General features: G+C 38.6%; 1 protein-coding gene and 1 pseudogene across 1 annotated transcript; one reads left to right on the top strand and one right to left on the bottom strand.

The window, feature by feature from the left end:
• Nucleotides 1-17,954: 17,954 nt before the first annotated feature.
• On the top strand, nt 17,955-52,107 carry ALATS (Alanyl-tRNA synthetase). Its single transcript, XM_087689508.1, has 22 exons — nt 17,955-18,410; nt 19,703-19,941; nt 20,979-21,119; nt 21,239-21,385; nt 46,069-46,221; nt 46,351-46,480; nt 46,560-46,656; nt 46,760-46,880; nt 46,959-47,018; nt 47,142-47,192; nt 47,275-47,370; nt 47,606-47,707; nt 47,787-47,909; nt 48,491-48,706; nt 48,790-48,865; nt 48,980-49,122; nt 49,541-49,649; nt 49,753-49,940; nt 50,052-50,141; nt 50,527-50,712; nt 51,105-51,278; nt 51,697-52,107. The coding sequence occupies exons 1-22, from the start codon at nt 18,233-18,235 to the stop codon at nt 51,769-51,771; spliced, it is 2,895 nt and encodes a 964-aa protein (XP_087545634.1). The 5' UTR covers nt 17,955-18,232; the 3' UTR covers nt 51,772-52,107.
• LOC148027810 (uncharacterized) lies at nt 40,834-42,372 on the bottom strand (annotated as a pseudogene).
• Nucleotides 52,108-72,089: the final 19,982 nt, after the last annotated feature.

Raw genomic sequence — 72,089 nt, forward strand, 5'->3', positions numbered from 1 at the left:
ACTCAGCATCTACCTCAACAACCCGTGATCAACTCTTAGTCCATACTATTTCTACTAAATGTTTGTTTGGCAACAAAAAGGGACATACTATAAGCAACTATTGGGAAAAATATCCTAACAAGATGAAGTGCAACAAATGTAAGCAAACAAGACATATCACCAGTAAATGTCCTATCTCCCTTGAATAACCAAAGAATTGGAGGCCAACTATGTCTCCAAAGCACCTAATGACTGACTTTTTTAGTATCTATTGCATCATCTTTTAATAAACATCACCGTATCCTACTTTATAAATCCATCCCATTAATTTATTTATATTTTTTCCGTGGGGGGACCATTTACATGCTATGTAATCCAATGCCACCTTGGCATTGGGGGGTATTAGAAGTACAACATGTGAACCATATGTAAGCAAGGGTGCATGAGGGAAGGTGAGGTATGAATGGATTGAAGGGCAAGGGGGGAAACCCTAACCCTAGCCTACAATGAGGCTATATAAACATCCTAAAGGTCACTCTTAAGCAGATGAGAGAGTGTACCTAAGTTGTATTGATATTTCAACATGGGATGCATCCCTAATTATGATGCATTTAATTGCTAGTTTTTGGCAACCTTTCAAGCGCACAACTCTTTGCTTTACTGCATATTTGTTGGTAAAGGCCAAAATTTTGATGCATTCAATCATTGATTTTTGGCAATATTTCAAGCACACTACTCTCTACTTTACTACAAATTCATTGGTAAAGGATTCTATCAGGTTTACTCACCCACACCAGATCCCAACAAGAGACAGATTGGGTTCTCTCATGTTCCATGGGTTTTAAGGGTAATCTTTTGTACTATCTCCCTTGGAAAGTTTTTTAGTAGAGAACATTCTACTTATAGAGTGCCATGTGTGGGTCTCCTTCCCCAACCTCCATGCTATTTTTGAAGCCAACGTTCAAATCATTGTTGTTGCTTTACCCCTAATTGCAACTCATTGTGGTTTGTGCTCTTCAATTATATGCAGTGATGACCATGCTAGAATGTAATTGCTATTAAGGTTTCGTTTGACAATGAGGAACTCAAAAATTTTCCAACCCCAAACTCATCTGGGAATTAAGGGTAAAATTGAAATGAGAAAGACCTCCTCTATAGTAACTAGAACACAATAAAAGATCCATTAGATAAGTTGCATGGGAAAAGGTGCATACTTCAATATGAGAGGTACTATTGGTGATCACAAAAGCTTAACTTTGGATTTGCGGATGTAATGCTTCTTTTATGTAGGTGTACTATGTGGCACAACAAACATGGTGATGCCATGCCGAATGGAGCTTGACTTGACCAAGTCTATGCACGCAATATCTATTTCCTTAAAGAGAAAAAGTTTATTTCTATTGTGGGTAAAATCTGCATGTATACATTTTCCCCTGATATTGATCTTGCAGTAAACTAGAGTAGATGCATTAAAGCTTTCATAAGATTCTCCAAAAGGTATGGAGGATAAAGCTATGATGGGGAGAAAATCTATCGATCCAATGATGTTGTGCCAAGGTTATATTCTTGATTCTCTTCTTTCCAGTCCTAGGGTGGTGTTCCCCTATGTATCTTGTAGAACATTGAAATTTACCATAAGTACAAAGAGACTGATAGAGCTGTAGTAACTATTAAGATTCAATTGAAAGGTTGGGGCATAGTCTATGGTGAAGCTTTGAATAAAATAGCATTTCAACTCTTGAATGATAAATAAAAGAAGGATTCTATTGTGGCAATTGAGGATGATAATGGTAGAGATGAGGAAGAGTAGCATGCATAGATTAGTCGAATTTTACTTTACAATCTAGAAGTAGTGTGATGAAGACATATCTCGGCTCATCAACTCAATTTAAATTCTAGGTTCCCTCCCACTAGAAGAAAACTAGGGTGTAATCAAGCTAGTGCCCAAGAAGGAACTCAATAGAAGACTAAGTCACTATCAGCCCTTCACAATGCTCAACCTCCCCTACAAGCTCGGGGCTAAAGCCACAGGCTTCAAGATTAAGTTTGTAATACCCAAGATTTTGCATAATAGACAATATGGATTTATCCATACAAGAAGAAGGATGCCATTCTTGATATTTTATTTGGTATTGACTCTGTAATGAAACTGGGAAAATAAATATTTTTTCTCATCAATTTGGACCTAGATAATGTTATGTTAGGATATAAATTTTATCCTTTGGGTCATACACTTGTGTGGCATTGGTAAGGTTTTCTATAGAATGGTCCAAGCATGTTTCTCTAATGCTTCAGCTTTAATCCACATCAATGGGTACTAGACTCATCTTTTTAAGCTTAAGCGATCTATCTACCATGGTTGTCCTTTGGCACCACTTTTTTTTGCATTGGTAACATAGCCTCTAATGAATCGTATTGGCTACAAGGTTTGATGTGGTCTTATCAAAGGGTTCCCTCTGCTAGATGGATAGTTCTTCACCTTGCAAATGTTTGCATTTGACAATTTGAATATTGCTATCATTGATGATAATTTAGTCTTTGAGGTATTAAACACTTATGAATATTTTGCTACTATTGTAGCCTTTACATTAGTAAAAAAAAAAACTGCATTGTTGATGCTAGATTGGAATCCTATAATGCCAAAAACATAAAGAAAGGATATATTTTAAGGTATTTATGGGGATGACAATGTCATTGTGCTTAAATTGGTAGGTAGCAAAAATTTAAGGAAAAATAAGAAGAAGGAATCAATTTAAGTTAGACCTAGCAAGTAGCATTACTATAATGAAATCTATAATAACACCTATCATGATATTCTATTACTATTCTTCCCTTTGCCAAGAGATGTTGGAACAAGATGAGGTCCCTTATTACATCACTCAACTAGTACTTTGATGGTTAGAGAGTATGGTCAACCATCTTGCGGAAAGAGCTCACAAGTGGTGAAGGTATTGGCTTAGAGTGTTTGAGAGAAAGAGCCACCAAGCTTTCCTTTTATTTAGAAAAAATACTTGATAACGATAAACTTTAGTCAATCTTAATGAGATATTGGTTAATGAAGGAGAATGTAAGTGTAATGGCCTATTAGGATATTTTACTTGACAAGGAGGTGAAGTGAATATAAAATAGTTGCAAGTCGCTCAATGCATGTATGACATGTCTACAACTACCAATGTTGATTCAAAATAAGGTGGTAAGATAGTGATGCTTGAAGAAAACTTGGAATTTGGCAAGTGCAAGTGCAAGAGGGGAAACAATTGAAAATTGGAGAGAGAGAGAGAGAGAGAGAGAGAGAGAGAGAGAGGGAGAGAAAGAGAGATGTGTATCAAGAATCTCAACAATAAACATTTCTATAAATTAACAAATTTAGATTGAATCCAAACACATAACCAAGGTTGCTACAAGTAACCACAACCATCCACATTGGCTTTATATGAAAACAAGGTGATCAAGCCATGGAAGTGTAGGTATAAAAAGGTTATATAGTTGTTATCCATATCGATGCATTCAATTTGGGGTGTTAAAAGAATGTAAACCTCTTGTTTCTTGGGACGAGTTTGACTACAAGCCTCCATGCCATGATAAGTAGAGTACTTTCTTGTAGCACAATTGAAGTTAGTTGGACTAGGAAGAAAGAATTGGACCTATGATCTATGCTTAACATCATGAGATTGCCTAATTTTGAATGGATAGAATAGATTGGGGAGGCTTGTAGTAGCTTAACTTATGCTTAAGTTAACAATAACTTTGTAGACACATCATAGTGCTTTTGTTACCGAGACTCCTCATTGCAAGGTGAAAATTGATACAAGATAACTTAATAATACTTCATTATGCTTTGTTATTGGGACTCCTCATTACAAGGCAGCAATTGTTAGAATACAACTAAAATAATACTTCTTCATAGTTTCATTATATCAAAAGCCTAGTATGCAAGTATCATGGGCATGATATGCATACTGCTTATATACTAAAACTTTTTTGTGGAAAAAGAGAGTCATACCTTAAGAAAATGAGCTATATACATATGTTCTCCTAGAATCTCACACTGTAAATCCATGCACCACAATATACATGGCTAAAAATTCAACTACTATAAGAAGGATAAAGATTGGATTTGGAAGTGAAACACTGACACTTGAGGACTATCATAGCAAATAACAGTAGGCAAGAAAGATGCTTCCTATAGTAGCAGTACATGTCTTACTATTCAAAGATACGCCTACATGGTAGTGTGGTAGAGTCAATTATTTTAATGATGATAGTTGATAATATGTACAAGGAAGAGAGTTTATAAAGATTGTTGAAAGTTATATATGCCAATGAGATTTCATGTGGCATTGATGTTCATAGCCCATCAAATGGATTATGTTGTTTCAACATATCAAACTATAGCAATCCACCACCATGAAGCACGATGTAATAGATAAACATGTCCATGTATGTGTATAGAGAGGGGGTATGCCAAGCGTAGGAATTTTATCTTTTTATTATCTGCATAAAGAACATAATAATACGCAATAATTTGAATAAATCAAGAGCATTATGAGAAAATCCCTAGATTCTATTAGTCCACTTTGCCTTCTTAGAAGCTTGAACTTCAAATAGAGTAAAATATATGTTAAACCAATGAGGAAAAGAAAACCCTTAGGAATAGCACGATTAGTCTACAAATAAGAACATTGCACAGAGAGAGAACGTTATCAATAGGCCAATGCATAAGTTTTTTAATGCTAGTTATCTCAAAGTTGAGAGTTCCATTTTGGTTGAGGTATCAAGTGCCATTTATTACATTAGAATTCCTAAATGCTAGGTCGCTTCATGGTAGCTATCACATGAAGTTGTCATCGTAAAGCAATCATGTGAGGCAATTTGCTACTACCTTTTCAACACATTCAAGTTTGGAATCTCTCTCTCTCTCTCTCTCTCTCTCTCTCTCTCTATATATATATATATATATATATATATATATATATATATATATATATATATATATATATATATATATATATATATATATATATATATATATCTCGTCCCAGGGATTTCAATATAGGGGTCAAAGGTTTAGACTTAATATCGAGGGGGGGAAAGGGGGGGGTGTATGTGTGCATACATTAGAGTTTTGTGCATGGGAATTAGGTTTCGAGGATGTGGTATATGGATTATTTCTAGATGGCAATTAGGTTTTGGAAGGGGATGCAAGATTGGGGTCATTGGGATGTCACATTAGTTAGAGATTTGGGCATGGAAATTAGGTTTTAAGGATGTGGTAGATGGATTAGGGTTAGGATCTCTCTCTCTCTCTCTCTCTCTCTCTCTCTCTCTCTCTCTCTCTCTCTCTCTCTCTCTCTCTCTCTCTCTCTCTCTCTCTCTCTCTCTCTCTCTCTCTCTCTCTTTGGGGGTAAAGGTGCCTATGCCTAATCGCTTGTGTATTCATTACACTGGCAGCACCCACACACCTATACGCTATAGATGGTGGGCACCCATCACTGTTAATTCATTCTTTATTCTTTCAGTGACATTTGAATAATAAGGGAAGGCCAGTCACACATTATGATAGTTGGAGTTCCCACATCTTGTGTCTCTTGCTCCTTCCACCATAGCTCTTGCATATGCTCGTGTGCTTCCACTCAGGGCTTCTCCCTTCAACTAGTATCAGAGCTTGTTTGTACAGCTTCAACTCAACCTACCTTCAACTTAGTTTTGAATACTTGTAGCTTGGGTTCTTCACTTACAGCTATAGCTTCTTGAAGTGGTATGTATCAATGCTTATCTTCTTCCACAATCATCAAGGCTTATTGAAGCTATAGCCTCCCCCTCTTCATTTAATTAGAGCTCCTGCTGTGAGTTATTGGCAGCCTTGACAAAGTCACTAATCATTACCTTATGCCCCATTGACCTCAGCATTGGCCCCCCATCATTTCTAGCAATAGCATGATCATTTACAAGTTGCAAATGTTTCAATAGCACCTCGCCTTTTTGTGATCAACAATCCATCTACCTCTTGTGGCATTCTTGGACACATAATCAATCATTTCATCACTCTCAACATTGCTATTATGGCTTTAGGCACAGTTTTGTAGCTTCTAACCTTTTTGTTCATTCTTGAATACGACAATATATCCATTGTACACATGTCCTGGTATGGGTCTTCTTCAGTGTTGCTTGGAGTCTATACATGCTTCTATTCATGCCTACTTTTGGTGCTGGCTCATTAGAGTATGCTTGGATGATCATTAGATGCTTGGAGGACATTATGATGATGTACTATGGCATTACTGAACTAATTTGAGCTGACATATTTTAGCATTAGCAAGGTGTTTCATTGCAATTTATACTTAGGATAGCCTCTCACTCATTCTACATTGCTTCTACGATGCTCTGGCACTTGGTTATAATGCCCAATTGCTAGCAAAATGTACCGGGATACTTTTAAGCTCAGATTGAGCTTGCATTAGCTCATTTTTTATTATTATATCACTATTGTTTTATTGTGAGCAGCAAGCTTTTATCAAGGACAATTTATGCCTAATGTTGTTTGATGCTTTACATGATACTCAATGGTTGTATTACTACTTTGATTGTTATATATACTTTCTGATATGGTATGACATGCTTTTGAGCTAAGATTCGCGCTTGGTTACATTGACCTTGGCTGTGGTTACAAGCTATTGGATGCTATAGTAAGAGCTCGAATAAGATATTGGGTCTCTTGCTTTGGATGCATGTCACATAGATCTTGATTGTTTGGATGAATGTCACATAGATCTTGATTGTTTAGATGCTATACACGTGATGTATTGAGCATTTTTTTGGCTCATTCGACATTCCTTTTTTGTTTTAGTGGGAGCTTTCACAACATTTTGGATGTTACATAGAGCTTTGGAAATTCATAGTTGAGCTTGAGCTTACTTTCATCGAGACCGTGGGACACTTACTTCATGTACATGCTCTCTTGATATATATTGGATGTAGTTATCCTATAGTGGGCTTATTTGATCACTTACTTTGGACCTAGCAGTTATATCTATCAATGTGTTGTCGATGATATTTATATGCTCTTAGGTTATGTATTGTTAGTGGGTTTTGCATTTGACAATTCTCTTCTTTAACCTCAATATCTACTATGTGCATGACGTCTATGCCTAGTGCATTATGGCTACTGACACATTGTAGTTGCAATATCTCTCTGTGTTAGTTGTTCGTGGTATTTTCTTTATTGGTTGCTCACATCGGTTGTTGGCATATTGTTGCACTTTATTATAGCAGCCTGTCATTTTAGTTTTATGCATTCTATCTAAGGGCGGTCACTTGGATTTTACCACTACTTGATTACAATTTGTGGATAGCTCACCATCTTGTTAGTTCCTCTTGCTTAGCCCTTGAGTTGGCTATGATTTTGGGGCTATTTACAGTCATTCACAGTAGCCTGTTTGTAATACTATTGTTTTTATTCATTGCATTATGGCTGGTGGATCAATTGACAATACTATATTTAGCATTGACCTGTTGGATGGCACAAATTACATTTATTAAAAGGCACAAATCAAGCATGCTCTATTGCAAAAATCACATATTAAGTCATTGAGACATAAGGGTGTAAATCCCAAATGCTTTGATGGAGAGCATTAGGCTAAACTAGATGAGTTATGTAAATCTACAATCATTTTGTCACTCTTTAAGTAGGTCTACTATAATATTTTCTCTAAAGGGCAGACTATGTGATAGTTATGGGATAAGATTCATAATGTCTATGATAAGCAAAGCCATGCCTCTCGGATGTATTGGCTAAAGCAACCCGTGGACCTTCATATGAAGGAGGGGACTTCCATGTCCACGTAGTTAAATGAGTTTCATTCTATTTTCAGCCACTTGTCTTTGCAAGGAATTGACTTTAAGGATAGCCTTCCTCCCTTGTTCTTACTAGTAACCTTGGTCGAGTCATGGAATGTGCACATTCTATACTGCTATGTGTGCAAATATGCCTGCATAATGGGCTAAAATTGCAGGATGTAGAGGGTGTGCTTTTGAATGAAGTGGTTAATAGAAAGAATGTAGATGCCTCCTATACCTCTCATGCTTTGACAATCAAAGGCCATAATAGTAGAAGCGGTAATGACCACCATGTGAGAGACTCTTAGCAATCTTGTTCTTAGTCACATGGATAGTCTCGCAATAAGTTCCGGGGCCATAAGTTTGCATTGACTTGTCACTATTGTGGGAAGCAAGGTCATATTTGGCATCAGTGTCATACAATGCATGATGACAAGTGCATGGAAAAGGGAAAGGGAAAAGTATAGAAAAAGAATGATGATTGCAACATTGTCCTTAGCAATTCCATTGTTACGATTGAAGAGATTAATGTCATGCAGACTTATTCAAATGATGATTACATACTTGCAACTTCTTTTCTTGAATGTCACAATTGATTGATACCTTGTCCATCTATGCTCAGTGTTGGCTGCTTGATTCAGGGGCCTCATTTCATATTACCCCTCATCGAGAGTGATTCCACTCTTATCGCAGCATGACATGATCTATTAAATTGGATAATGGCTTGGAATTACGTATTATTGGTATCGTAGATGACCAATTTGTAGTTTGCTTTAAGTAGTATGCTTACTTTGCATGATGCATGCCATGTTTCAACTTTGACTAAAAGCCTACTTTCGACTAGATAGTTGGATGATGCCAGTTATATTATATATTTTGGTGATTCCTTGTGGAAATTTACCCTTGGGAATCTTGTCTTGGCATGAGGTGCCAAGTTTGGCACTCTTTATCTCATACTTGTATCTAGTTCTATCGACCATGTTTTGGTAGTGGCTATGATACCACATATATCATTTTGGCATCATTGCCTTGGGTATATGTCATTAAAGGGAATGAAAATGCTTACCCATTTATAGTATATTCTGTCCCTTGACTATAAGTATTTTGATTCTTGTCATCATTGTCTTTATGTGGCAAACAGACCGTAGTTTGCATTAGAAGCTTGGCATTATGTGCATTGGTGAGCCTCTAGCTATTATTCATTCAAATGTTTATGGACCTATGCCCTGCAAGTCCTTAGGTGGCTTGAAGTATTTTGCTACTTTCATTGATGATTACTTGCATACGGTCAGGGCATACCCCATAAAGAAAAAGTTGGAAGTATTGGCTACATTTTAGTATTGGCTTGCTTTTGTTGAGAAATAATTTGGGTATTATGCCTATAATCTAACAATGGGGGTGAGTATGTATCTAAAGCCCACCCACTCCATAATAATATGGTTGAACACATGAATAGGCTAATTCAGGAGCCAGTTCATAGTATCCTTAGCCAGGCATGCTTACTATAGTACTTTTGGGCTGAGGTAGTTAGTAATATTATACATTTGATTAACTGATCCCCATGCATTATTCTTGACTATTAGGTTGCAGGGGAGACATAGTTTGGAAAACCTCTATCATATGCTCATTTGCATGTCTTTGGTTGTGAGGCTTTTTGCCATGTTTCCAATGACAAATGTAATAAGCTAGATTCTAAGTTTGTGAAATGCATCTTCTAATTATGGGGATACATGTGACGTGGGCTATCGCTCATGGGATCTAGAAGTTTGGAAGGTTATTTGTAGCCATGATATTATTTTCCATGAGGAGAAAATGCATAAGTAGCCTAAGCAAAATCATTGAGATACGCAATGTGATATTTCAAGAGGAGCCTCTTATTACTGTGCAACCAACTAGATAGCCTGTCAGTAGCTAATCCTCCAGTGGCCCAGGACCATGACATTAGATAAGATGTACATGATCCTCTATTGGCCTAGGACCACGACATTAGATAGGATGTACATATCCCACAACTTGTTTTGCAACGATCTACTAGAGATACAATCAGTTTGCATCCTCTATGGGCTATATTATGGTGATAGATGTTGGTGAGCGTCTTACCTATGATGAGGCCATACACAAAAGTGATAGTTACTCTTGGGAGAGGGCCATGTAGTTAGAGTATAACTCACTGTAGAAAAATCATATATAGGATTTGGTTCCTTTGTCTAGTGGAAATCGTGCTTTGCCATGCAAGTGGGTGTACAAGTTGAAAAGTACCCCTCGACGCCTTAAGCTCGAGCACCTATGAGGCCAAATTGGTTATGGAGAGTTTTAAGAAGGAACATGGTGTTGACTTCGATGAAGTCTTCTCTCCTATCATCAAGATAACTACCCTATGCCTAGTATTAGATTTGGTTGTGTAGCTAGATTTGGACCTCTATTAGATGGATGTCGAGACTACTTTCTTACATGGGGACTTGCATGATGAGATTTATATGCAATAGCCTAAGTGCTTTGAAGCAAAAGGCAAGGGACACCTAGTGTGCAAGTTGAGAAAGAGCCTTTACAGCCTTAAGCAAGCACATAGGAAATGGTACCACAAGTTTGATGCCTTCATGCATTCACAAGGGTATACCTGTGGTGATATGGATCCATGTTTATACACAAACAAGACTCTGGATGTGCAACCCATTCACAAGGGTATACATGTGGTGATATGGATCCATGTTTATACACAAACAAGACTCATGATGTGCAACCTTATAATTTTGATACTTTATGTCAATGATATATTGATTGTTGGTAGTGCTCATGATGAGTTGGATGCCTTGAAAAGTTAGATCAAGAAAAGCTTTAAGATGAAGAACATGGGATAGGCCTCATATATTCTTAGGATGTGCTTCACGTGTGATCGCCCTAATTTAAGATGAAGAACATGGGATAGGCCTCATATATTCTTAGGATGTGCTTCACGTGTGATCGCCCTAAGAAGCTCCTTTACTTGTCACACAAGAAGTGCATCGAGAATGTCCTTGGGTGGTTTTATATGCAGGATATTAAGCATATCATCTATCTTATCCCTTTTCATGTGAAGGTTAGCTAGGCTGATTGTCCACGGTTTGATGAGCAAAAGGCCGAGATGGCCAAGATCCCTTATGCATCCGTTGTGGATAGTTCAATGTATGCCATGATAGCCACTCGTCTTCGGACATAGCATTTGTAGTGGGAGTTGTGGCGTGCTATATGCCTACACCTGGCAAGCAGCATTGGGATGTTGTGAAGGGTATTATGAGATACCTTAAGGGCACTGTAGATATGTACATATATTATGGTGGCCAAGATATAAAAGTTATGGGATACATTGGTTCTGATTATGTAGGACATACAGACAGTAGAAAATCCACCTCTGGCTATGTCTTCACTTTGTTGGAGGCGTTGTTTCTTGGATGTCCAGGGTGCAAAATGCACAGCCCTATCCACTACAAAGATAAAGTATGCTGCAATCACCGAGGCTTATAGAGAGGCTCTCTAGTTAGGCCATCTCATCTTGCAAATCCTGGTATTATTGATGTGGTTCCTACACTACATTCAAATTCTCTAAGTGCTATTCAATTAGCCAAAAATCTTATCTTCCATGTGAAGACAAATGAGGTGAGTTACCACTTTATCCATGAGAGGTTGTTGAGAATAAGTCCATTGAGCTTGTCAAGATCTCAATAGACCAAAATCCTGTAGATTTTCTCATTAAAAGTCTCTCAGTGGAACATTTTGCCTTCCTTAGGAAGCTAATGGGCATTGGATGAGATTAAATCTTTCCTCATCCAGTTGTACTTTATGTATATAGTGTATTTTTCTTTTTATCTTTCACTCTTCACTTGAGACACATTTATCTTTAAGTGAGAGGTTACTCGGGGGAGAGGCGCTAGTGCCTAACTGCCAATGTATTCATTACATTGACAATAGCTACACACTGTTGGTGGTGGGCACCCATCATTGTCACTTCATTTTTTATTTTCTTAGTGACATTTGAATAAGGGAAGGCCAACCACACATTGTGACTGTTGGAGTTTCCACATCATGTGTCTCTTACTCTTGCTCTCTTGCTCCTTTCACCATAGCTCTTGCTTCTTCTCACGTGCTTCCCCTTAGGGCTTCTCCCTTCATTACACACGCACACACACACACAAGGATGACCTAGGAATGTCAATGTAGGGGCCAAGGGTTAAGACTATTAAGGGGTATAGTTCATCCCCTCTCAAAACTTAATGTCAATGTAGGAGCCATAGGTTAAGATTTAATGTGGAGAGAGAGAGAGAGAGAGAGAGAGAGAGAGAGAGAGAGAGAGAGAGAGAGAGAGAGAGAGAGAGATCATTGGGGCAACCTCCTCCTTCTCTTCTTCCATCATTGGGTCACTGATTTATGCATCTCTATCCACTAACTATCCCCACTAGATACATTGCCTAGCAATTGTACTTTGAACCAATACAGGGGGTCCCACTATTGCTAGCCCATGTGGAGAGAGAGAGAGAGAGAGTTGTAGGCTCAAGAGGTCCTATGAAGGTTCATGACCTCCTAAAGCCATCAACAAAATAACATAGAATAGAAATAGATGGATATTGAAAATCACTTACAAGATATTAGGGCAACTTTTTCCAAATTCAACTTACATATGGGAAGATGACAAATTATTGCTTTCATTTTTCTTTAATGTTGTCAAAATAGATTATATTACCAAAGGTAAGACTTTATATTGTCAAAGTTTTTAATCTCTCATTAAAAACTTTGAGGTTTAAGAATTTATTGCCACAAAGGAAAATTCAACTAGACAAACAATATATAAAGTTTAAATTTGTTATTTTGCAGTAACCTTAAAATATTTCCACCAATTTTATGAACAAATGAAAAATGCCACTCAAGATCCCAATGGAGAAATTCCTCATAGCATGCAAAATGTCATTTTTGATAAACTAGATACTTCTCGTGATGTATGCATACTCCATATGTATTAGGCTCTTCATTTAGTTTTCCAAAGTCACCAAAAGGGATTTGCCTCTAGGAAACCATTTGACTGAAAGTCTAGTTGATTCATAATCTTCATTGTTGCCTTCAGTATCATAGTGACTTGTTTGTAGTCCCATTAAGTGGGGGACATCACCATCACAAACTGTTTATTTGATGTCCCAAGGTGAGAAACTAAGGCCAAAGGAACCATCTCTTCATTTCATATTTTTCAGTTTATGCGGAATTTTCTTTTTCCAGGTGATTCCATAATTGCATGGTGTTGATCAGAGTGGCTTTTCTCATTTTGCAAGGCCTAACAGGGTGTGGTAGATTGATCAACAATTCAGTCAGATAGCCAACTAGTTTACATGAGTATGCTCAATAGATTGACCAGCAATTCTGGCAGATAGCTGGCTAGCTTAAGTGGGGGATAGCAGCATCTCAAACTGTTTCTTTGATGTCCCAAGAAGAGAAACAAGGTGAAAGGAACCATCCCTTCATTTCATATTTTTCAATTTATGTGGACTTTTCTTTCTCTAGAGTTTTGTGATTCAAGAATTACCTGGTGCTTATCAGAGTGGCTATTCTCATTTTGCAAGGCTTAACACAGTGTGGTAGATTGACTAGCAATTCAGTGAGACAATCAGCTAGTTTATCACAATATTCTCATTAGATTGACTAGCATTTATGGCACATAGCAAGCTAGCTGAAGTGGGGGATAACACCATTGCAAATTGTTTATTTGATTTCCTGTGAAGAGAAACTAAGGCCAAAGGATCCATTTCTTCATTTTGCATTCTTCAGTAATGTCCAGCTTTTTGTGATTCAAGGATTGTCCGGTTTTGATCAGAATGGCTATCCTTTATTACAGAAGGCGTATCTCAATGTTGTGTGAGATTGATTAGCAATTAAGTCCAACATCTAGCTATTTCATCACTATGCACAGTACATTGACCAGCACTTTTGTTACACATCCATCTAGCTTAAGTTGGGGATAGTGCCCCAAAAGAGAAAATAATGCCAAAAATCTATTGCCTTACTTTTCCACATTGTATGGCTGCAGAACTTTCTTCTTGGTGGACTTTGCATTACAATACAGTTATTTCAAAAAAGCATGTGGATGAATGAGTTTCTATTGATTGAGAGTGATCTTTGAATTTTGACTACAGTCATTTGCAAAGGATAGATGTACAAGTGATCAAAATTGGTGGTTCTTGTTTGCAGGCATGAAGCTCATGTGTCAACCATGAACTTAGCAAAGCCAATGCATGCAAGTTGGTTGGTAGGGGAGGGATGTAAGGGATCTATTAGATTGTACGATGCATGTCTTAGTGATTTGGCCAATGCTCTACTACAGAGCACAAAACAACATGCATTCATTGGTGGAAAGTTCCATGGTGTAGGACCTAGTGCAGAGAAGCTTTTGAGTCGACTACAATAAGGAATTAGCCCCACACCTCCAGCAATAATAAGGATGGTTGAGGAGGTGGCAAGAGGAATTGAATTGCATAAATGTCTCAATTTTCGAGAGGACAATCTGACTGTAGCAAGAAAATGCAAGGTTGATGGGAAAGTGGGGTTTGAGGAAGCCAATGCCTCTCATAGGCCTAAGTATGTGACCAAAAACGTACCTAGAAGAAAGGGTAGAAGAAAACTAAACTTTCAGATCCCTTTGCCTTCCAACCAATCAAGGGCAGTATCACCAAATTATTCGGAGGAAATGGTGGTGGAGACAGTCCTTCATGACATAGTTTGGGCTATAAGAAGGATTCCAACTTGCAGCCGTGTACAATACCAAGGATGGTTGGGAGCTAGAGAGGGAAAATGCAAAAAACATATATAAAAATACATCACATGGGGTGCTTGCACCTTCGTTTTGTGGCATCATGGAGTGGTCTAGCTCAAGAGGAGAAGCTACCAATCAACATGGAATGTGGTGCCAATTCATGTGGTTTTGTAATGATAGTGTGGACCATACATGGAACATTTGTTCTTCCATTCATCACGCACCGCCCAAGGTTCCACAAGTATGACCAATGGCACAAGGCACTAATTTGATCATAGAAGAAATCCACATGTTGGAGAGTGGTGGGTTTATTTTACAAAAGGTGGCACAAGAGGTGGAGGTGGATGTTAATGAGGGCTCATGTAGATATCGAAGAGGTGTTTAATAGACTGCATGGAAAAGAATAGACTCAGCATTGCATGACTGTTGGAGTTTTTACTCTCTTGCTCCTTTCACCATAGCTCTTGCTTCTTCTCACGTGCTTCCCCTTAGGGCTTTTTCCTTCATCTCTCTCTCTCTCTCTCTCTCTCTCTCTCCTCCCCCTATTTCTTTTTCTTCACACACACAAGGATGACATAGGAATGTCAATGTAGGGGCTAAGGGTTAAGACTTAATGTTAAGGGGTATAGTGCATCCCTTCTCAAAACTTAATGTCAATGTAAGAGTCAAGGGTTAAGATTTAATATGAGAGAGAGAGAGAGAGAGAGAGAGAGAGAGAGAGAGAGAGAGAGAGAGAGAGAGAGAGAGAGAGAGAGAGAGAGAGAGAGAGAGAGAGAGAGAGAGAGAGAGAGAGAGAGAGTTGGGGCAACCTCCTCCTTCCCTTCTTCCATCATTAGGTCACTGATTTGTGCGTCTCTATCAACTAACTACCCCCATTAGACGCATTGGCTAGCAATTGCACTTTCAACCAATTTAGGGGGTCCCACTATTGCTAGCCCATGTGGAGAGAGAGAGAGAGAGAGAGAGAGAGAGAGAGAGAGAGAGAGAGAGAGAGAGAGAGAGAGAGAGAGAGAGAGAGAGAGAGAGAGAGAGAGAGAGAGAGAGAGAGAGAGAGAGAGAGAGAGAGAGAGAGAGAGAGAGAGAGAGAGAGAGAGAGAGAGAGAGAGAGAGAGAGAGAGAGAGAGAGAGAGAGAGAGAAGAAGAGAGAGAGAGAGAGAGACTCACGAGAGAGAGATGAAGGTTCATGATCTCCTAAAGCCATCAACAAAATAACATAGAATAGAAATAGATGGATATTGAAAATCGCTTACAAGATATTTGGGCAACTTTTTCCAAATTCAACTTATGTATGGGAAGATGATAAATTATTGCTTTCATTTTTCTTTAATGTTGTCAAATAGATTACATTACCAAAGGTAAGACTTTATATTGTCAAAGTTTTTAACCTCTCGTTAAAAACTTTAAGGTTTAAGAATTTATTGCCACAAAGGAAAATTAAACTAGACAGACAATATATAAAGTTTTATTTTGTTATTTTGCAGTAACCTCAAAATATTTCCACCAATTTTATGAACATACGAAAACTACCACTCAAGATCCCAATGGAGAAATTCCTCATAGCATGCAAAATGTCATTTTTGATAAACTAGATACTTCTCATGATGTATGCATCCTCCATATGTATTAGGCTCTTCATTTAGTTTTCCGAAGTCACCAAAAGGGATTTGCCTCTAGGAAGCCATTTGACTCAAAGCCTAGTTGATTCATAATCTTCATTGTTGCCTTTCGTATCACTGTGACTTGTTTATAGTCCCAAAATACACGTTTCGTCGCCCCTCCTCCCACTTGCAAAAGAGACAAAGCAGAGAAATTTGCATATGTTTCTTCATTTTGTTGACAATAGCCAACTTGCTAGAAACCTCCGCCGTAAGTATGAATTGAGGTTGTGAAAAGGTGTTGCTTTCCAAACTTTCTTGAGTCTCCTTTAAAGTGTAGATATGGGATCTATAACAACCAAAGGAACCTTAGTTTTCTCAATCCACCAAAAATCCTTAAGCTCTACATCCCTCGTACACTTAGCAACCTTCAAAGATTTACCCCTCATGGAACACTTCATTAGGGGTTGAGAATTGATCACAAAGAAGTTGATCAATCTTCCTTCCTTTTATCAAGAACCACATTTAGCCGTTCTTTTTCAATCCTTGTTAGACCATATCTACACACAAAGAGTCTCAACATCAATAAAATTGAGCTAATAGGCATCCTCTATAGCTTGCCACATACACACTTTTTTGATGTATCGGATTGCCTACTTTCAATTGAATGGTAACATGTGTAAAGCCATTGATAAAAACATCATGTGTACTAGCGAGATTGATGAAGTCAAAGAAGGGTCACACCTTTTGTCTTACAAACCTTTCCAAGTATAACAACTACTAGTTTGAGTTTATGAATGCCATTATGGGGTTTGTTCTTATGACATACTTTTTATTGGAAGAGATGATAGAATTTATAAAGGGAGTAGGTAGATATCAACATAATACCATGATATACATGAGCTCCTTTGGTAGCCCAAGGACATCATTGTGCACTCAACATTAGTGTTTGAAACTTGTGAGTTCATAAAGGTGGTATTTTGACCATGAGTTGGGTAGTGTGATAAGAGCTTTAAAACCCAATGAAGTTGATATCATGGAAAGAGCTTCTTTTTCGTGGGTCCTCTAATAAGAGTTGACATAGTGCCCCCTTTAGTGGCAAGTGCTTGGGTGAAGGAAGTAAATGCACCATGTTGCAAGAGAGGAACTTTGGTAACAAAAACATTGGAGAAACCAGAATGAGATAACAACATTTAGTCCATGTTGTTGCTTTATTAGAGAAGTCGATGAAGTGCCCATAGGAGAGGAAGACAAGAGTACTAGTTTGCAAGCAAAAGCAACTTCATATTTTCTAAATCAATGTAAGACTTTTGTCGGTTCCAAATTTTCATCTTCTATTTTGAAATGCATTTTCTATATTCTATAATAAGGCAAGACATTTGAACAATAAAGCCTTGGGTCAGCCGGATCAAAAAACCTTGGATGTTGGGTTAATATTATGATCCAATGCTTGCTAAAGACTTATTTTCCTAACCATTAAATGTAAGGGGATGTTGTAAATATTCCACAATACGAGTACTTTTACAATTAGGAAAAATGGATAGGAACTATGGCTAAATGGCCTAGATTTTGTCAATTATGGGTAGCCTAATTAGAGTAGATTTTTGAAATTTTGCACAAAAATGCTCACTACAATTGGGAGTCACATGAAGATGTGATTCTAGCTAAGCCCATGCCTCTCCCAAAGGATGGGAGCTATTCATCAAATCGAATTTGAAGGCATGTTTTATGTGGTAATTGGCTAAGGATTTAGTGGTGGAATGATGCTTGCATTTTGAGACTACAAAGAAAGAAAGCTCAGGATCCAAGCTACAGCCCGAGAGAGAGAGAGAGAGAGAGAGAGAGAGAGAGAGAGAGAGTTGTGTGTGTGTGGAATAAGAACAGAAATTAAGAAGGAGAAGCAGCAGCAGTAACAGCAGCAGAAGAACAAGACGAACGATCTCAAGACTCCCACGAGACACACAAGAAGAGGAAGAAGAAGGCCGCCGGCTCAGACACCTCCATCGATTGATCGCCTCCCGTAGTGCTAGGAACGCCTTTGGCTCATCCAGCCATGCCCGGCCTCGACACCTCCCTCCCGTACACCACCGGAGGCCCGCTCGACATTCCATGGCCTGCCATTCGCGTGCGCGAGACCTTTAACTCCTTCTTCGCTTCGAAACAGCACACAGTCGTCGAATCCAGCCCTGTGGTTCCGCTGGACGATCCGACACTGCTCTTTGCCAATGCCGGTGCTTCCCTTTCTTCATTCCCCATTTTTCAGTTTATACTCAAATTCTTTTCCCCAGTGTTTTGTGATTCAAGAATCGTCTGGTTTCGACCAGAGGGCTAGGCACTTGCCATACCCTTCTGTCATGTTGTAAGGCTTGTCACAATATGGTGGATTGACCAGCAATTCAGTCAGACAGCCAGCTAGTTTATCCGAGTATGCTCAGTAGATTGACCAGCAACAGCCAGCTAGTTTATCTGAGTATGCTCAGTAGATCGACCAGCAATTCTGCCACACAGCCGCCTAGCTTAAGTGGGGGACAGCACCATCGCAAACTGTTTATTTGATGTTCCAAGGCGAGAAACTAAGGCCAAAGGAACCATCTCTTCATTTCATATTTTTCAGTTTATGCTGAATTTTATTTTTCCAGAGTTTTGTGATTCCATAATCGCCTGGTGTTGATCAGAGTGGCTATTCTCATTTTGCAAGGCCTAACAGAGTGTGGTAGATTGACCAGCAATTCAGTCAGACAGCCAGCTAGTTTATCTGAGTATGCTCAGTAGATTGACCAGCAATTCTGGCACATAGCTGGCTAGCTTAAGTGGGGGATAGCACCATCGCAAACTGTTTATTTGATGTCCCAAGAAGAGAAACAAGGCGAAAGGAACCATCTCTTCATTTCATATTTTTCAGTTTATGTGGACTTTTCTTTCTCCAGAGTTTTGTGATTCAAGAATTGCCTGGTGTTGATCAGAGTGGCTATTCTCATTTTGCAAGGTCACAATATTCTCATTAGATTGACTAGCAATTCTGGCACATAGCAAGCTAGCTGAAGTGGGGGATAACACCATTTCAAACTGTTTATTTGATTTCCCACGAAGAGAAACTAAGGCCAAAGGATCCATTTCTTCATTTCACATTGTCCAACTGCTTTGTCCAGCTTTTTGTGATTCAAGGATTGTCCGTTTTTGATCAGAATGACTATCCTTTATTATGGAAGGCGTATCTCACTAGCTAGTTTATCACTATGCACAGTACATTGACCAGCACTTCTGTTACACAGCCATCTAGCTTAAGTGGGGGATAATGTCCCAAGAAGAGAAAATAATGCCAAAAATCTATTGCCTTACTTTTCCACATTGCATGGCTGCAGAACTTTCTTCTTGGTGGACTCTGCATTACAATACAATTCCTTCAGAAAAGCATGTGGATGAATGAGTTTCTATTGATTGAGAGTGATCTTTGAATTCTGACAGCAGTCATTTGCAAAGGATAGATGTACAGTTGATCAAAATTGGTGGTTCTTGTTTGCAGGCATGAATCAATTCAAGGCCATTTTTCTGGGTACAGTGGATCCCAGGAGCAAGTTAGGGCAATTAAAAAGAGCCTGTGACACTCAAAAGTGCATTCGAGCTGGTGGGAAGCACAATGATCTGGATGATGTTGGCAAAGATACATACCATCATACATTTTTTGAGATGCTGGGAAATTGGTCATTTGGGGATTATTTCAAGAAGGAGGCTATTGAGTGGGCTTGGGAGCTTCTTGTGGATGTAAGTTATTTTTATGCATCTGCTCTTAATTCTTTTGCTTGAGCTAAACGATCAAGGATATCACACTGGAATAGTTTTTATACATTTTTTTCCTTTAATGGTTAATTGTATTTATTATGAAGTATGGAATGTACAAGAGTCAATGACTACTAAGTATCAGTTAGAGTGACTGAAGAGATCTGCATACTTGATGGTGCTCGACTGTCACCACAAGAGACCTCTCAAATGGCTGATATGGCTGTGCATTCTGGAACAGGAAAGCTTTCAGTGTAGTCCAATTGTGCCAAACAGCCCCAACAGTGTAAAAAAGTGGAAAGACATATGTATATGTGGCTGCATGGATCTTGCAAATTTGGGGTTTCCAGAAAACCAGTGATTTGGATGCTTGGACCCTCCAGCAGCCGAACGCCAAACTTCAGACTGAGAGATCACATGTCCCGAGTCACCGGGCAAGACTAAAACTATGACAAGAGGTTTCCTCAGCTGCAATACAAAAGAAGCAGGAGCTATTTGAAATACATGGGTTTTTAAGGGCTGGGTTGTAACAATCACATTTTATAACTAATTATGATTTTTCTTAATTTGAACTTTACATTCTCTGACGAGATCCATGTAGAAATCAGGGAAGCATTCTGTTTGGTCTTGGAGATAATATTTAAGGGTCTGAACTGCATTGGGAAAGCACTTAAATCATGGTTGAAGTATCTAACATGACATTGTACATTACTATTAGTACAACTGCTGGGGTCCTAGCCAAGCATTACCACATTCTCTTGTTTGATAGCATAGTTTTAAAAACTGTCTGCCACAGTCACTCTGATTGCTTTCCATCTTGAAAGCAATACATGATATGTCTCAAATAACCTACATTGCACTTTTTTTAATAAAAGATGCCGAGGAAACAACACAACGAGTTTATCTGTTTTTACATCTCTTAGCTCATGCAATCTTTAATGACAATTGTCCTACTTATATTTGGTGAAGGTGTATTTGAAGTTGTAGTGCTGTCTACACTAAATGCAAGTATTTACCTGCAGGTCTACAAGCTCCCCAAGGATCGGTTGTATGCTACATACTTTGGTGGCGACGAGAAGCTTGGGCTCCCTGCTGATACAGAAGCAAGAGACATATGGTTGACACGATTACCTGAAGGGCATGTTTTGCCCTTTGGCTGCAAGGTTCATTTTTTCATTCATACAGTGCATTATTTTTTATGATATTGTGCTTTAGAAACATATCAGCGGTGGGGCTTAGAAGTACTCTTGCAAAATCATGTGCACTCTACCATCATGTACAGGACAACTTCTGGGAAATGGGTGACACTGGACCATGTGGGCCATGCACTGAGATCCATTTTGATAGACTTGGGAACCGTGATGCAGCTGCCCTCGTAAACAATGATGATCCAACATGTATTGAGATCTGGAATCTTGTGTTTATTCAGGTAATAACCAGCCTTGCTCTAGATTTATGATAGTCTTTGATCCATGATCTCCCTTAGTGACTATGTGAATGTGTGCTTACTTATTTTTTTAGTATTAAGTAGGACGAACTGTGCGCTTATGCAGATAATAAAGATGCTGGCCCATATTATTCTTAATATCGAGCTTGCATTATCTTAGAGTATGCCACTTAAGTGGAATATTTAGACTTTTCATTGCATTGCTATTTCACAATTACATGTGTGGCCTTTGGATTTGTAAACATAGAATCAGGGCTAAGATATAGAGCAAGACATGCACTAGCAGGTACATGATCCCTACATTCATGGAACTTGCCAGCTTCAAATTGGGATGCCATACTTGAAGAGTATTTGGAGTTCATTCATCTAAAGTATTCAGCTCTGAAATAGACATATATTATATTTGTTGTTTCATCTCTATTTTCGATTGCCACTTTAATATTTGGCCCATATTTTCTATGTCTATGACAAAAAGGATGCACTATAAGTGCGGGGAAGAACTTGAGAATGACAATACTTTGAACTTAACCAACTCGATCAATTATCACCATGAAAATTAGCACACACACATAGAGAGAGAGAGAGAGAGAGAGAGAGAGAGAGAGAGAGAGAGGAGTGAGCACCACGTTGAGAGGGGAACTGATCCCTGCCTCTTTACAGGAATTTATTGAAACAAAACCATGGGCACCAAGAGCCTGAACCTTATATAAAAATGGTTGATTTGCTGCAATTTTGAAAATTAGAGTTTTGAAACTCTAATTTTTGCAAACTCTAGGCAACAAATTGATTTTTTTCTTCAATGCTTCGATTAGATAAAGCTAAGTAGAAAGTGTTTCTTGGATGAAAGATAGATAGGAGAGTACAAACCATGTGGTTGAAATTTCAACATGAGAGGTTGTTTCAAATAAAGAGAGAGATCTCCAGTATATAGGTGTGGGGCTCGGATGCTCAAAAGTGGAAAGAAGAGGCTATAAATAATAAAATTTTATTGAAAATGATAAGTGTAGGGACACTTGTTTCTTTAAAATGACACATGGCCTCTCCTAAATGTCACATATCACTTTTTCCTTATACTTGTCTCTTCAAAATGACACATGTTTTCTTCTAGATGCCGCGTGTCATTTTTTCTAGAGAAAGAAGATTCGATACCTTCCACTCTAAAAATCTCTCAAATGGTTGAGAATTTGAGATAGCTGCTGAAGACAAAATTATTCCTTGCAAAATTCGAAAGCTTTTGTTGTGAAAAAAATTTCATTTGAGTAACTTTCAAAAATAGTAACCTCTTAAATTTTAGGAGTTGTCAAATTTAGTTTTCAAGAGCTTCATTTTATAGGTTTACTGATTCATGGTTTGTTTCTTTGATCATGATAATCCGATTTTACTTTTTGAAACCACTCATTATATAAATATCTAGTCAATGTGACTATTTGAGTGTAAAAGTCTTAGTCATCTGAGCTTTTTAGTCAATTTGATCACCTAAACTTTTAATTTTTTTTGGGCATCTCGTCAATAACGACCTAAGTATAATTATAGAGTGTTTTAGCAATTAGCTATTCTTAAATGGAAAGATGAACATTTAATTATATTTTAGAACGCTTAAATAATACAAATTGCCTTTCTAAGTACATAAGTATCAAATTAAATTGGAATCATTAAGCCAATATGTGTCGGTAACAATCGATATACAAAAGGTTTGTTACATCTCTCCCTCTTTAAATTCGTTTTGTTTTTAAGATGTTGCTTGAAGTATTTTTGATACTGTAGCTTTTTCATAAGCTACAAGTATTGCTAGATAGTCTTTAAAATATTCTTTTGGCATTCATTTAGAATCTAAATGATAGTAATTTTTGAATTTGAAAATGAAAATTTTAAAGATATTTTTTTCTCGTTTCCTGATCATATAAAATACTATTTACTCTGATCGAAGTATCTTGTCCTGTTTATCTAATTTAGATGGATGTTCTATTATAGGTTTCAATTGTGGAGGCCCTTTATAAAGCTTTAGAAGATGGATATGAAAAACATTGTGAAATCTCGAATGCTTTGGGTTGTAATTTGTAACAAATATTATTAATCTTTTTAGTGACTTGAAATGTCCTATAATTTCTTGCTGCGAGCTTAGTGACTTGAGATGAAGGCTTGTTATTGTTTGTTAGATGAGCTTTGTCAAATTTTAGCCACATCCAATCTTTGTCTTGTATAATCAATTATCTTCGATGCTTATGTCTTTTTTAAATTTTTTTATTATTGAGATCTTTGGATAACTTGTTTAACTTGGGTAAAAGTTGTATCCATATTATGCACAAACTCATCAGCATGAAATATCTCCTTATTTTTGAGAATAGGTAATAAGAGTGGTTTTCCATATATGATCTCAAATAGTATTTTACCTATAAAGATATAAATTGTGTCGTTATAGGCATATTTTGGTAAAGGTAAATACTTTTTTTATTGTTGGTTAGCTTCATGGCAATAGTACTTTAGTATATCTAATATTGTAAGATTGACCATACACTTTGACCATGTATTTGAGGATGATAAAAAGAAGAAAATGTAAGCTTTGTATCCAAATTTTCAAAAAGAGCTCGCCAAAAGAGAATATTGATTCGTGGATCTCTATTATCCAAAATGGATCGTGGTAACCTATGATACTTAAAGATTTGTTGAATAAATAGTCTAGCCGTATGTTGAGACTTGATAGTCTTCTTGATTGGGAATGAAATGAGTCTGTTTGCTGGATCTATAAACAATAGTCCATATGCCATCATTGTCATTTGTGGATTTTGGCAAAGCCAAAAATAAAATCCATAGGAATGCTTTCCCAAGATTGGCTCAGAATTAATAATGGTTGCAAAAGCCCTGCAAGCTTTTGGCGATCAAACTTAATCTTTTGACACACAAGACATTCTTTGATAAATTGCTCAATGTCTTGTTGAAGACTTGGCCAAAAGAAATACATTTCAAGTGTCTTGGTTGTGGCAAAAATACCAAGATGAGCCATGTAAGGTACTGCATGACATTCTTCCATTACTTTAGGCTTGAAATCTTTAGTAATATATAACTTATTTTCTATAATAAGAAATCCATCTTTAATAACATAAGAGTTTATTCTTTTACCAAGTTGTAAATTTTTTGAGTTGATTTTAAAATCTTCATTAGAAACATATATGTCCCTTATACTAGTGAAATTTGTATGATGAATCATGGATACTATATGAATCTGAGGTTTTCTTAACAGGGTATCAGCTACCTTGTTTTGCTTTCCAAGAATATGCAGTATTTGAAAGTTGAATTAAGCTAAATAATTGACCCATTGAATATGCTTTTCAAAAATCTTTGGTTGATTGAAAAAATTAAAATATCTTAAATTGTCATGATTTGTCTTGATGTGAAATCTGCACTTAAAAGACAGTCTCTTCAATCTTTGAAAGCTTGAATGATGGCCATTAACTTCTTTTAATTGGTAGTAGTATTCTTTTTTGGATTTTGCAACCTTCTGCTTACATAAGCAACTACATGCTCTTTCTGGTTTAAGACTGCACTAATACAGTCTCTTGAAGCATCACATTCCACAAAGAAAGGTTTCGACAATTTAGGTATAATGAAAACAATCCTTTGCTAATATAGAACTTTAGAGCTTCAAAAGCTTCCTTCTCTAGTTTGGTCCATCGGAATGCCACTGCTTTCTTGGTTAAATCATCCAATGGTCCAACAACCACTGCAAACCATTTAATTAATCTCCTATAATAAGAGCATAATTCCACGAAACGTTGAACTTCATGAACACTAGTTAATTCTGGCCATTTTACAATGGCCTTGGCTTTTTCTGGATTCATTCGAATCCTATCTTTGGATACAATATGGCCCAAATAGTGAATCTCCTCTAGGAAAAATTCACTCTTTTTTCCATTCACATAAAGTTTGTGCTTGTGAAGTTTTTGAAATACTATTTTTAAGTGTTGCTTATGCTCTTCTTCATCTTTTAAATGAACCAAAATATCATCAAAGAAAGTACTTGCAAACTTTTGATGTACACTAAAGATTTTTTTCACCATTCTATTAAAGGTTGCAAGAGCATTGGTGAGATCAAATGGTAGCACAAGAAACTCATACAAATCAAAAGTTGTCTTGAATGTTGTTTTATAAATATCTTGAGAAATAGTCCTTATTTGATGGTAGTCACTCTTCTAGTCAATCTAGTTGAATGTTTTGGATCCATCCAATCTATCCAAGATATCATCAATTCTTGGAATGGGAAACCTATTCCGAATTGTAATTTTGTTGAGGGTCCTAGTCCACACACATATGCCAAGATCCATATTTCCTCTGCACTAAGAGAATTGGAGAGCAAAAAGATGAGGAACTGGGTCTTATTAGACCTTTCTGTAAGAGCTCATTCACTTGCTTCATAATCTCCTCTTGTTGTGTTGGACTCACACGATAGGATGGCCTATTTGGAGGTGAGCTTCTAAGAATGAGATCAATGTGATGATCTTTTGGCCTCTCTGGTGGTAACTCGTCAGGTAAAGTGTTTAACATTTCGGGTGTTTCAAACCTCTTCTTTAGTACATGTAGAGCTTCAACAATCTGACGATGGATATCATGATATATAGCCCTTGTCTCAAAATGAATGAAAACAAGTTGATTAGCAATCTTATCCCAAGGCATAAAAAGCTTCATTTTTTTTGACGAAGTTTCGTATTGTTGCAAGGATTCCTTAGGTATAACATTTGCTTGAGGTGTCTTTTGGGGCTGGTTTTTCTTCTTTGTCTTATTAGAGCATGGACCAGCCATGTGTCCTTTTTCTCCACAAGCGAAACATGGTTCTTCTCTTGTATATTTTGCTAACTGTTGATATATTAGCTTTTTTTTGGATAGCAAAGTTGGGTCTACCTCCATCCTTATGCTTTGGTTTTTGTTTATTTGCCTTCTTTTGTTTAAACATCTTGATTTTCTTCCCTTGTGATTCGTCTTTTGAGGCTTAACCAAGCATCCGTGGCATATGCAATCCTTTAGCTTCTAAGGCTGCATCTTGGGTTGCTTCCAAAGTATGAGATTTTGTCATCTTGACAACTTGCAGCACTTTCGGATGTAATCCATGGATAAACTTTCTCATCTCCATATTGGAAGGAACTTCATTAAGAGATGTAAACTTAAGAGAAACAGCTGTAAACCTGTTCATTTGTGTTTCAACATTGTCTCCGTGGCTTTGCTTCAACTCATCCCATTCTTGTTGCACATTGGCTTCAAAGGATGAAGGCAGAAACTTCTTGTTAAACATCTCTTGAAACTCTTTTTAAGACTCGGGTCCCTTTTCCTCTTGAACAACTTTGAGCCACCAATTCAAAGCGTCATTCTTCAAATGCATTTTGACCATCCTAATTTTTGATTTTTTGTATAATCTTCACCACGAAAAGTAGTGTCAAATTGTTTAGTAAAAGACAGAGCTTTGTGAGAATCTCTCTTATCACAGAAAATGTCAAACTTGACGCTCTTCTCTCTAGGCTTGAAGTCTCTTTTAGCATTGTTTTCCTTTGCTAAAAGCATCTTTGAAGATTCAACTACCATGGAAATAGTTGGTTCTTTGACTTTCTCTATGCCCTTATCATGGATGGATTCTTGGGACAAGAGGAGGCAGCTTGTATATGATAAAACTTTGATGTCGAGTGCAGGACGATTGAGACAATGTTGGGTTGAGATATGCACAGTGGGAGAAGAAGTGAGAGCATAGTAGAGAGTGAGTAAGAGAGTGAGAGCACAACACTCAATGTATGGGTACAATGACGTAGTGTACCACTTTAGGTTTTGATAATATATATAAAGTACATGTGTGAGGGTCCGTGCACATCCGAACACTGTAAAAGGCACGGTGACCCTTTATTTCCAATAACCTTCCACCTTAAGGCATCGATCGTGCCTGAACGTAGAGGAAAGAATCAACTAAGTCTATGCATATACAAAGCTGAGATACACATATACTATCCAATCCTCATCATTTGGCGGCAATGAGCAAACTGCGCTGCTAGAAGACCCTTCGTGAGAAGGTTTGTAGGGTTATCATCTATATGTATCTTGATAAGCTCAATGCTCTTGCTGTCAAGCATCCCTGATAAAATAATACTTTGTCTGTATGTGCTTTATCTTTGTATGAAAGACATGATTCCGTTCTAGCATAATAGCATTCTAACTATCACAATGGAGGATAGGAATCTCTATAATGCCAAGCTCTCTCACTAGATGTGAAAGCCATAAAGCCTCCTTGTATGCCTTAGTGGCAGCCACATACTCTGCCTCTGTAATAGACAATGCAATACACTTCTGCAGCTTGGATATCCAAGAGATTGCCCCCCTTGTGAATGTGAACACATCTCCTGAAGTAGACTTCCTGCTGTCAGGATGACCAGCATAGTTTGCATTGGTGAAGCCAACAACGGATGATTTTTACTTCCCAAAGTAGATGCACAAGTCCTCTATGCCCTTAAGGTATCTCATGATACCCTTTACTGCTTCCCAATCCTTTTTGCTAGGATATGCCATGTACTTGCTAACCACTCCCATTGAAACCAGCCTTTCTTTCGTGGATCGGTGGTAATTTTCTAATTACAACTTAGTTACAACAGTAATATTTATTACAAAACTGAGAAATGCAAATTAACTTACAATCTTGGACAATGGACACCCTGTTGGCTAGGAAGTCTTCAATCTAATTTGCCCCTTGATTTGGGTAGTCAGTTGGCCTTCACTTGCTTTGATGGAGATGGAAAAAGCCCCAAATTCATTGATTTGCTACTCCCTCCACTTGAATTTGACTAACAACAACTTCAGCCCTGTTGAATCCAAGTCTTGGAGCTTTCAATTTTTGGTATACTTCTCGAGGCTGCTGCTAAACCCTAATTTCTGTGTGCAGATTAGGGTTTACAATAGAGAAATTTGAAATTTCTGAGGCCTTTGATGATTTCAATGCTGTAATCTTTGAAGTAAAGCTATAGAAAGGTTGGGAGATGAGAGAGAATGCTGAGGAGAGAGAAAATTCAGACTTTCTTTGCGAAGAACTGAAGAAAATCTGTTATTTACTGCTGCTACCTTGTCTCAACAGCTTGTAGATGCAAAGAACTGAGGAAAATCAGTCATTTATTGCTGTTGCCTTGTTTCAACAGCTTGTAGATGCTGTCTCCCGCTATTGATTGGTCTTTTCCTGCCCTTGGATTCCTTAGAAGGTCCTCCAATGGTTGCAAATTAGACCAACAGTATCTCCTCCCTCTCTCTTACAGACTGAATACACTAAAAATGCCTCTCTCTAGACTCTAAAGACGTTTTTCAGTCTTGCATGGGTATTTTTGAGAAGTGGTAACCTTCCCAAATGGTTTTTCTAGCATTATCCACAGTTAAATATTAATTTTCAGTCTTTAAATACTGAAAATTAATCTAATAATTATTTCGGTGCCTTGAAAAATAATTTGACTGGCCAATAATTAAATTGGCTAGGCAACTTTCATTCCCGAGTGTCTCCGTGCCATCTTTGACCATTAGATTGGCGTTAATTACCATTAAACGCCACTTCTTTAGTGTTACCAAGTGACACTTATGGCCAAATGAATCACCTAGGTCAATAACGGACACTAGATATCACCAAGTACCTTGGCAGTCGTCCTAGCAAATTTGAAGTAGTAAACTCGCTTCCTTGGTATAGAACCATCACAACTATTCATGGGGGAGGCCTAGTGTGCTTAACTATAAGCTCAACCTGTATTTAGGTATTCTTTTTAGAAACCACAAGCTTTTCAAACATTCTTTTTGATGCAATAAGTAGTATGACAAGTGCTCTCGTGTGCAAGTGCCCAATTAGGCCTTGAGTTTACAAGCATAGTTTCGATGGGTTTAAGTCATGATTTTGGGTCTCTTGCTAGTTTAACTCGCTTTAGGTAATAGTGATATATCTATATGAGCATTGAGGTTTTATCCCTAGGAGATCAACTACATTACCCTTCCGTTTCAATATTAGCAAGGTACTTGTTGAACATCCATCCTAGTGAATTTGGGCTCATGTCTTTTTTAATTCCCTTTATGAGAGGATTCCTTTACGAGGACTAGGTACCATCATGGGATAAGTCCTATTTGAATTTTCTCCTAAGCATCTATAATTTATTGTCCTTGTACTCAGCATTTGAGGTATCCACAAGGATCTCGGACTGTCTAGTAGTCGCGATTTTAGATTATTGACATTGTTTATCTACATTTTTTAATTGTGATTTTAACAAGATCGCTTTGAAATATGAAGAAACAACCTGGACTTGGGGTTGCATGATGGGGGTGTTGCTCATGTGCGCTAACTCACATCTAGCTCCAACATTTCTCTACTTTGGAGCCATCTTGTTGGTATATTTTCGCTTTCTTTTTCTTCGACCTTGGTTAGACTTGTAGTCTTAAACTAAGGTTCGTCGAAGTATAAGAAAAAGTTCAAAGGAAGTATAGGTAGGATTCGAGTAGAGGGAAGTTAGCTTAAGAGAGTAGGGTTAGTGGCAATGCAAAAAAATATGGAGGATTTTTGATAGATTGGGTAAGCTTGAAAAAAGTATAAAATTAGGTTATTTAGGAGAGGGGGCTTTCAACTTATGAGGGAAGGTCTCGTAGCAATTGATAGAGGGTATGTGAGGTATTTATGGAAGAGATGGATATGTGGGTGGGTTTGACCTTGGAGAGGTAGAACGAGATGTGGTAGGGGAACTTGTGCAAAAAAATCTTTCATCCATGAACCAAGAGATGTGACGCTCAATCTGTTTTCTCTCTTCTCAATATTTTCTCTCTATATACCTCACACACTCTCTAGATTAGACTACCACCTCTCTCTCTCTCTCACACTATCTATCTCTATCTCCCTCTTCCCACTCTGCCACATTATCATCTCTCTCTCTCTCTCTCTCTCTCTCTCTCACACACACACACACACACACACACACACACACACACACACACACACACGAGGGTATTGCGAGTGCGGTCTTTGTGTTGGCTTCCATTGCTAAGTGGGAATAAACCTTATGTACAATGTTAGGTGCATGCGCATTGAATAAAGGTATATAGGACAAAGTATGTGCCTAAAGTACATTACAGTGCTGAGTAGCTACAGTACAAAGTATCCAGGTGGTTGATGAGGAAATTTGGACAATAAGTCTGTAAGAACATTGTCTTTTCCGCGCATGTGAAAAAGAGGGATCATCGTGGAAGCCTTTTATTGCGAATTTTTCTAGGAGCTTTCTCGGTGAGATAACCATGCACATGTTGCAAATTAGTGCATACAGTAAAAGTTTCAAATTCCACAAACAAGCGGAAAGCCTTTATTGCTTTGATGATGGCCAAGATTTCCCGCTGATAGGATGGATAATTTTTTTGAGTGGAAGAAAAAAAAGTTGATGCATATTGGCAGATTTGGAGATGTTTTGAATGGGCCAATGATGTTGTACTTGATGGAGAGGTATTTTCACAGAGAACAACACCCCAGCCATTGTCAGATGCATCAATATAGATTATAAGTGGATATCTAGTAGGTAAATATAAAGATGGAACCGTCTAAACGATGGCCTTAATTTGTTGTATAGTAGCAGTGTGAATAGCCTTTCAGTGGAAACCGTTTTTCTGCAATAGAGGGCATAGATCTTGTGTATATAAGGCCAGATTGGGTGTTTAGGAGTTGTTGTAACATTTTTACATTTGGAAGCCCATTAGTAAATTTTATATATTTTTTAATACATGTTCATGGAGTTTCACCATACCATGATGAATATTAAGACCTAGGAGATCAACTTGAGTGACAAACATTATAGATTTGGTAGGGGATAGGATCACACCAGTCGCTTCTATAGTAGGCATAAATTGTGTGAGATGATCTAAGTGTTCCTTAGTAGTTTCAGAAAAAGCTAAAATATCATTAATATATACAAGGCAAAAAGAGAATTTGAAAAAGACGAAATCAGTCCATCCATGAAACTAAGTAGAAGCGGTTTTAATCCCAAAAGGAAGAATCGTCCATTGATAGTGTCCATGAGGGATACAAAATGCTGTGATGTGTTGATCCTCGATCTTGATGAGCAGTTGCCTGAACCCTGATTTAAGATCAAACTTACTGAAAAGTTATACTTGTTTAATTCATTTAATCTAAATATCCTTGAGAGGAATGGGGTGATCATGGCCTAGCAAATATTTGTTTAGGGATTTGTAATTGATCACTAGACTCTTCTTACCCTGTTTCTGTTCAGAATGCTTATTCACACAAAATGCTTTCAGATGTAGTGGGTTCAATTTGTACTTGTGGAGTAGTTTTGCAATTTCAGCTTTACATAGTACTAAATCATCTTCCTTCATGCCTTGGTTGGGACAACATTTTCCTTAAGGGGTAATCTGATAGCAAAGCCTTGCCTTTTTTCTTTAAATATTAGACGATCCTCATGCATAAACATGTGCATTTTGCTGGTAATCTCTTGATTTCTGTTTGATATTTTTCCATTTCTTGCTGAAGCCAGTCTTCAATTTGCTAGATCTTGTGTGAAGGAGGAGGAGGAGTTATAGAGTATATACTTCTACCAAATTTTTCCAAAAGAGGTACTCGGGTCTTTTGCCCTTAATAGTTGAAAACATGGAAACAGGGAACGCTCGTTCCAGCAGAAGGTCCGAGCCCAGGAAAGGATGGCGGAACGTTCCAACCCATTCCTTGTCCCGTTTCCGCCCGTTCCGGGCAGTTCTCTATTTGGAACGGCCGTTTCAGCAGCGGGGCATTTTAAAAAAAAAAAGTTGATCCTGTCCTGTCTCGCCTTGCGCTAGCTGGCTCGACTCTAGCCTCTCGTGATTACTGTCACGGCTTGCCTGTTGTGACTCTTGCCCCACTTGGTGCAAGCTAGCTTGACTCCTGCCTCTCTCGCTTGCCTGACCTGCCTCCTGCCTCTCACACCTCTCTCGATTGCTTGGCCCGGCTGCCAGGCCCGCCTCCCGACTCCCACCTGTCTATAATTTCACGAATTGTTCTAATTTCACGAATTATGGTTGATATGATATCTCGCTCTAGATTCTAAGACTTAAGTGTTGATTCTCTGTGAGAACTTAAGCGTTGTGCCCATGTTCTCAAATATGCCCCTCTAGAATAGACTTATCATCCGTGGATCACGGTCACTGACAATAGACTGTGGCATACCATGATACTTGAAGACATTGCACATAAACAAACGTGCCATCTGATCTGGTTTTATCTTCTTCCTGACAGGAATGAAATGAGCCTGTTTGCTAAACTTGCAAATAATTGTCCATATCCCATCATTTCCTGTTTGTGTCCTTGGAAGATCAAAGATAAAGTCCATAGCTATGCTTTCCCATGGTTTATCTGGAATAGGCAATGGCTGTAAAAGCCCTGGTGCTTTTTGCCTGTCAAACTTGACCTTCTGGCAAATCAAACGCTACCGCACAAAAGCATCCACGTCTCTTCTCAAAGTAGGCCAATAAAAGAATGTCTCTACTGCTTTGACTGTTGCATCAATACCACGATGCCCTACATACGGTGGAGAGTGACTCTCTATCATAACTTTCCATCTCAATAGCATAGTCACACATAGTCTACCATGCATCAACATGAAACCATCCTTGACAAGATAATGCTCATGATGTTGTCCATTGACAAGCTGATCAAAGATCCTTGCAAAATCTTCATCATCAGCATACTGTCCCTTCATATCATCAAGCTCATGATGATAAGGAATTGACACAGCTGAAATTTGTGGCTTCCTTGACAAAGCATCAGCCACAACATTCTTTTTGCCTTCCACATGCACAATCTGAAAATGGAACATTGATAAAAAGTTTGCTCAACGCATATGCTTTTCTGACAGCTTAGTCTGAGTTAAGAAATAACGCAATGTCTGATGATCTGTCTAGACAACAAAATCTGCCCCAAGTAGGTAGTGTTTCCAACAAGAAAGCGCATGAATTATAGCCAACAATTCTTTCTCATAGACCTGCATAGTCTTCTCTGGCCCTCGCAAGATTCTGCTTTCATAAGCCACTACCCGGCCATCTTGCATTAACATTGCACCAATGCGATTGCCACAGGCATCACATTGGACAACAAATGACTTCCTAAGATCTGGCAGAATGATCACTAGACTAGAAGTCATCTTTTCTTTAAGAAGATTAAAAGCTGAAATCTCTTTTTGTGTCCACTGGAAAGAGACTCCTTTCTTCTGTAAAGCATGTAAAGGTGAAGCAATCTCTGCAAAATTGCGAATGAACCTCCTGTAGTAAGAACACAAACCCAAGAAGCTTCTAACATCATGGACAGTCTTCAAATCTGGCCATGTTCTAATTGCTTCAACCTTAGTAGGATCCATTCAGACACCATCCTTTGACACTATGTGCCCCAGAAGCTGGATTTCTTCCAAGAAGAACTCACTCTTCTTGCCATTGATAAGCAACCTATTACTGCAAAGCTCATCAAAGACTGCTTTCAAGTGTTCTCTATGCTCCTGTTCATTCTTTGAAAAGACAATCATGTCATCAAAGAATGTACCAACAAACTGCCTGTATGGACGAAAAATCCTGTTCATCATTCGATTAAACGTAGCAGGAGCATTAGTAAGTCCAAATGGCATTACCAAGAACTCATAGAGACCAAACGTGGTCCTAAATGCAGTCTTATGCACATCCTCTTGCTTAATCTTGATCTGATGGTATCCACTTTTCAAATCTATCTTGCTGAAAATTGACGCTCCTTCCAAACGGTCTAAGGATGTAGTCAATTCTTGGAATGGGGAACCTGTTCTTGATGGTACTCTTGTTCAATGCTCAATAATCTATGCACATGTGCCAAGAGCCATCCTTCTTTTGCACTAAGAGCACTGGTGAGCAAAAGGGAGATGAACTTGACTGAATCAGCCCTTTTTCTAACAGCTCATTCACCTGGCTCAATATCTCTTTCTGTTGGGCTGCACTAACCCTATTCGGAGGTCTATTCGGTGGGCTACTGCCTGGCACCAAATCTATCGCATGATCCTCAGACCTCTCTGGTGGCAACTGTGATGGTAATGAGTCAGAAAAACAATCATTGAGTTGAGACAAGAAAACAGATCTGTCTCTATCTAACATAGAGAAATTTGACTCATCATTATCCTTGACATCACGTGCAAAAATCAAGTATGCAGAAAGATGATTCTTTATTACAGATGTAATGGTAGAAGCCGATACAACAGGTACAGACTCTCCTTTAAGCTTCACATAAAGCACATGAGTCTTTCCCCTATGTTCCAAAGTCAGTGTCTTGTTAAAGGCATCCAACACACCATGCTTTTTGAACATCCATGGCATTCCCAACAAGATATCACAGCCTTCAAGTGGCATGATATAAAATTCTTCTGCATCAACATAAGACTGTACATGAAGACGCAGCTTTCCAAGAATGGGTGTCACAGACTCTGAGTGGCCAGGACATGCCAACCCTGCCTCTGCTATGTAGCCCATCTCATCTGCTCTGATGCCCAAAGTAGAAGCCAACTCTGGTGAGATAAAGTTTGCCTTAGCTCTTGGATCAAAGAAAATGAGTATATGTTGATCCCTAACTTTACCCCAAGCTCTATAAAGCTCATTAGCATCCGAGTGTGGCTTGTCTCCCAGCATATCTGGCACTAAACTTGTTGAAGGTTTGGGCTTCTTTCATTTCCTGTCCTCTTTATCATCATCAGCTGGTCTCTTATTCTTGTCCGGACAATTAGACGCAATATGACCAGTCTGCTCACAGATAAAGCACTTCCTTGTCAAGATTGTGGGAGAGAAGGAAGGAGTCTCACTTGTAGCTTTCTTGCTTGCACAATGGGGAAATACACACAAAGGTGGAGGCTGAAAACAGTTTTCCTCTTCTTAGTTGTGTAAGCCAAAAGAACTCTCTCACAAAGAAATAGAAGAACCCTATATATGGGTCTCAAACCAAACTCAACTAACTAAGGTGGTATACTAACTGAGCCACGAACTAGAGTAGATAAGGATAGCTGTCATCTAGCTATTATTCATGGGCGGTGTACCAACCGCATCTGCAACTAACACGTCGGTGACATAAATGCACAACGGTCACCCTGGCATATCACGAGTGGAGCTCGATATCTCAATACTCTCCCTCGAGCTCAATCCCAATTCCTGCACACCAAGCATGTCTCTGAACTTGCGCAGCTTCTCTGCGCCCAATGCCTTCGTAAATATGTCAGCTACCTGATCCTCTGTGCTGACATAAACTAGATCAATAAGACCTAGTACAACCCTCTCCCGCACATAGTGATAATGCACCTCAATGTGCTTTGTTGTAGCATGATAGACTGGGTTATTTGCCAAGTGTATACTACTCATGTTGTCATAATAAATGACAACTGGCCCATCTGTAGGCTGATGCATACCATAAAGTAGCTTATGCAACCAAGCTACCTCACATGCAGCCATTGCTGCACCCCTATACTCAGCCTCTGTGCTGGATAAGGCAACTGTAGGCTGTTTCTTGCTGCTCCAAGTGATTACAACACTCCCAAAAGAGAACACATATCCACTGGTAGATCGTCTATCAGAAATGCTACTAGCCCAATCAGTATCAGTGTATCCATGTAACTGTATCTGAACCCCAGTCTCATAAAATAGTCCATACTGCAATGTGGACTTCACATACCTGAGTATGCGTCTAGCCGCATCCAAATGCGATTTCCTTGGAGCCTGCATAAACTGACTTACCAATCCAACAGCATAGCTCAAATCTGGTCTGGTAATAGTCATATAAATCAAACTTCCTACTATGCGTCTGTACATAGTAGGGTCTTCCAGAAGCTCACCTGCATCTGCGCTCAGTTTCACATTCTGCTCCAAAGGAACTGAAATAGGCTTACAGCCTGTCATCCCATATTTGGACAGCATGTCCAATCCATACTGCCTCTGCAAGAGCTATATCCCACTTGGTGATCTAATCACCTCAATGCCCAAGAAATAACGCAGCTCTCCCAAATTCTTCATCTCAAACTTCTGCTTCAATAGCATTTTCACATGAAGGATATCTTCATCACTGTCACCTGTCATAATCAAATCATCAACATAAATGACAAGTAGCATAATACCTTTCTCTGTTTTTCTCACATAAAGTGAGAAATTTGCCTTGGAAATCTGAAAGCCAATAGTGACAAGATACTGTCCTATCTTGTCAGACCATGCTCTAGGTGCTTGCTTCAAGCCATACAAGGCTTTCTTTAACCTGCAAACAAACTCAGGATGAACAGCATGCACATAACCTGGTGGTTGCTCCATATAGACCTCTTCTTGCAAATCACCATGCAAGAAGGCATTCTTTACATCCATATGATGTAAAGACCATCCCTTTGATGCAGCCATAGCAATGACTGCTCTTACGGTTGCCATCCTTGCAACCAGACTGAATGTTTCTTCATAGTCAATGCCATATGATTGTGCATACCCCTTGACTACTAATCTTGCCTTGTATCTGTTTACAGAACCATCTGCATTGTGCTTCACCTTATAAACACACTTACAGCCAATTGCATTCTTACCTTTAGGCAAAGGTACCAATTCCCATGTAGCATTTGCTTCCAAGGCATCCATTTCTTCATCCATGGCTTTCTCCCATTTTTCTTTTTCCATGGCTTGCTCAAAAGAAGTGGGTTCTGGTTTTTGTATCACTTTGACCATATACGCATAGTGAATGGCTGTAAATCCATCATATTTTAGCCTATCCACAGGATACCTAGCTCTCGTAGACCTGCGCAAAGTAGGTTCACTCCCAGGTGCTCTCAAAACATCCCTGGTCTTCCTTACTCCAGGTGTAACAATAGAAGGAATACCTAACTCATCATCAATGCTCTGTTCTGAGCCACTGGATTCACCATCCACATAAGAGTGACCTGCATTCACATCAAACATGGGCTGATCTACCTTCTCTTTTCCTTTTCGTGACACCTGCATACCACTATTTGCACTGCCTTGAGAAGATTCTCCTGATCTCAATCTGCCTGTCCATGGCGAAGAATGTGAACCACTGCTAGAGGACGCTCCAGGTCCACTAATATCTTGTGACTGCTGTTGAGAATTCTGTGCAACATTACCATTTTGTGCATCTACATCATCAATCACATTTACTGGTTTATACCAGCTATTCATCTCATCAAAAACATCTCTGTTCACTGTAAACTTATGAGTAGAAGGGTTATAGCATCTATACCCTTTTTGCTGTAGAGAGTAACCAATAAAGATGCACTTCTCAGCTTTTGGATCCAACTTGGATCTCAACTCATCTGGCACATGTACATAGGCAATGCAACAAAAAATTTTCAAATGAGAAATATCTGGTTTCCTACCAGTATACCTCTCCTCTGGAGTCATCCCATGTATTGCTGCAGTGGGAGTCCTGTTCATTATGTAGACTGCTGTAACAACTGCTTCAGCCCAATAAAAATCTGGCAGGTTTTTTTCATTGAGCATGGTACGAGATACCTCTCCAATATGCTTGTTTTTCCTTTCTGCAATTCCATTTTGTTGTGGGGTATGACTGCATGAATATTGCTGCTTTATGCCATGCTCCTGCAGGAACCTTGCAAACTCATTTGAGAGGTACTCTCCCCCTCCATCTGACCTTAGGCATTTTATTTGCAGGCCTGTTTCTTTTTCAACCATAGCTTTAAGAGTTTTGAAATGCCCAAAAACTTCACTTTTCTTTTTCATAAGATACACCCAAACTTTTCTGCTGTAGTCATAAATAAAAGTGACAAAATAATGACAGCCTCCAAGAGATGTAGCTTTAGTCGTCCACACATCAGAGTGAATTAATTCCAATGGCTTCTTACTCTCTTGAACATGTCTAGGAAATGGTTTCCTTGCCTGTTTTCCAAACTGACAGGCTTCATATACCTTATGCATTTCTGCAACCTTGAATTTAGGCAATCCTGCAACAATGTTTTGGGCCTGCATTGATTTCAGTCGCTATACATTAACATGATTAATGGGTTTATACCAAATATCAATATCTGCAACTACACCGGTCCCATGTGCAAACATTGCTGCACTCAATTCAGACATGTCTGCATCCAACGTAAACATTCTGCCCTTCTTCTTTCCTTTTGCTATCAAGCGAGCTTTATTTTTCATATTCTCAACAAAGCATCCATGAGGATTAAATCTGACCTGCAAGCCCTGCTCAACCATTTGACCAACAAAAACCAGATTCTTGGTGATATTTGGGACATGAAATACATCGGACAGGTATTTCTTTTTTCCATCCTGCATAGACAAAGGAATTTTTCCAATCTGCACAATAGGATGTGCAGTATCATCACCAGTCTCCACAAATCCTGGTTTTTCAAATTTCCTTGCATTCTCCATCCATTCTGCATGACCTGTCATGTGGTTTGATGCACCTGAGTCAACATACCACACATCATTGCTTTCTTCTGCACTTGTCACATAATTGTTCAAGTGCTGCACCATAAGCAAATGCTCATTTCTGTCATCACCCTGTCTACTAGAAGATGCATAATTCCCTTGTTGCAATTTCCCATTCATGATGTCATTCTGCTTTTTATAGCAGTCTTTAGCCATATGACCCATTTTACCACAGTAGTAGCATTCAACATTGCTGTTTGCATTTTGGCCTCTTTGCCATCCACCACGACCTCTTTGGCTCCCCCTGCCTCTAGAGTTACCACGTCCTCCTCCATAGGACTGGTTTTCTTGAGTTTGCTACATATTCTGATTTCTACCACGACCTCCAAATCGGCCTCCTCTGCCTCTGCCTCTACCTTTTCCAACATTTGAGTAGAAGACAGCTTCTTTTGAAGTTCCTCCTGAAGAAGATGCACCACCATTTCTCTGCTCCTTAAAAATTAGAAGAGCAATCAACTCCTCAAAATCAGAAAATCTTTCACGAACTGAAATGGATGTCCGAAACTGTGCATAATCCTTTCCTAGACCATTCAAGGTCACAGAAACTAAATCATCATCTTCCACTGGCGACCCAATGGAAGCAAGTGCATCTGCAATCTTCTTCACCTTCATGTGGTAGTCATTGATGCTCATACTTTCTCTTTGCACATTGTGCAACTCTTGCTTGAGCTGCATTTTCCTGGCTTGTGTATTTGTGCTATACATTTTTGACAAAGTATCCCATGCCTCCTTTGGCGTACTTGCATCCTGAATATGCACAATCATAGAGTCTGAAATACTGATAGACAGCCAGTACATAACTTTCCTGGCTCTCTCATGCCATGCGTTAAATGCCTGCATTTGCTGTTGATTGGGAACATCAGGAAGAACTGGTTCTTCTTCATTTCCGGCAACAAATTCCCAATATCCTTTTCCCATAAGGAAATTCGTCATTCTAAACTTCCATGCTTGGAAGTTGTTCTTGTCAAGCTTTTCAGTGACAATCTGTGAGAGAGAATCAGATGCCATTACAGAATACTGCAAGAAATTCTGTCACTGCAAAAAACACAGCTTCACCCTCAGAAGGGCAAATCTGCAAAACTGACGAAAGTGGTATTTGACCACACAGTCACTTCCTAGTGACGATTTTGCATCAACAGGCAACAGGGATGATTCTGTAACTCCCAATGTCTCTGCACACAAGCATACGATGCAATCTCTGTGGTAACTTTTCACCGACTTGTAGAACAGTGGTCGCACAGCATAAAACATGGCCTTTTCCTGAGTGCGTGCAGAAAACTTCTGCCTTCAAAACAGGCCCCGAAATGGCCTCAAATAAAAAAAACAGGGTCACCGAGGGCTAAAGCCCTCGCCCGCAGCATATACTGCCCTCTTGCTTCACCGCGAAGGGGGTCTCAACCTGAGACAATGCACTCTTGCAATTTCCGGCTGTGCTACCTGCAGAGATCTGCTCCCAAAACAGAAAATGAAAGCAACACTGCTCCTCTTACCAGAACACCGCGAGCTTGGCTTGCTTTCTTGAGCTCCTTACCACGAACAAGGCTCTGATACCATGTCAAGATTGTGGGAGAGAAGGAAGGAGTCTCACTTGTAGCTTTCTTACTTGCACAATGGGGGAATACACACAAAGGTGGAGGCTGAAAATAGTTTTCCTCTTCTTAGTTGTGTAAGCCAAAAAAACTCTCTCACAAAGAAATAGAAGAACCCTATATATGGGTCTCAAACCAAACTCAACTAACTAAGGTGGCATACTAACTGAGCCACGAACTAGAGTAGATAAGGATAGCTGTCATCTAGCTATTATTCATGGGCGGTGTACCAACCGCATCTGCAACTAACACGTCGGTGACATAAATGCACAACGGTCACCCTGGCATATCACGAGTGGAGCTCGATATCTCAACATTCCTCTCAGCCATTAAAGCCTTTCTCTCTTCAAGAGACTTGCGCACAAAAGGTTTCTTCTGGTCCTTTGGCTGCTATCCAAAGAACTTGGCTGGCTTCTTCTTGAATTGCCAAGATTTACCTGTGCTTTGAGAAATCTGAGAAACCTGTTTACCAAATGGCTTCTTTACTGAAAATTTTTCAGATTTGTCTTGTTTAATGCCCCCAAAACCACTTGACTGTCCCAATAATAATGCATTTCCTGTGGTAGCATTCTTAATTAACTGAGTAAAGTGGTGACCTTTGTCTTTGTACAATAATTCCGAAGTTCCTTGGGCAGCCCATAGCAATATTTCTCTATCTGCTCAGTCAACGGCACAACCCTGTAAGAAGTGACTGGAAGCAAAGCCTCCCAAAACTTCTTGTTATAGTCTTCCAGATCCTTGCATTTAGATGCATTCAAATTGTGCCAAGCTGACATAACATCAATCTCAAATTCATTGGTCAACCAGGCAGAAGCAAATACTTGCTTAAAGTAAGTCCAAGTGGCAGGAGCCTGTCCTTGCATCAACAGTGTACTCCACCACTGACTAGCATTGTCCTTAAGAAAAGTGGCAGCTTTCCGGACCTTAGAAGGCTCTGTAAAGTTCCCTCCTGCAATTGCGGCATCAAACTGCTGTAAGAAAGAAAGAGCCTTAGTTCTATCTTCAAATCCTCGAAAGATGTCAAACTGTACGTACGGCTGCACCACCTTCCTTGTATGGCTTTGGCTTCTCATGAGCCATCAACGGGTCCGTAGGATATGCCTGTAATATAGGAACACTTACAGGTGGCATAGGAGTTGCCTGACCACTGACTACAGGGCTTGTAGACACAATACTTGCTTGCTGGTTTTGATAACCAGCCATACCAAAAGTGCCCTGTGGCATGCCAAAACTGCCCTGAACTCCCTGAAATCCAGGCTGCATGCCTATATTACCATACATGGGGTTTGGCATAAAACCCTGTGTACCCCCAAACACTGTTCTTGGTATATAAATTTGGTTTCCAGGCGCATAACCAGCCATACTCTGAAATACAGATCCACCTCCAAAGTACCCAGGATGTACAGAGGCCGGTGGGAAAACCTGTGGTAAAGCCTAAAAACTGTTTCCCTGTCCATTTAAACCAACATTTGGCTGCTGTAAAGTGGCGAGCTGAACTGGCAATGCCTGTGTAACTAGCGTTTCCGCCACCTGTTCTTGGACAGTCGGAACCAATCTTGGAGTCTCCATTGACTCTGCAAGCTGTCTTGGTGTTTCCACTGAATCTGCAGCATGCTTACCCTTATCCTGGACCTCTACTAGATCCGAAATCTTTGCAGATTGCCCAACTTGCTGTAAAGGAAGGGAAGGCTGCAAAAATGCCAAAAACCTTGGATTCTGTATCACTTGAGTAAACATACTCACAGCAGCAACTAATTGAGTCTTGAAAATGTCTTCATCCATAGAAGAAGCCATAAGAACTTGTGGCTCAACCATAACAGGAGGAGTAACAAACTATGGAGGTCTAGAAGACTCTCCCACCTCATGAACAACAAGGATCTCCTGTGATGAAGACGCTTCCTCTCTGGTGTCTTCCTTTCTATCAGCCATAATGCACAATTCTATGTCTTACACCCAAACAAACCCTGGCTCACTCTTTAGGGAAAAAGTGATTCGATCCCGGCAATGGAACCATGTAACCGGCCTATTCACTGGGAAGGGCGGTAGTGTACAACCAAAATATCTAAATGCTTTCACCCAATTAACAGTCGTCCACTTTACGTGAACTTAAAGACATAGAATCAAGAAGAAAAACAGGAAGCTAGAATGCTCTTGTTGCCACACAGACACCCTGTTGGCCCCTAAGTTAGGCGCCCCTTGCGGTATTTCTTTATTTTTAAAAAGAGAGAAAATACAATGGGCTGTCTTTCACCTATTCTGGGTGAAATTTGGCAGCATAACAGTACAATTACTGATCCAAAACAAGTTGGTCAAGAGGGGAAACTCTGCCCAAGTCTATATCTTCTGATTGGAGTGCAGAATTGACCATTTCAGCCTGCTGTAATTACTGGTTCAGACTTGTTCTGAAACCTGTTTTCAGCTCATATTGTTCCATGTATTGTTCAACATCATCAGTGCCAAGTGCCCCTTGATTCTGACATCAATTGTGCCCTGAAATAACCTTTGAACAGTCCAGAATCAGTACTGGTTTAGTGCTGTTTCAGGCACTTGCTTGGTGAGGTTACCACCCTCACCTGTCCCTGCTGGGACAGCAAACAATTGCTCTTGTTCCTGGAAAAAGGAGGCTCTTGCTCATGCAAAAACAACATATTCCACATAGCTGTACCTGGATTAGAAGAAAAGCCCTTGATTCCGCAGCATAACCATACTGTCAGGGAGAGAAAGAGAAAGAGTAGGAAGCAAGCTCAGCCCTCTGTGCATCATAGACAAGGTAGACCAGCTCTCAAGAGCTCTCCATCTGCAGCTGTTCATCACAAATGAGCCCCTTTCTGCCCAAAAACTGCACGCCAGCCCTCTTTAAAAGAGGTAAGTGCACACATTTGTGCCAAGTGGCAGCACTAGAAGATATTTCCCGTTCCAGCCTTCCGGTCTAAGATTCTCCATGCCCGGTATAGAATTTGACCTCGGCACAGACCAGAGGATTAATCCTCGAGCAAAAACGAAGATAATGACGCGAACAGATTCTGGGGTCCCAAAATAGTAACTCCCTAAATTTTAGGAGTTGCTTCCATTGCATCCCACTAGTCTTCTGACCATCTTTGCAGACTATAGCTACATCCAAATTTGTAATGTAGCTCAACTGAAAGTGAATTTCCACTGATGACCCCACATGGACTAATCTCTTAAAGATTTGTCCATCTTCACTTTGAACTAGTCTCTTCCAGGCTAGTTCTTCAACACACTTGTCCATATACACTTTCACAAGTCTTTTCTAGGCTTGTCAATCTACAGTGCCATCAGTCTCTTCCAGACTTGTACTGGACCTTAACTGTCCAGTCTTGACTCACTGGACATTCCTGTCCGTTTCACATACTGGCCATGCAACTCAGGCGTTTAGATTTCAAGAGGGATCCTTCCAAAAAGAAAAACCAAATAAAATATGTAATAAAGAAATCAACAAAAAGGTAATAGTTGTCACAGTCTTGTGACAATATCTATATAGATAAGGCTGATTTACCCCACCTCACTACCCTTCCAGAGTCTTTTTTTGGCACTAGAGAGTTGTGACGGATGACCGCAACATGCGTACTAGAAAGCAGGAGGAGGGGTTGCCAGGCCCTTCTCGCGGTCTGAAGAAGATGACTTGGTCCGTGCCTTGGCATTGGCCTTGGCAAGAGGATCCGAGTTGAAGTCGGAGGAGGCAAATGATTCTATGAAGGAGTTCATATCTTGCTATTGTTGCTTCTCCTTCTTTGTTGAAGCGGATAATTGTTTGCAATCCTTGTGTAATTGTTTCTTTTTACCATAGTGATAGTACCGGGCCTTTGACTTCTTCTTCCTGTCACCCCTCTCTAAAGCGGAAAAGGTCTCATTGGAGCCACCATATTGGGATGGAAGCCACCCTTGTACCCCAAAGATGCCTTGTGCTCAAGTAGCATTGAGGACATATGGGTAAAGCTCAATTGGTGTCGAGGATGTCTAGGCCCACAAAGCATTGGCTACTCCATCAAACTCCAGAGGGGGACTTGTAGAGCATAGTCCCCACAAGATGATTGTTTGGAAGGGTGAATTGCATGTGTCAAAGCTGATCTTGTATCTGTAATATGAAGCAAAAGTGATTGAATAGTATCCTTTGGCTCACACTTCATCTGCTGGAGCTGACCACCATAAAGGGTAATGGCACATATAGTTGAGGGAGCCTTGTACAACTTTTGGAGCTTTGCCCATATCGATGAAGCTGTCCTGTAGGAGGTGATTGCCAAAAGAATTGCTTTAGAGATATAGTGAAGAAGAGTAGACTATGCATGGGCATCATCGGTATCCTATGTGAGCATAGTTCTTCATAGTTGTCTTTGTTGAAATTGGCTGGAAGAGGAGTGGGGCATTCATGATGCTCAAAACCTCTAGAAACAATGTACCATAACCGCTTTTGGACAAAGCATGCTTTCATAACAGCAATATATGTTAGGTAATTAGGGCCGTGTAATTTGTCATTAGAGGAACAATAGGGGGGAGCCATTTGGAGAGGATAGGAAGAGAAAATAAAGGAAAGAAGAGGAGGAGAGAGGGAGAGCACAGCCAAAGCATAGCACAGATTGCATTGATTGGAGTTCATATGCAGTGTAAGACAAGCTGATCACAAAAATGACTCTGCAAAAGCATTAAATGCAGCAGCTGCACAGCAAAACACAGACTTGTCGAGCATTAAATGCAGATAAATAGCAATTAACTAAAGCAGGAAATGTAAATGCAGAGAGCTGAACCAAAAATGCAGCCTGCAGAGTGTAGGCAGCCAGGCATTTTTCAGCAGACAGGTATTGCTAGGCTTTAATGTTGGTTGGCCAGCATAAAATGTAAAAAAAATCACCTCAATGACCACTAAAAAATACCTAAATAATTTAGTAGTGCTTGGCACATCCCAAACTCACACATGAGCTAACTAGACTGCTAACATCTCTCTGTCTCTCTATCTCCCCCCCTGACACACACCTCCATTGACTTCCATCTGCCATAGTCTACTGGTCACACATGAGCTCCATACCCAACACTACAATTGTGATGATGGTGATGACATCCGCAATTATGATGATGTGGCTTGTGTGCATGCTAACGAGCATGATGATGAGACGACTATTGTTCGAGATGATGACGTTGAGGATTTTGACGATGGTGATGACATAGGTGTAGCTGACGAGGATGATAGGCTGATGGCCATTTTCAAAAACATATTAATTTTTTTTTCATTAAGGCTCATTTCGGAATTGAGATTGAGGTAGGCATATGTATAGACAGAAAACGACCCCGAAACCGCAGGAATTCGGGTGGGGCCAAAACCACTTGTTCTTGTTCTTCTAATGGGAATAAATCCATGAATATTTTACCATCATTACACTACTTCACTCTCTTCTCCACTTCGTGTCTATTGAGCTGCACATTTGATCCAACAATCTCATCTATGTAGTAGGGTTTATGGGGGTTTGAAACATCAAGTATTCAATTACTCTTCATTTAATTCCACAAGGTTCTACTTATTGCATAATTAGGGAACTTGAGCTTTGTGTCTGTATAGCCCATATCTTAATTTTAGTACGGAAGACATGGATTATCATTTTTTGTAATCTGCAGTTTAATCGGGAGTCGGATGGTTCACTGAAGCCTTTGCCTGCCAAACACGTTGATACTGGAATGGGTTTTGAACGCTTGACCTCTGTACTTCAGCAGAAAATGAGCAATTATGACACTGACATCTTCTCGCCCATATTTGATGCTATTCAAAAGGTTAGTATAGCTATGTTGGGTCAGGATACATGGTCCTGATAGTAAAAGTGTCACTTGTGTTTGATCCGTGTTATGTCTCTTGCCCTCAATGCATTAAATTTTCAAATATATAAGCGTGGTCTGTTGCAGTCAACTGGTGCACGAACATATTCAGGGAGAGTTGGCTTAGAAGATGAAGATAAGGTAGACATGGCCTATAGAGTTGTGGCAGACCACATTCGAACACTGAGTTTTGCTATTGCAGATGGTTCACGGCCAGGTTTGTTATCATGCCTGACGAACTTCCGGTTACCCTTTATTTGCAAAAGGCAACTATTCATGCTATGAAACATTTTCAGGTAATGAGGGCCGTGAATATGTCTTGCGGCGCATTTTGCGGCGTGCTGTGCGGTATGGTAGGGAGGTGTTGAAAGCACAAGAAGGTTTCTTTAGTGGGTATGCATATGTCACTAGTTCTTAGGAAGCTACCTGGCTGACAGTTTTGGTTCTGTTAATTTTGTAAGTATGCCGCGTTAAAAGGTTACTTCCTGATTATTAGGCTTGTGCACGTTGTGGTGGAAATGATGGGAGATACTTTCCCAGAGTTGAAGAAGAATGAGCAAAAAATAAAGGAGATAATTGCTGAGGAGGAAACCAGCTTTGGGCGAACATTACTGAAGGTCTTTGCAAAGCCAAAATTATTACTGCTATTTTCTCCTAGGTTTGAGGTCTTGGTTTAACGCAGGCAACATTTACAGGGTATAGAGAAGTTCAAGAAGGCTGCTTCAGAGGTTACTGGTGGCCTATTAAGTGGGCAGGTATTGCCATCCAAATGTTTAGGCTTTTTGGGCTAGGGCTTATTTACTTGTCTCTGAAATTTTTGTCCCTATTATAAATGCTTATTTTCCAGTGCCATTAACTGCACCTGTCATGCGATGCAGGATGCTTTCATATTGTGGGATACATATGGTTTTCCTATGGATCTAACTCAGGTTTGCTCTCTTTGTGGGCTTGCTGTGTACTGCTTATCTTTAACACAGTAACATTTGCTGACTTGTCTTGGCATTGACACAGCTAATGGCAGAGGAAAGAGGGTTGACTGTTGATGTCGAGGGATTTAATAAGGCTATGGATGAGGCTAGAGAGCGTGCTCGGACTGCACGAGGCAAGGTTGGTTCTTGCAGGCTGTGTCTGAATTTTGTCTGTCAATAAGGTTTTGTGAGAAAAACATTTATTCTGTGAATTTGACATTGAAGAGAGTGGTAAAAGGTATGAGAAGGCTCTAAGATCTGTCTGCATTAGCACTTCTGGAGTTCATTGGCATACAGATATTCAGCTAAGTAAAATATTTGGCGTCCTGCAAAAGAAACCAATTCTGTTACGTTGCTGTTTTTGGATTTGATAGACTGGAGACCGATCGTTGGTCCTGGAAGCTGAAGCAACTGCTGAGCTTCAAAAATTGCATGTCCTGCCTACAGAAGACAAGTTCAAATACATTTGGGGAAAGGTATCTATGAGCTTTTTGTTCCATGAGCTTTAAGAATGAAATTTGAATAAAGTTGTCTAAAACAAATGTGTATCTACAGGATCAAACAAGTTCTGTGAAGGCTATTTACACAGCCTCAGGTTTTGTTGAGAGCATCGCATCGATGGAGGATGTTGGGATTGTGCTTGAGAGCACAAGTTTTTATGCTGAGCAAGGAGGCCAGGTATTTCCTGGTTCAGAATACCTCTATATGAGATTGTAGATTATATGAACGCCTTCCTTTATCTTGTTGGCAACACAAATAGCTGAATAGGATATTACAGGCTATTTCTAATTTGTAGTTTAAGTTGTTTTTTTTTTGGTGCTTGATTTTGCACTAATTTGTAGTGATGTCAGTGTAATTTTCAACTTCTGTCCTGAAATATCTGATACTACACTTGCTACTAATGCTAGGATACCAAACATCAGTTCCTTTTTCTAGAACCTTGTGTTTAGCTCTGGGAGCAAACTGTATGCACTCTGTTTTAACTATTTCCCAACAGTCAACCTGCTCTCCTTTCTTTGCTTTACTTTCCTGTCTAGGCTTGCATACTTGTAAGCATCTTGTTTTCTTTTGCTGGTTGAACCCCATCCTTATTCTGTATTGCCTTGTCAAGTGAGCATGATGCTTTAGATGGATACGATTTGTTTACATGTAGCAAGTCAAGCAGGAAGTCCCCATGTCAGCATTCTGAACTTGCATTTTGTTTTTTGAATAAAATTGTAGTCATTTAAGTTGGATAAGCCTAATGTATTTTCCTTCAGATATTTGACACAGGACTTCTAGATGGTAAAGGTGGGATTTTTGAGGTTAGAAATGTTCAGGTGTATGGTGGCTATGTCCTTCATACTGGATCTCTCCAGAGCAGTGGGTGCAAGATTTCTGTTGGGGACCAAGTTCTTGCAAAGGTTGACTATGAGCGTCGTGCTTGTGTTGCTCCGAATCACACTTGTACCCATATACTGAATTACGCTCTGAAGGTTTATCCTGCATTCTATTATTTGGCCTGTTTTAAGTCGATACTTTTATCTGCCATATGTGTGCTGAAACTTCTATTCAATAGGCCGTGCTGGGTGATCATATAGATCAAAAGGGCTCATTGGTGGCAGATGACAAACTGCGTTTTGACTTTTCACATGGTAAAAGTGAATTTGGCCTTTTGTCAATATAACATTGAAACAAGATTTTTGCAATATTTGTGGAGATTCTTCATCTTCTTGAAAGTTTATGTTTGAGGGTGCATTTATCTGCAGGAAAACCAGTTGATTCAAAAGACCTTGCAAAAATTGAATCCATAGTGATTCAGCAAATCAGAGATGAGCTACCTGTTTATGCTAAGGAGGCAAGTTTGGCTGAGGCTAAACGCATCATGGGACTTCGTGCTGTTTTTGGTGAGGCAAGTATCTGGAAGGGCTTGACAATAAATGGTCTTTGAACCATACTGACCACAACTCATACCTGCTGTTTTTGTATTTTTGTTTCCATTTTTCTGTTTCATTGTTTGCCATTACTGGAGAACTTGCTAAAACTTGTCTGTGCTTCCCATTCTTGTCACCAATTCTGTCTATTTTGTTGTTTCCCATAATTGGAAACTTTCTAAACACCTCGTCTCTTCTTCCATAAATTGGCTTCCCAGAACTGTGCTTTGAACAAGTTGTAACTTTTGTACTGGGTTGAGTTTGTAGATTTCAATTCCTAAGTTTGACTCATAGTCTATGCTTTTTGAGTGCTGACTAACCTGTTTGAACTAGGAACTTGTCTTGCGAGACCTTTAGTCTAGACAGATAAAAATGTCATGTGCATAATGGAAACAGGTTTATCCAGATCCAGTTCGAGTAATTGCTATAGGGAGGCCAGTTGAGGATCTGCTTGAGGATCCTGAGAATCCAATGTGGGCATCTATCTCAACAGAATTTTGTGGTGGTAGGTGCAGCTCCTTTCCTGGTGATTGATGTGGAACTGTTTTTTATCCACAGAATTTTGTGGTGGTAGGTGCAGCACCTCACATTTGTGTTTGCTTCAAAAGGTACTCATTTGACTAACACAAAAGAAGCTAAAGCTTTTGCACTAATCTCTGAGGAGGGTATTGCAAAGGGAATACGCCGTATCACTGCCTTCACAACTGGTAAGGCTGCTGAGGCTATTCGTGAAGCTGATGCATGCTCTGAAAGAATTGCAGCTGCATCAAAGCTTGAAGGTGCTTCACTTGAAAAGGTAAGGCGAACATTAATGTTTTATAGTTCTTATTGGGACTCCATATATATCAGCAAGAATAGAGTGCATGAAGAAAAAACTTCATCCAACTCAATGATGATTTGCACACAGGAAGTAGCTTCACTGAAAAGCTTTGTTGACACGGGGATTTTCCCAGCAGCCAGGAAAGCAGCGTTCAGAAGTGAATTGGCAGTACTACAGGTTTGATCTTGTAGCTTGATACAGCTCGGACATGTCTATAACATTTGTGTGAATCTGTACATTGATGTTACTTGTATTCACAATTCCAACCTCTGAAAGCTCTTTCTCTTTGCCCGTTTTCAACCAGTTTATTAAGCTTTTAGATTCCAAAACCAGTCATCAACATAAAGAAAGGCCGATGAAGTGTATGAGAAATTAAAATTTTGATCCTTTGCTGGTGAGCCATCCAAATAGGTGTTACACTAGACTCACATGATCATTGGTGAAGGATAAGAGCTGGAAAGAAGGGATGGTGGTAAATGATGGGCTAGTTTGTAGTAAATTTTGTTTGATAAAGTAGTTGTTTTTCCACTAGATGACTCCCCGAATTAACTGATTGTAACAGGAGCGAATCAAGAAGGCTCAGAAGGCTGCAGGTGAGGCTAACTTACAAGCAGCAATAAAGCTTGCAACTGAAACTGCAGAGAAGACAGCTTCAAGTGGTGACGCCTTCTGCATGCTACGTGTTGATGTTGGGCTGGATACAAATGCACTTCGTGAAGCTCTTACCAAAGTTTTAGAGAAGCAAAAGGTGATTTTGAGGAGGTTGAAGTATGTTCATCTTTGTCCTTGTGAGGTATATCAAAGTTTTGGTTAGGGAATTGGGAACTTGCATTGCACATAGAATCCATTTTTGGTCATTCAAATGCGAACAGTTCCTTGAGCTCAAAATGTCATAACTCCATATAAATGAGGGTCCACTCAAGAGTAGAGTTAGCAACTTTTTAGTTGTTTGTACAGTCAATGGTAGTTAGTTGCTCGGGGGGTGTCTTATTAATAGGCACTTTATTGTACTAACCCACCAGTATAGGCGAGATTCTGGTATATGTTATGTGTTTGTAAGTACAGTTCTTCAATTTAAAATTGTACATTTGCATTCAGGCATGATGTACAAGATGTTAAAAGCCGGTTTTAACTGTGCAGGAATTGGCTGTAATGATGTTCAGTGTTGATAAGGATACAAATAAAGTCTTGGTGTATGCTGGAGTACCAGATGCACTGTGCAAACGAGGTTTGGTCACTATTGATTGGCTGCGCAAAGCTTTAGAACCGATCAATGGGAAAGGTGGTGGAAAAGGTGGACTTGCTCAAGGACAGGTATAAGTCATTCAGAGTTTTAATAATTGAGTTTGCTTGCCTCTACATGTTTATAGTGTGCAATAATTGTCGAGATTTATGGTGTGCATGTAGTAGCTCTCACATATAGGTTAGACATCAGCCCATTCACCTTCTGACATTAGGATACTAGTGTTATAGGATTCAGGTGATGCTATAGAAGGTTGAAGCACGGCTAATTCTTGGGAGTTGGATTGCTGTGAAGTTATACACCTTCCTTTAGACAGGCATTCTATGGTTAACTGTTGGGTTTAAATCAGTTGTAATGTGGTGAAGTTTGTTACAAATTGAACCTTGCATTCATAGTATGTACCATTTCTAGAGTATGGTAGGTTTTGTCTTTTTGTCCATCTCTTGTTATTGACTATGGTTTGGCTGCCAATCGTTCTCTGAAATTCAGGGTAGTAATGCAGCTGGAGTTGAGGAGGCTATGCAGGCTGCCAGAGATTTTGCAGCAGCAGTTTTGAAGAACTGAGAAGACATCTTGCTAAAAGCCTAAGCATATAAGCTTTAAACATGTAACATATATTTTTAGCATTGTGTACGTCACATATGCTTCACGGGAATGATATTACAATTGGGCAATTTTTGTATTGCTATTATGATAATTCATGCCACTAATGCGGCTGAGTTTAGAAGCCATTTTGTGCTAGAAAAAGAGCTGCTTTTATCAAAATTGATATTCAGCATGCTGTTCCATGACATTCTTTTTTATATACACGTTCTGGAACAGGCCAATTACTTCCCTCTTAAGTATTTTTTATTCTCCTTTGAGTACAGCACACAAACCTGTATATTGTAGTATTCTTCACTAATCTCATAATGTACAAACGACTCTTTAATATCCTAATAATATAGTTATGGATGTTCTGGAATGATATTTCAACTGTGGCAGAGGGTAGTTTGCACCCATTGTCAAGCACATGCAACTGTGCAGAAAATTTCAGAGCTCCAGGCATGGCTGTTAATCACTTTCCAATTTGGTATGGTAAAGAGGTTCTTCTGGACGAGGGGTTGAAGGGAATGGTAGTCATGTTAACATTGAAGGACTGAGTGACTAATCCGTCAGGTCAAATGCCATTGGAAGTATGGTGGGCTGAAGTTGGAAGAGAGAGGCATTTACGTCACAAGATCATGCACTAACGAGAAAAAGAGAAAGCAACTCAATAATGAAATCTCATGAGCGCTACCCCAAAGTGAGCAACCATGGACACTCCTAACGAGCTGGAGCATAGAGCACCAGTAAAGTGAATATGGAGTGTAGCACACAATGTGTGGGGTGCCAAGTAAAGGTTGGTTGCCTCCATAGAGGCTATAAATGGGTGGATAAGTTGAGGGGACTATCAGCATCTAACTAGGGGAATCTTAACAGCAGTTTATAAGCGTAGCCCCCACTGGTTGTGGGTGGTTCATGTCATGTGCTAGGAGTGCACATTGGCATAAGAAACCCCTTTTGGAAACATGCATAGATGGATCGGTCTCATTCTTGATGGTGAAAGCACACTTTTCTTTTGCATGTATTGTGAGTTTTCTTCAGCTTGCATTGACAACAACTCAACAAAGACAAATTCACCAACAAGAAGTGCACTTGCTAATTTGCAGTTCTTTACAAGTGCACCTACAATGATCAATGTGACAGGATGAAGGATATTTGCTTGAAATTGTGAGAGATGTGTCAAGATGTCCTCTTATGTCCATGAGATATTCCAATGACATTGAAGTAGTGTGGGCCTCTTCTCCATGACCGATCTTCCTCTACACCTCAAACATCTTGGGTGGAGTGCTTGAAATTGAACTCAAGAAATCATTGTACACGAGCCAATAGAAAAGTGCAAAACAACAAAAAAGGCGAGGATTCCTGATTAGGAAGTAGCAAAAGTAGTACTATAATGGGATGCTTGGCCAATCACTCAATGGGAAATGATAGTCATAGAAGCTCAATGTATTGCAATACAATCTCAATTATTGACCTATTAAAGTGTTTGCGCATTTTGTAAACTTTTCAAAAAACCTTAGTGCTACACTCTTGATGTTTTAGACCATGGAAGCAAAGGTGGATTGTGGCCAAGGATGTGAATATTCACTATGTGGCAAAGGATGTGAATGTGCTTTGAGATGTGATGAGTATGGTGTGGAGTCATTCAAAAGTGCATGACATATGAGGCATCTCGGCAACCAACGATGGCATATGACAACTCCCATAACATCACATTCATAGACTCAAAATGCAACTCCTTGGTCACAACCCTTAAAATGGTTGCGAACACAAGCAAAAAGGCAAAGGCGCAAAACATAGTTCATAGGCCATGCAATCAAGAGATATGATTTTAAGTGTGATGCACTTAATGTTTGCCACACAAGTGATGCTTTGATCCTAGGATAGAAAATTCAATGTCACATCAACAACTTATGTGCAACCATAAAAGCACATAAAATAGCAAAGCACAAGAATACATGAAATAATGATGAATCAAAACATAACGTCTCAGCCCAGTCTCTCCTTAGTTAGGAATCAAAAAGCTTGGTGCTTTGATATTATATTGGCAGTGTGCTAGGCTCAAAAGAGGTTGAGAGCAAGCGAGAGTGTGTGTTTACAACCTCATGAACTCATCCTTGTAATAATAGAGTATAAAGCATAAAAAAAAGCAACCAGGAGAAATAGAAAGCAATATAATATGCGGTGTGCCAAATAATGTTGCCTTTGTATAGCCTACAAGTGGCTAGAGACTCAAGAGAGCCATATGGACAAGAACCTAGAGGGATTGCTATGAATGCCTCACTAAAAGAACCCCAAAAGTACTTTATAGAGTAGAATTAATTCTAACAAATGCTTCCCACCATGTCAAATGAGGGGTTGGTTCCATAAAGTGGTTTTTGTTGGGAAGGATTGTTGTCTCATGGTCCATTTTCATTAGCTTTTCCCCATGGGATCTAACAATTGGAGCCTGGCGGTCTAGAACATTAGTCCAGCACTCAATAGTCTTGAACCTTTTTTGGGTTGATATAATCCACAATGGCAATGTAGCAGTGCAAACAAGATGTATGGAATGCAAACAAGATGCATTGAATCTTCATCACTGATTGAGACATCCTCTATGGAAACACTCAGTAAATGGTATCAACTAGATACATGGTCTTGATTTCTTATAAGTTTGTCTTAAGGAACGGATGCTTTTGACAAATTTTGATACAACCAAGCTTGTTAAAGCTCTTACATTTTCAAAGTTTAATCTAATTATGATTCTTATGGTTAGCTTATCTTTAGGATATGGGAAGATGTATTTATACTTAGGCTACATTTTATTGAGGCAATTTGCTTAAAATTCACCTTTAGACAATACAAGGAATCCCTTGGCCATGGCCTACTTGACTTAGGGCCTCATATTGTTTTAGAACTTCCAAATGTGATGATGGCCACCAATTAAAACTTGGGCTCAGGAGCTCAAGGCTGTGGTTTAGGTCTTAATTGGTGGGTCACTTGGGTTCAACGTCCAAATTCACATGGCATGTTTGCATAACTCCACACTATTGCCCATTCTAGCACTTTGTTGCTCCTCCTTGGTTGGCCCAAACAAAGCTAGCTTTTCAATTTTAGAAGCAATTTTTGAATTGGTTGAAATGTGAGAATATAGGTATTGTATCACAAGTGTCCATGGGATTGCCCATCTATCATTTAATTCTCTCTTTTTCTTCATTAAAGAAATGTCACACATGAAAGTTGGGCTTGTGAGTCCTACTTTATGGGCCATAGCCTCTACCAATAAGGCAAATGATCAATTCCGACATTACATATGTTGCATATAATGATAAAGGTGGGTTTGGCCTTTAATTTTTATTTATTTAAGAAAGAGCTCTTACTTTAGAGAAAAACCATACTTCTCCTTAGCATGCCATACAATGCGAACCACACTATGAGATTAGGGAACGTAATCCTCCTCTTATCTATTCCTTATGAGGCCCTTTTGGAGTTCATATTTCCCCTAATGGGATAATCTCTAAATGGAAAACTAATAGTAAGCATCTCAATCAACTCTCATATTATAATGCATACAATAACAAGAGTATTGGCTACATTCAACACCACACTACAAGCTCACCCTATACTTCATTATCTCCCAAACTAGTGTATTTCCATAGCTGTAATCTTATTGTGTAGAATAGTTGAGGTAACTCAATATGCTGAATGAGTCATTGGTGGGTAGATGATCCATGATATGAGGAAAAACCCTACTTCACATTTCATCTCACGATAATGGATGAAGCTCCATTATTCAACTCCCTATGCATGTAAATATGTAGGTTAGATAGGTTTTCATAGTTCAACCAACATGGAGGGACTATATAAATAATCATTGGAGGAGTAGATCTTTTAGCTCTAGTATTCAACTCCCTAGGTATTTGTGAAGGTAAGTATAGTGTATATTTTTGTAGGTTGGTAACTAGCCAACTTGAGGCTATATAAAATTAAACATAGATCAGATCTAGAAGAGTTCAATGAATAAAATTGGAGGCTATAAATTAATACATAGGTCAAAAAGGAAAGATCTCAATTAGTAAACTTGTAGCATATAAAGAGGTGAACATTTCATCTTGTTACTACTCCAAATGTTAAAGGTTAGATTGAGAGATATGAGCTCTACGAAACCACTTCCCACAACGGTCTATCAAAAGTATACATGCTCTACGAAATCCAAGTATACATGTTGCGTACTCCTTATCAAAAGTCTATCTATAATTCAAAAACCATGACATCATATATTTACCATAGCACTACTTGACTTTGCTCATCCAGAACTTTTGTTTACACCTAAGTGAAGAGATCCAAGAAACCACTTCACACAAAGGTAGCAACAAGTAGTTCACTCTTTGATTGAATGATACTTTTCCACCATCCAACTACTCATGTTTCTTACTCCTTATCAAAAGTCTATCCATAATTCAAAAAACATGACATCATATATTGATCATAGAAGAGACACATAACAAAACAACATGAAAATCAAGTGTCTTCTTCTCCCCTCAATCATCAATATGTTTTTTTTATCATGGAGTGATTTATATTTTAGAAACAAATCTCCATCTCTCTAGACTACTAAGATCAAAGCCATATAGTTTTCATGATTATAATGGAGAATATATTCACTTGTTTACATGTTCTGTTTCTCTTCTAGACATAGAGTGTGCTCTTGTGCCTTCATTCCTATCATGAACAATGATTAGAAAGAGAAGGGGTGGGCTAAGAGAAAGCAAATTGGAAAATTTCAAACAAGGATGAAGACATGTTAGAAATCTTCATATCTTGTTTTTATTTTGTTTTGCTTGTAGGAGCAAGTCCTAATGCCTATTATAGCATAGTTTTACTCAAGATGACATGACACCATAGTCTCACAATAGTATTGCATTCCATAATGTTTGAAATGCCATATTATCATTCAACTCTATCAATGAGGAGAAGGAAAAACAATGATTACCAAATGTAATGGTTAAAATTTAAGTATGTTTTTTTCTTTTTAAAAATTTCTAATCATTAACAAAACACCCATAGTATTTAAGGTATGATAATCTATGCTAAATTATTATTTTGACTGCAGGTTTGAAGCACCAAAATGATATTGTGCCTAGCTTCCAAACCTAATTTGAAATTCCCCCAAAAAGAAAGTTGAAAGTAGTAAATCTGTGTGTCTGTGTGTGTGTGTGTGTGTGGTAGTAGAGGGGGTGGTGGCACAATGGAACATGCGGTGGGTGGCAGAAGGGTAAAAAGTAGTTGCGTGCATGCATGCACACGCATGCCCATGCGTGCGCACGTGCATGCGCGCGCGCACACACACACACGCACGCACGCACATGCATAGAGTAGAAGGGACAATGGCACAATAGAATGGGTGGAAGAAGGGCATAGAATAGTGGAAGGTGGAAATGGAAAAGGTGGGTTGTAGAAGGGCAGAAAGCAACCTCTCTTCCTTTCTGTGTGTGTGTGTGGAATCAGAACTCGGGTGGGAGGTGCACAAGATGAATGACTACATGGGATGGATGGTGGTGTGAGGGCATGGATGGTGGCGACGTGACGGTACACACACACACACACACACACACACACACACAAAATTTGGAGAGAAATTAAACATTTTGAAGAGAGTATTAAAATTTGGGGAGAGAGGGGATCCATAGCAACCACAAGCGCCGTTTTTGCACTAACCAAATTTTTTTTTTGTAAAAGCTATGGGCCCTCTTGGTCTATGGTATTGGATAGATATTATTATATTTATAGAGGTAACCCTAAATTCTAGCCCCACATTTACCAAATGGTTATTTTGGTTGCTATGAATCCTATGGATCCTAATGATTTGAAGGGTTTCTTAGTAATGGTTTTTGAGTATCACTAGTTGAAATTAACATTGGAAATGATATTGCTACATGTGTAGCCAATCATCATCTTTTATTTATCTTCTTTCTCATTATTTATCAAATTTACTTCTGCTAAATGAAATAAAGACATTGAAAACCAAACACTAAAACGAATGCGGCAAAGAAAGGAAGTTGAACATGCTCAACTTCAAAAGTCGCAACCCAAAGGCTTGATTCGCAAATGCTACCTTCATTATTTGAGATGGAGCCATGTTCACAACTCCATCATTATTCTCTAAATTTGCTTTATTGCATGCTGATTTACTCATTGGAGTCTCTCACTCTCCTTTGGAGGTTTCTTTCATGCTTTCCTTATATCTTTGACTCCTAAACTTTGGACAGTAACATTTGTAGGCAACAAACCTGAAATCTAGGATAATAGGCCTTTGACATAGCTTTCAAGCATTGAAATTCACCCTTGGTGCAGCTTTCAAGGTCCTTCATCAACATTCTCTCTTCCTTGTTTCTATCTCTTTCCTCCACAATGTTAAATTCTTCTAAATTCTACATTTTGGCACTCCAAGTTGCGCATTGTTGACCTGATTGTAGCAAGAGTCGTTTTGAAGTTGTAAATAAAATCAAGCTATAGCCCCTGTTACTAATGGGCTAAGTGCTTAGCTAGAATCGTGTGATGTGTATTGAGCATTGGCCTCTTCCCTATATTGAAGCATGGCCATAACCTATTTGAAATAGGGTAGAGATAACATTTTGGCAATTAGAAAGTGGCAACATTAGTACCATCCCTGATGCTACAACATATGGAGTCTAATTGCCTGTGATGTCCATAAATTGATAGAAATAATTACAGCCACACTAGAAGCTACTAGCATTGTGCTTGTCCACAAAAAACAATTCAAGGAATTTGCTAGGGCAATTCAAAAAGCCAAGTTTGTTTTAAAGGAAGTGCAGTACACACATCAACCAGTGAAAATGTTGCTCTCAAAAGTTTAGAGGCTTGCTTAGCAAAGGCATTTGATGTGTAAGAACAAAAGCCTATGTTCATCCATTAAGAAATGGAGAGAAAGAGTTGCAATAAGCAAGATGGAAATGTCAGTCACAACAATTCTTGAATCTTTTGGCTATCTTCATGAAGCTCGATTCGCAAACAACACTAGTTTGAGTGAGCTAAGAAGTTTGAGATGCGAGCAAGAACAGTAATAAGCTTGAGCAGCAAGATAAGAGACAAGACAAGAGAGTTGAGACGAGGTTGTGCCGAGGTGAGATCATTGCTCCCTTATCCATGTGGTGGTGCATAACATAACTTTCACACTAGTGGCTAGTATTGACTAGATAGTGTTATCAATTAGTCTATTTAGTATTATTAGTGTTGTATTGATTAGTTAGTGAATCGTTAGTGTTGATTTGATGGCTTTATTAGTTAGTGTAGGCCAATTTAAGATTTCTAGATGTTCTCTTTGGCCGTCTAGCGGTTACTCTTGACTAGATAGTATTATTAGTTATTAGTTAATCTAATTAATTAATTAGTTAATTACTTAGTGTAGATCGATTACTTAGCTTATTAATTATTCAATTAGTTATTAGTTATTTTTCCACCATGATTGATAGTAATTTAATTGATAAATAGGCATCTAATAGCTAGTATAAGTAGGCATCTAATAGCTAATGTAAGTAAAGTTGATAGGAGCTCTCTAAATAATGGTAATGTTATATAGTCTACATTGTCTAAATAGTTACTATTCAAAGGAGTTAACATTTAATAGAGCTAGGTAGTGTTGTAATTAATTAGTCTAATAGTATAGTGTGTATTTAGTTAGTTTAAGAAATTAAATATACAAAATAAGAATACCATAAAATACTAAATGATGTTTATAGAGCTTTTAACAATCATAACATGTGCATAATCTTTAATCAAACCACACACCAACTAGCCTTCATCAAGATTTAGCATGTGCTCTAATTTAACTAGAAAACAAACCATATTTACCAGCTAAAAAGATTGATTAGAGAATGTATGCACGCTTGCATGCAAAGTGAAAGTTGGATTGATCATCCTCTCCACTCTCCTTTTAGCTTGGTGATAGACTTGGTCTCCTCATCATTGAAGACGATAGAGGTTTACTTAGAGTCAAGCTCAACACTTAGTTGTAGTGCTTATCACTTGCCCTTGTGTTGGGAGTGCTTTTTTGGCACACCTCAGCTTTTGGTGATGGTGTTGAATCCTTGTTGATGCTTCGAGGGGATTTTGACATGCCCTCCTTACTCTTTGATGTGGGCTTTGGTGAGGCTTGATTGGTAGCAACCTTACTCCTTGGGGTCCTCATGGCACAACACAATAGGGAAGAGTGCTTGCAATTTCCTTACTAGCCCTACAATTGCCTCTAGAGGTCTAAGAGTAGGAACAATGCGATAGAGCTAGAGCAAGGACAATGCAATGGAATTATCAAACAAGCATGTGGAAAGCGGGATGTCCAATGTGATGTGTGTGTGTGAATGGTGCATGAGTTCAAACTCAAGTACTCGAACACTCCACCCAGTAAAATGACACCACCTCTTTCACATAAGTTGGTTCCATGTTTATTCCTAGCCTAAATAATTGTAATGCACTCTAAAGAATACTTTCAATTACATATTAAAGTTCATATGAGAGGAGAGAGAAAAGAAAGAAAAAAATTTGAAAGGGGAGCAAGAGATAGAGGGGGGAGAGAGTGAGAAGAGAGAAAAGAGAGTGAGAGAGAGGGAGGGACAGAAGGAGAAAATGAAATAAATAAATAAAAGTTTTACTTTTTCATTCTCTCGCACAAAGGAGAGAGAGAGAGAGAGAGAGAGAGAGAGAGAGAGAGAGAGAGAGAGAGAGAGAGAGAGAGAGAGAGAGAGAGAGAGAGAGAGAGAGAGAGAGAGAGAGAGAGAGAGAGAGAGAGAGGAGGAGGAGGAGGAGGAGGAGGAGGAGGAGGAGGAGGAGGAGGAGGAGGAGGAGGAGGAGGAGAAGATGATGATGATAATGAAAGAGAAGAAGAAGAAGAGGAGGAGGAGGAGTTGCAATGTTGATTTGCACTAGCTTCACACGTGAAGCTGCATGAAGTGGCCTTTGCATGCAAGGAACACTAGTAGAATTTATTCATCATCACATGGATTATGGATTCTCTTAGTTTTTCAAATCTTTATAGCTCACATCAAATGTTTTTCCAATCACCTCCCAATGGCTCTTATATTGAGGAACTCTATTACCATTACTTTTATGGGTATTTCACAAACCTATTCACTTAAATCTCATACATCTAACACTCGAAGATTTTTAGCTTATTCTAATAATCATTGTATCTTATAGGACACATCTATGTAAAAAGGACTTAAAAGCAAGCTAGGGATTTAGAAGTAGTTGAAAAATTTTCTTGCATGTCAAAAAAGGGGAGTTGTTGAACTCCAACTTGGTTTCAATTAACTTCTTCAAAATGTTAACTGGTAGAAACAACCATGTACTATTCACCAAATTCAAGACAATACGTTATCTTGATCATATACATCCTATCAATATTCCACTTATCTTGGTGGGTCATTACTCATAGCTTTATGTTGATGATAGTGTTAGGTTGCCTCAAGCTCTTGAGACTAGATCTACCGTGCTTAAATCAATTACTCATAAAATTGCTCCAGTGAATGATACAATCTTTGAGAAGGACTTCTCATTGTTGGAATTAGATTGCACTTTCAACTCATCAATATAAGTAAAGCTCCTAAAGTTGATGGCATTACAAAGGAATTTTGAGCATGTTTTTGGGGGAAATTAAAGAATGGATTCTTGATCTTGGGTAACTACTTATGGACAATAGTGGCTAGTCCTATTGATTTTGAAAGAAAACATAATTTTATTCCTATAATAGGTGTTCTAGGGTGCTATGGGACTATGCATAGGAGATGTTTTGGATGAATAATATGTGGCAATATTAAATTTCTTTCATTGGATTTTGGGATCTCTTTATTAGGGAATGGATGATTGTATGAAAAATTATTCCTACACAGATGTGTTAGGCAAGGCTCCTCTCAACGTCTTCTTATTCTTTGTTGCCTCAAGTCTTTTTTGACTAATTTTCAATATTGTATTATTAATGGTGAAATTGGTGGATTAAAAATTTCTAAGCAAAGTTTATTAGACCAAGATCATGTCGATGATACTTTTGTAATGCTTCATGTTAATGATACTTTCATACGCTTAATGCCAATAATAGAGTGATTGGTAATGCTATGTAGCCTAGACTTCATTATCAATGTCAATGGGACCAATTCTTCTCTCATAAGTATCTCTAGGAGGATATTGGTAGCTTGTGTTGGAATGGAAGAATCATGTAGCATGGCCTTTTAATTTGAATCATTATTGCCTAGATTATGCCAAAAATTCTATCTTTTCTTCCTTTAGTTGATTGGAGATCTTCTCACTTAAGGATTGTCAATAGTTGGTGCTTGAAATTCCTTTGGGAAAAGAAAGATAAAAATTTATCTAATTACTTGGAAATCATGTGAAGTTATAAAAGCTTTGCTATCTTTATGAAAATTCTTCAATTAAGGTACTTTAGGTCTATAGCTCTACTTTATTAGATTAAGAGGGACATTATTGAGGTTCCTAAATTTTCTCATCTAGATTGTTGGAATCTTATTGCATCACATGCATTGGATGCTATTCAATTTAAATCCTGTATCAAGTTCCTAATTAGCTTCGAAAGATAATATTGCAAAATATCATGTGGGCACCTCCTCCTCTCTTTGACATGAATCAATTGTTTGAGTCAACTTTGTGGTCATCCTCCTACAATACAATGTTCCAAGCTTGCACAAATTTTTGTCCAACTTTAGCTTCTTCATTATTGAAGATCTCTTCGTTATCGACTCTATTCCTATTTTCAAAAGAGTCAGATAATTTTTGGTCTTCCTTGTAGCTTAAGCACATTATGGGTTTATGTTGGAAACCGATCAATGCACTATTTTATTACATGTGGAATGTTGACTCCATGACTAGTGATTGGATATTCATGGATAAAAAATATATTCTCTTCAAAATTTTAATTTGGACAATGTTCTGTTTGTAGCATGATTTCACATTCAAGTTCACAAATTTTGATGCAAAAAGTATAGCTCTTGGTGGTCAAAGTCTTTAAGTCCCTTTTCAAAGTTGAAGCATCTTAACAAGGTCAAACTTTTCTCCTAGAGACTTTAGCATGAGCACTTCTAATTGATAGCTCATTGATAGCAAATTACTTAAGTTCAAAGTGTCCAATGGGATTTTCCATATTTGTAAGTTGACCCTAGAGCCACATGCTCACCTCTCTTGGGATGTTCATGTTTGAATTTTTTCTAGATGAACATTTTTGAGTTTTGTTGAAGGTTTGTAGGAATCAAAATTTCCAAGAATTTAACCTTGGAAGACTTGAATCGTGATTTGCAAGATGTTTTGATGAGGTTAAACATTTTAAGGATTCAATTTTGTTGGTTAGCTTAGAAAATTAGGAATGAGGTGATCTTTAGGCATGCTAAATTCTTATAATCTTGGCAAACTTTTGTAAGAAGACTATGTTGGTAAGTGGACTTATATAGATGTGTGTTGTGTTATAAATCCATGATCTTGAATAAAATTATTATTCAAACCATGTTGTGAAGTTTTTTAATATTTATTAGATTTACCTCTTTGTTTGCTTTAAAATATATGTATGTCAAATAGAAAAAATTAACTCTCCCGGGCTAGGTAGTATATATAGGGTTTGCAAGCTCAACATCTAAAATGTCATTGGATAGAAATTGCAGAAAAAGACATTTTTACTAACATATTAATATTCACAAATTTATGTGGATACTCTTATTAGAGCCCTAGTGACACACTATTAAAAAACAACATTTATTTAAACATATGTTTCTCATTTTATACAAGAATATGCAACACATATTGCTGCCTTTAATAATAAAAGAAATTCATAATTGCATATCATATATGAGGTCAGTCATCTTCTCAAATTTCCATGTTTCTACATAATGAGGAAATTTTTCAATTGCTTGACTTCTAAAAGAATCACTAAGACATGCAATGCATATTTTTTAGGGGTTATAAATTCATGGTTTAAATGAAGTAAACCCCAACCTTGTCATCAAGATGGTGATGATTAGGGCTCACCTTAGATATTATTGCTATCCACTTACATGAAAATAATGTGAGTGCGTGAATCACTAGTTAGGTGGTTGGGTGGATGCATGGGTGGGTGGGTGAGTGAGTATACAATAGTGTGTGACAGAGTGTGTATAGGTGTGTGTACAAGTACACATGTGATATTAAAGTTATAACTAAGTTTATAGAGACTCATGGTTTTCTTGCTTAGTCACAATTCATATTGTTGATCATTGGTCACAAGAGTCCCTTACTTAGTGCTACAAGGAAAGGGTATGCAATAGTTTATGCAAAAAATGAGAGGAATAAATGGTGAGATGTAGAGTCAATGCAACAAGAGAGCAAGATGGTAAGAGAAAGAGAGACAATGCACACAAGAAGTTTTTGGTGGGTACTAAGATACCCTTTTTAAAAATTATCTTTACACTTCTATATTTGTACATTGTATACAAATGCAAGGGATACCTTCCTAGCCTTTGGCCATTGGCCTTTACTCAAAACCTCCCATTGGAAGGTCAATGTGCCTTTAAGAGAGAATAACTAGTAAAGATACTATCCAATGCCCATTAGCACTTTGTAGTGTGCAAAGTGCTTGGAATATAAACCCTTCATGAGAAGATTTGTAGGTATTCATATTTATGAATCTTGATATGATGAATCTATTTCTCATTAGTATAATTGAAAATATCCTTGCCATCCTTATAACAATCTTGTAATGACATATGCAAAAGTCCTCCCTGATCTTTATGAAATTTTAGACATTATTAAGCAATAAGGAACTCCTTCCCTAATATAAGAAAGGAGGGGAGACTTTCTAGACTAAGGGACTCAATAGCAATTGGGATGCCTTTCTACTTCTTCCCTACTAGCAAATAACCTACTTTCAAGATTACTATGTCAAGATCCTTTGAAATAGCCTCCACCTACTCAATGAGAAGGACATCCTCCATGTCCATGTCAATTTCCTCAACATTTGTGATTCTCTTCCAAGTGGTATTAGTTTGGTGAAGTATTGTTGGCTCTATTGGCTCTTCCTATTAGACCAAGAAGCTAACAAACCCGGAGTAAAAAATTTACAACTCATGCTTCTTTTTGTAAAATGGACACTCCAATATTTTTCTATATCCTTGGGAAGTTATTGAAACCTTTTCTTCACAATTCTCTTTTGGTTATACTTCTTTCCTTGAAACGGGTAATGTATGTAGGACTTAGAATCTTCAATAAATTTTTATGAGTCTACCACCTTCTTGAAGGTCTTGAACTCAACATGTTCCAACAATTCTCTTTTGGTTATACTTGCTTCCCTAAAAGGGGTAGTGTATGTAGGCCTTATAATCTTCAATAAATTTTTTTGACTCCACCATCTTCTTGAAGGCTTGCACGAACTAGATGTTGGACAATATGGTCTCCTCTGTATTGAATGGAGCATTGGACATTTTCCTGGAACTTGCAAAGCATGCAATATGCCTAGATGTTTAAATGAGGAAGAATAACTCCTTTACTTGGGGGGGGGGCAGGGGACCTATCTACTACATTTCACTTCATATTTAACAGATGTCCTCTCCAATGTCTAGGTCTTTTGGCTTTGCAACATTAGTATCTCTAGTCTTCCTCTTCTCTATCCAAACTCTAGAACTTTTGGTCTAGATCTTATATCTCCTCTTCAATGTTGATATATTCAAACTCTACATAATGAATATCCCTGATCCTCTTCTTTTTGGCCTCCATTCGTACTGTGGCGAAGCATCAAGAGCTATTCAAGGAATCATGATGTGAGTATATATGCTTCAATGTGAAAATCCAAAAGAACTTAAAGCCTAACTAGGATTCCTCTCCAACACCCTAAAAGGTATTTAGAGGATTGAAGGGATCAATCTGATGACAAAAGGGCCAACCAAGGAGGTCCTATTTGATAGTTTAGGTAGAAAGACTATGAAGAACATGAACTCAAAGTAGTAGGTCTGTTGCAACTTGAAATATCCAAATCAACCTCATCCATCACCTTAGAGACACCATGGTCATGACACCCTCCATGGATTTGTTAGATTTACCATAGTTTGACATAGGGGAGTCCAATAGATGAAGAGGGACACCTAGAGTAGAAGGAGGTCTAGATTTCCATGATCCATTGCCATGATCCAAACCTTAAGAGCTCAATCTCATCATCACAAAGAGTAATAGAGCATCCCATTCCCCCTAATCTTCTACTATAGGAAAATGAAGAGAACACAAAGGATACAATGTAGAAATACCACAAGAAGCATGAGGCTAGCCTTAATGTGAATTTTGATATCAAGTTAAATGAGAAGAGTATATTTAGAAAGGCACTTCCATTATGCAATGTATGGCTACTTATATGAACAAATCAAACTATAGCTACAAGGTGGATGGACCCTTTAGATGTGGAAGCTGATCAAAAGTCCGATAGAGTTCAAGGAAGAAGGGAGATATACTTGAAAGTAAAGCCTAGGAAAGTATGACCACAACTACGAGAATGGCATCAGTCCATTCTAGAAGCCAACAAGATTTCCTAAGAATCCTTTAGCGAGTAGATACACTCTTCTATCTCTACCCAATAAGGCATGGCCAAGAGTATCAAGAAAAGGAGTATGGTAGGGAACATTTCCTAAAGATCCCTAATTTTAAAGTGACTCATGCTGACAAAATCTACATATTCCAACCTATTGACTTGGTATCTTCCTTTGCATATTTCGTGAGAGAACTCACCCAAAACCATCTTTCATTACCACCTACAACTATCTCTACCTCCAATTAAGCTCCTCCAAGAACCACTAACCCCTTATGAAGATGGGCTACTCCTACTCCTTTTTGATGTCAGTGCTTGAATTGATTGAGTGGAAATGGTTTGCTTTCAACTCTATGCTATATTATTCCCAACCTATTGTACCTAGTTATTATTGGAGGATATGGTGGACAATAGGTTTGCAATGTATACTCATCCTTTTCACCTAAAGACATCACTATAGCTCCAAAGGTATGTGAAAGAGTATATTCTCAGTAACAATTGTCTCCAGTGCAATATCAAGCCACTTCATGAGTGATTTATTTAATCTCTTGTACCTTGTCACTTGTTGTATATTTATTTATTAAAAAAGAGATAAGAAAAGGAAAAAGAAACAAAAAAAGAAAAGAAAGAAAAAAATACAGAGTTGCACATGCACATTCACTACAACTAAGGCAACACCCTAGCCCCTCCTCCATGTCATAGCCTTAGGGCACATTATGGGCAAGATGTCTTGAACTTGCTCATATGACCTATAACCTTGAGGATAGCACCACACCACGCTCTTCCACCAATTAGGTCCTCAAGTGGGGGACAACATTGCGAGTATACTTGGAATTCAACCTAGCTCCTAGTTGCACTTGCATGAGCACAATCACTACACAAGTAAGCTAGATAGGCCCTTAGGAAGAGCATGAGTAATATGACAAGTACAAGGGAGCTCCTCATGATCCCAATATTGGTATCTCGCATCTATGATGACCCCTTCAACATTGACCATCACCTTTTCCTCCCTCTTCATGCTCTGAGTCTCACAATCCCTCTACCATGCCATCTACATCACTTCTTTTGCACCACACCATGCACCCCTAGCATTTTTCTCATTAGATGTCCCAAAGCCTTTCACTAGCATAGTAGAACCATATTTTTAGCAAAACTGCCATGGGACTATAGTACTCATCAGAGGTGGGGGGGGGGGGGGGGATGTTAATTTCATGAAGAAAATGAAGAAAGAGACCTACAAAAATTTGGGAAAAATGAGTAAATTTTGTAACAATTTTTACCACTATTTGTATGAGAATCGGACTCCCTCCCATATAATATTGTAATTAGTAGCTAGCACCTTATATCTAATTTATTTTTCATTAAGGATAAGGGTTGATTGTATATAAAGAAGATCCATGACTAGTTGGAAGCACCACAAAAGGGATAAGATGCCCAAGGGGGTGGGGAAGATCTTTTGTATAAAAAGGATGATGGCGAATGAAAAAGGCTATTCATGTGTGTGAAAATTTTGAGTTCTTGCCTTCTTGCTTTTCACTTGAGAGAGAGAGAGAGAGAGAGAGAGAGAGAGAGAGAGAGAGAGAGAGAGAGAGAGAGAGAGAGAGAGAGAGAGAGAGAGAGAGAGAGAGAGAGAGAGAGAGAGAGAGAGAGAGAGAGAGAGAGAGAGAGAGAGAGAGAGAGAGAGAGAGAGAGAGAGAGAGAGAGAGAGAGAGAGAGAGAGTTTTTTTAAATAAAAAATTTAGGTGAATTTCTACTTTGTAGGCTAAAAATATGGATCCCTAAACATATCAAGTGAAAAATGGGATTATCTTTGAGACCCCAAAATCATAATGATTATCTAATATTGAAAACCTTGGCATTAAAATTGAGATTTTTATAATGTAAAATGGTTTTTTTTTGTAAAGAAAAAAATAGATGTTTGTAGATATAAATATTAAAGTATATAACAAAATGTGATAAGGTACCTCTCAAGTTGAAAACCTTATCATCAAATAATGATGATTTTTGAAGAGAGTTCTTTGATTAAAAAAATATTGGTAAGGAACCATGTGGGTGAAGCCTCGTTCTTTCTCTTGAGCACCTTTTATGCCTATGCTCATGCTTCTTCCTTCCATGCTAAGGCCATACAGAGTTGAGAACGAAAGGAATGTACTTGTGGATTGTGGAACTTTGCAAGAGCAAGGTGAGAGATAGCCAACATACTTTGTAGATTGAATCTCTTGAATGAATAAGAGGGTATCCAAAGTCCCATAATTGAGCTCGTGGAGTACAAACATAGAAGGATGTTTTTTATGTAATGACATAGCACATCGAGGTGAAGTATCACTTCATTATGGAGGTGGTTAAGGACAAGCTCATTGATATTTTCAAGATCCATATAGATGATAACCCTATAAATCTTCTTACAAAGAATTTATCTTTTAAGTGCTTTGCATACTACAGAGAGTGCTAATTGGTATTGGATAGTACCTTCACTTTCTTCTTATACTTCCATAAAGTCACATTGTCTTTTAGGTGGGACGTTGTTTGGGTGAAGGTTATTGGGTTAAAGGCCAATGTCCAATAGCCGGGTGGTCACCCCTTGTACATGTATACATTGTCTAGTGATATATGAGTGAAGATAAAAAAGAATAAGGATACCATTCATTTTGTACCCACATATTTCTCTTGTGTTCCTCTCTCTCTCAATCCTCTTGCACTTCATAGCTTCTACCTTGCATCCCATCGTTGCTTCCTTCTCACATTTGACATGCTTCTCAATCCAATTCTTCACTTTCACTTTGGTACCAACTGAAAAGAATCGATATATTCACACACAATGAAAGGGATATTCCATTCTTCACACACTTCTATGAGTATTGCACAAAGTGGATAAATATTCTTTTGAGATAATGCTCACCTCACACATAGTCCCACTTTGTTTGATGCTTATATAGGACATGACATAACCTGAGATACATCTCTCAACAATGTAAACATAACTCGAAATACAAAAAAGAGCTTCTAGCTTTATCATTTTGATATAAAGTCATTAGCATTAGTGGAAAAATGAATAATGAGGAATTCCTTCTCAATTGACTCTAACTTTAATAAATTATAAACAATATTTAGGTTTGTATGTAAATTCTTCCTTCACTCTAATACTAAGTCTAGTGTGCCTATCTAACGAATCTTGATGGCATGCATTTTTTGTAGTCCATCAGGAGGTAAATTAAGATAACTTCCATTTGGAACTCCTTAATGTTACAGGCATGACAAGTGCTCTTTGAGAGTAAGAAGATTGCTCTCACAACTTACAAGAGAAGAACGTGAAAGAGAAATTGAACTAGAACTTGATTGTGAGATAACTCAATAACAAGAGAACTTGATTATAAGAGAATGCTCACAAGAGCATAGCTTGATTATAAGACAAGACTGGATATAAGAGAAGACTAGAACAAATTAAGAATTGGAAGAGGACTTCTCATAGGAGCCTCACAACTGGTATTGGCAAGACTTAAGGGCTTGTAGCCCATGACCTCTATTTATACTATAGCCTAGGGAGGTTAAGGGGAATACATATTGTTACAAGAGGATGCCATGCAAGATGACATGCATGTCGACTCATGGCATGACATGCATGCTAACACGTGGCACGCTAACATTAGTGATGATGTAAGTGACGATGCAAACATATTTTAGAATGTTCTAGAATATTTTAGAGTCTTCTAGAAACATTAGAAACTTCATGGAACAAGGGGCTATACTAGCTTGCATACGAACCAATCGCTATCCTTGCTTAAGCATCCATTATATTATCCACCCTTCTAGCACCGAGTTCCACGAGGGGTTTCATGTGATTTTGAATATGAATTGGCTTGGTTGGGTGTTGAAGATGAAATTCATGAACCTTTACATGAGTTGTTTAAAGATGTGAAGCTAGCTCCCATGTTCATTCACTTGCATCATAGCCCTTCAAATGGACAAGATACTATAATTTGCCTATTGAAATTCTGGAGTCGAAGATTTTGTTTACTTCATATTCTTGGTGATGTTCAATTATGATTGGAGGCAATGAATTTGGTATTCTTCTAGGGATACTAGATGTATGACATGGCTCCAAGACTGAAACATGGAATACAAGATGGATTTTCATGGATTGGGGAAGTTGGAGATGATAAGTGACTAGATTTAGTTGGCCAAGAATCTTGAAGGACCCAAGTCATTGATAATCTAGTTTTTGGGGGGGTCCATCATTTTCCTTGAGGAATAAAATTGGAGCACCCATTGGAGATTTTGAAAGATGTATCAATCCCTTGGCAATATTCTCATCAATATATATCCTGAGCTCTGCCAATTCATCTTGGGATAGCTTATAGATGGGGCTAAAACGAGGTTGATCTCCTTCTTCTAAATCTATTGCACAATCATGAGGCCAGTATTCTGGTAGTATGTCCACATTCTTCTTTTCAAACACATAATTGAACTCTACATATTGAGCTAGGAGTGTGTCCACATGCTTTTGTTCTTAAACTCTACATATTGACTTGGTTCGTCCTTTGACTTCTCCCTTGGAATTGCATAAATAATAAAGGATGGATTCTTTTTTGTTTGATGCATGAACACCTTTTCCCCAGTGTATATTGGTTGAGAGTTCTTCCTTTTATTATTTTGCACTAGCCTTGGTTCAGACCTTTCTAGACCTCCAATAATTGATATTGGGGTTATGTAATTCTAGCCAGGGTAGCCCAATAAAAATAGGACAGTTTGGGCACTAGATATGTTTAAGGCTATATCTAATACACGACTCCTTAAGGTTTTGGGCATGGAAAGTGCTCTTCGAGAGCAAGAAGATTGCTCTCACAACTTACAAGAGAATAACTTGAAAGAGAAATTGAACTAGAACTTGATTACAAGATAATCAATTACAAGAGAACTTGAATACTAGAGAATTCTCACAAGAGCATGGCTTGATTATAAGAAAAGACTGGATACAAGATAAGACTTGAACAAGACAATAATTGTAAGAGGACTTACCTTGTATGAACCTCACAATCGGTGTTGGCAAGACTAAAGGGCTGGTAGCCTATAACCCTTATTTATACTAAAGCCTTGGGAGATTAAGGGGAACACATGTCACTATAAGAGGAGGATGCCACATGGCATGAGATACATGCTAACACATGGCATAACATGCATGTTGATATATTGCATGCTAACATCAACGATGATATATATGTATTCTAGAATGTTGAGAAATTTTCTAGAATCTTCTAGAAATTTCCTGAAACCAAGCGTTGTATCATCTTGCATATGAGCCAAGGGATGTCCTTGCTTAAGAGTCTGTTACGCTTAGAATAACCAGACATTCGTAGCCTTGATTTACTTGAGTCTACCTTGTAAGGGAAGATTTTTCTCAACCCCACAAGGATCAATCTGAAATGGATAATAAATTATTAATATAGTTTCATATAAGCACTTTTAGGATCCTTTTGGTGATAACTACACTTGGTTCCAAGAAAGTGAGAAATGAGGGAGAGAGATGTGCGTCAACTCCTCTACTCTTGCTTGCCTTTACCATATGATAAACAATAATTGAGAATAAAATAAGGAGTGAACAAATGGCATGAAAGAAGAAAACTCCAAAAACTTGCATATTATTATAAGAAGCTGGGAAGAATAGTAGCTTAAGTGTGAAAATAATAGTAATACCATGTCACACTGACATAGGTATAAAAGGAGGAGAAATGTAAATTTTCTCATCTTTTGACACATT

Source organism: Lygodium microphyllum, chromosome 12 (genome assembly GCF_053477565.2).
Source record: "Lygodium microphyllum isolate KBCC chromosome 12, Lygodium_microphyllum_v1.1.10, whole genome shotgun sequence".
Taxonomy (NCBI): Eukaryota; Viridiplantae; Streptophyta; class Polypodiopsida; order Schizaeales; family Lygodiaceae; genus Lygodium; species Lygodium microphyllum.

What these genes read in the sequence shown, in the direction of transcription:
- ALATS (XM_087689508.1), top strand. Translation starts at nt 18,233, where the DNA reads ATGCCCGGCCTCGACACCTCCCTCCCGTACACCACCGGAGGCCCGCTC. An exon ending in ACTGCTCTTTGCCAATGCCG is followed by an intron (nt 18,411 to 19,702) that starts GTGCTTCCCTTT and finishes TCTTGTTTGCAG; the next exon opens with GCATGAATCAATTCAAGGCC. An exon ending in TATTTGATGCTATTCAAAAG is followed by an intron (nt 46,222 to 46,350) that starts GTTAGTATAGCT and finishes GGTCTGTTGCAG; the next exon opens with TCAACTGGTGCACGAACATA.